At 32.3% G+C, this 72,089-nt stretch overlaps 2 protein-coding genes across 6 annotated transcripts; both read left to right on the top strand.

Annotated features, from left to right (window-relative positions):
- The first annotated feature begins 30,326 nt into the window (after positions 1 to 30,326).
- Positions 30,327 to 34,639, top strand: LOC124845988 (uncharacterized). Of its 4 annotated transcripts, XM_088093119.1 has the most exons (6): positions 30,332 to 31,114; positions 31,567 to 31,701; positions 32,121 to 32,178; positions 33,301 to 33,347; positions 33,446 to 33,581; positions 34,094 to 34,639. In XM_088093119.1, exons 3-6 carry the CDS (start codon positions 32,122 to 32,124, stop codon positions 34,436 to 34,438), a joined length of 585 nt encoding a protein of 194 aa, XP_087949245.1. In that variant the 5' UTR covers positions 30,332 to 31,114; positions 31,567 to 31,701; position 32,121; the 3' UTR covers positions 34,439 to 34,639. The 4 variants fall into 4 exon arrangements, 3 of the variants coding, with proteins under 3 accessions (XP_087949245.1, XP_087949246.1, XP_087949247.1); XM_088093120.1 differs by lacking the exon at positions 31,567 to 31,701; XR_015780343.1 differs by lacking the exons at positions 33,301 to 33,347; positions 34,094 to 34,639 and having other exon boundaries at positions 30,327 to 31,114; positions 33,446 to 33,584.
- A 16,933-nt stretch (positions 34,640 to 51,572) lies between these two features.
- Positions 51,573 to 68,082, top strand: LOC124831628 (AP-5 complex subunit zeta-1). 2 transcript variants are annotated; one of them, XM_047305683.2, is made up of 16 exons: positions 51,580 to 51,835; positions 51,921 to 52,061; positions 52,139 to 52,230; positions 53,528 to 53,624; positions 53,999 to 54,042; positions 58,885 to 58,973; positions 59,436 to 59,527; positions 59,606 to 59,752; positions 60,070 to 60,217; positions 60,364 to 60,440; positions 65,265 to 65,336; positions 66,715 to 66,762; positions 66,842 to 66,969; positions 67,066 to 67,219; positions 67,341 to 67,551; positions 67,742 to 68,082. In XM_047305683.2, exons 1-16 carry the CDS (start codon positions 51,725 to 51,727, stop codon positions 67,789 to 67,791), a joined length of 1,701 nt encoding a protein of 566 aa, XP_047161639.1. In that variant the 5' UTR covers positions 51,580 to 51,724; the 3' UTR covers positions 67,792 to 68,082. The 2 variants fall into 2 exon arrangements, with proteins under 2 accessions (XP_047161645.1, XP_047161639.1); XM_047305689.2 differs by lacking the exon at positions 67,742 to 68,082 and having other exon boundaries at positions 51,573 to 51,835; positions 67,066 to 67,254; positions 67,341 to 67,545.
- The last annotated feature ends 4,007 nt before the right edge of the window (positions 68,083 to 72,089 follow it).

Genomic DNA, 72,089 nt, shown 5'->3' with positions numbered 1-72,089 from the left:
CCTTTTATCTTTCATAATTAAAATTAAAAAAAATATGTTTTAAAGGTTTTGGCACATGTGTGATCGCACGCATCGTCCTTGTGCTGAAAACCTTTTCTCTTTCTTAAATAAAATTACAAAAATATGTTTTGAAGGTTTAGGCACATGTGTGATCGCACGCATCGTCCTTGTGCTGAAAACCTTTTCTCTTTCTTAATTAAAATTCCAAAAATATGTTTTAAAGGTTTATGCACATGTGTGATCGCACGCATCGTCCTTGTGCTGAAAACATTTTCTCTTTCTTAATTAAAATTCCAAAAATATGTTTTAAAGGCTTAGGCACATGTGTGATCGCACACATCGTCCTTGTGCTAAGAACCTTTTCTTTTCCTTAAGTAAAATTAACAAAATATGTTTTAAAGGTTTATGCACATGTGTGATCGCACGCATCGTTCTTGTGCTAACAACCTTTTCTCTTTCTTAAACAAAATACAAAAAAGGTATAAAATCTTCAAAAAAACCAAAAACATCAACAATTTTAAACAACAAACAATCTTCCTACCCAGAACTACGTGATCCTTGATTCTCCATCAAAAGTGGAGATACGTAGGAGCAAGGCTAGCCCTTGTCAGGTTCACTTTCCCAAAAATCCAAATTTATCCATAATCATTTTCCAAACAAAATTTTCTAAACAATTTTCAAACAAATTTTCAAGAAGTTTTCTAAAAGAACTACGTAACCCTGATTTCTCATTTTGAATGAGAATACGTAGGAGCAAGGTCAATCCTTGTCAGGCCCAAAAAACTAAAAAATATGTTTTGTTTATTTTAGAATTTTATTTTAGGGGATAGTTAAACATTTTGAAAATCACATCATATTCGTGCATTTAGTTAAAGGTACTGCCTTAGGGCAGGCGTTGTGGGGTGCTAACACCTTCCCCACGCGTAACCGACTCCCGAACCCAATCTTTGGTTTTCGTGGACCGTGCTTTATCGTTTTATGGTTTTTCCGTAGTTTTCCAGAATAAACTATGGTGGCGACTCCAAAATCTCTTTTCAAAACCCGCGTTTCTTTTTTTGGATCGTCGTCCCGTCGCGATTCCGGTTGCGACAATAATCAATTTAAAAAGAAAAATCAAAAATTGGGTTGCCTCCCAATAAGCGCTTGTTTAACGTCACGAGCCTGACACCATTAAGCACAATCCGCATATATGATGTTGGTGTTCCTTTTGCTTTCATCACACCAACTTATCTGCAGCATCTTCCTGTTCACCATCTTTACCCTCCTTGAATAAGGAGCCTCAATCTCAATAACTCCATTCTCTTTGATATCTTTAACCACTTCATGCACAGAGTCTTGGTGAACATGGCACTTGAAGGCTGGCGCTCAACGCCCTCAATGAGGTGCCCAGGCGGTGATGCGTGACATCTTGCACTGAGGGCCCTTAAAGGGGCGACCCGGCGCCCTGCGACCTTCTTCAACCTTCTTCTCTTGATGATCTTGTGCTCCTAGTACATATTTTTTGATTTTATCTTGCAGACACTAAAGAACACTACACTAGAGCACCCAATTAGCACTAAAAGTTAAAAAAGATAAAAAGATTAAAAAGATAAAAAGATAAGATAAAAAGATAAGATAAAAAGATAAAAATATAAAAAGATAAAAAGATAAAAAGATAAAAAGATAAAAAGATAAAAAGATAAAAAGATAAAAAGATAAAAAGATAACAAGATAAAAAGATAAAAAGATAAAAAGATAAAAAGATAAAAAGATAAAAAGATAAAAAGATAAAAAGATAAAAAGATAAAAAGATAAAAAGATAAAAAGATAAAAAGATAAAAAGATAAAAAAATAAAAAGGTAAAAAGATAAAAATAAAAGATAAAGTCTAATCGGTTAAGAATCATACAAAAGTATAGTTTAAGCCACGAGTCCCCGGCAGCGGTGCCAAAAACTTGTTAAGACTCTGGCAAGTGTACCGAATCGTATCACGTAATATAAAATGGTAAGACCAAGTATTGTATCCCAAAGGACTCACGACACTAAACAATTATGTAATTGCTTAACCAATTAAGACTTAAGAACAATTTTTGGGGGTTTTCAATGCAAATGCAATAAAAATAAACATGAATGTAATTTGATCAATTGAGGCTAAAGACTAGAATGGATGGATGAAGTTGATAATATGAGATGAATATGTTGTTGGGGTTTAGATTTTCACCTAATAAGTCTCATGCATATAAGAATTCATCTTCTTCATTAATGTTAATGTCACTTTCTAAATTACTTTAAACCCGATTCCTCGGCGAAGAAAACATATCCTTAGTTATTAGTTCATATGATTCCTAGCATTCCTAATAATTAATTCTGAAGATCAGAAGCTTAAGACAACCAGAACTCATACCCTCATTCCTGAGTAATACTGCTTCTGAAAATAATTCTCCAGAACATGAATTGTAAGATACCTTCCGGTACTCATACAAATCATACACCATGCTAATGAATGAGTTAAACACACCAAGCAATACACGAAGAAGAATTACCCTAACAATTAATGAAAGAAGCATAAATAATTAAGAATCAATTCAATATACATGAGAGTTCAAGAGGTTACATCTTTCCCCAACAACAAATAAGATTTAGTTCCCCATCATCATGGAGAAACTAGATGAACAACGAAAGAATGAAAGAGATAGAAAAACCTAGAAAGAAAATAGGAGAGTTGTCACATCCCCAAATCTACCCTCAAGGAAAAGGAGAGCTGTCACATCCCCAAAATCTACCCCCAAGAGGTGAAATGTTTGTTTCTTTTCTTAAGTCATCAAAAGATACAATCCCTAGGACGTCCAAGTCCTTAAATAGAACATAAAAATAACAGAAAACAGGTCCAAGCCCCCTTCGCTGGTGCTCAACGCCCTAAATGGGGCGCCCAGGCGTGGTACGGGTCAAAATTGGCGCTTAATGCCCTTGGAAGGACGCCCAAGCGTGTGTGGGAAGAAAACTGGCGCTTTGGGGCGCTCAGCCCTGGCGGTAGCATTCCAAAACTCACTTTTTTTGTTGTTTATACCACTCTATATATTGTTGGAGGTTCTTCCAAGCACATTATTAGCTACAAAATATAGGGAATTTAGTGATAAAATCATAAAGTATAACCTCTACTCACTTATTCACAAAACTAAAGCAAAAACATGAGTTCAAGCAAGCTTCTAAGTCAAAAAGGGTGCGTTTAGTGTCAAAATTATATCACAAATAACGATATTTTCAACTGTTATCATACACAAGGGTCAATTTTTTCTTTTGTTTCTTTTAACTTGAGTTAAGAAAATTAATACAATTATTATTCTATTTCAATGAATAATTTATTTACGGAATTATATTTAAGTGTTATAATAATTATGTATAGTTATAAATATAATAATTAAATAAAGAATTTGATGACATAAAAAAATTAAATAATTAAATACAAATTTTTCTTTTATAGAAAATTAATTAAAAATAAATAATATTATTTTAATATTGATTTATTTTATGTTAAAATAATGGATTAGAGAAAGTATAATTAATAATACCAATAATAAAATAGTAATAGATTATACTACGACTAATAATAATAATAATAATAATAACAATAATAATAAAATATCAATAATACGATTAAAAATTAAATTTGGATATGAATTTTTATTTTAAAATATAACATTAACACAATAATTTATTATTGATTGTAGTAAAATAATATTGTTATACAATTAAAACTTATAATTAAACTTTTTAATTAAATATTGTATTAAAATAAAATGTGTATTCGTAGATAAAGTAAAATATAAATATATTGTGCAATATAATCCCTAAACAATAAAATACAAAGTGTTAAAATTTGTAAATAAAAACACATGTAAACAACTTAAAACACATAGGAATACTGAAAATGTATTGACAGGAATGAATCAGTGAAAAATGAGTTAAACCTAAAATATTCTAAATAAAAGTAACATGTATAGAATGCAACATATTCTGAAATGGAATCTCTATTAAAAATGTTAAAGTAACATGAATTTAAACTATAAAATTTTTACATAATAATTTATCAGTAATGTACAGTAAAACAATATTATTATATGATTAAAATTTATTTGAGTTATATATTATATTAAAATTAAATACATATATACACGAATAATTATTAAAATAAAATGTAGAGTGGAAATATAATCTCGTACAAAATAAAAAGCTAATGTGAAAATTTATAAATAAATATATATACATATGGAAGGTATTGACATATAAAATAATAAATAAATAAAGTTAAACTTAAAATATTATAAACAAAAATAATATGCACATAGGAATTATTTCGGTAGTAGAGTCTATGTCAACTGTTTTGTGTGCTAACTTCTTATAAATTTCAAGTTCTCATAATCTAAATCTTCACACATTCTCTCCTGTAGACAAGTAGGGTTTTCTACAAAACATACTCCGATACTACTAAAGTTAGTGATGATAGTTGGGTAAACATAATTAATTCTCGACAATACAATAAATATAATCATTTACTCCTTACCTTAACCTATATTCATATTTCTTAATTAGCATTGACTTATTTAGGCACATTAGTTTATAAATATAATAAACATATTTAATCGGTAAGTTTGCCAATTATTACTAAAAGAATTACTACTCGATTAATGAGTTTTGTTAATGGTCTTCCAGTTCCTGGAAAGCTACCTCTAGATGTGCTAAAGATGACCGCCTAATTAACTTCTAACTAGGTGATCATAAGATATAAAAATAATCAATTTAAAAAATATATCGTGTCTTAAAATATAATAACCATATAAGTCACTTATATAAGTTAAATTTTAAATTAATAAACTTCTTACATACATTAAAGTTCAACTCAAAATAATCACCACATTTAATCAATATGTTATATCAATCCACATTTTAAAAAAAATCTAAAATTTTTTCAATACATACTTGAATTTGTAGTGAGTTAGGTAATATAGAATCCATTTTCACGCCTATAATAAGATAGAGGTAAAAATGAATCATTTTTTTATTTAACATTTAATATTTTTAAATATATAATTTTAATGTATTTGTGAATATTAATTATATATATATATAATAATAATAAAATCGGTGTATGATTAAGAATATACACAATTATTTAGATAACACAGAAATAAATAATTAAATTAATATGAATTATAATTATTCAATATTTAGTTAATGGTTACTATTTTAGGATGAATTGTGGATGATAAAAGATATTTTAATATATAAAATTGAAAGTAGACCAATTTTTTCCTGGAATAAAAGATATAATTATTACTATTATTGTTAATAATTATTAATTAATTTATGTATTACTAGTAAATATTTATGTATATTATCATTATTATCATATTTTATTATTATTATATATTAACTTAAATCATTAATTTTTATTATTAATATGACTAAATTACTTTTATTATTAGTATTTATATTATTATTATTATTATTATCCCTATCTTCAAAAAAGAAGAAAAATATCCCCATCTATTTTCTCTTCCCACTAGTGTAATCAGGAAAAACGACAACGGTTACTTTCGATCATAGGCAGTGATTCTTGAACCGAGGCATATGTAGGCGAGGCATAAAGTCTACCCTTCATAAAAGGGCTTACTTTTTTCGCAAGACTTTACGCCTCGGCTCCTTTTGAACCGAGGCAGTATGTCGGCCTCTACTGTCTCGGTTAGGACTTGAACCGAGACAGTAGAGTGCTTTTTAATTTTTTTTTTTTGCTTTCTCACTAGACTTTGTGCCTCGGTTATGACCTTAACCGATGTCATAGGGGAACTTTCTGCCTTGGTTATGGTCACAATCGAGGCGTATTCCCTTGTTTTTTTTTTAAAATAGGTCTGCTTTTGCAACATTCTCAACTGCATAAACATACCTGCATATAATTTTACAGCCACAACAGTCTAGAACAATCTAGAAGCATATATTTGGAATAAAAATTATATTAAAACATAAATGGATTCAATGTAATCATAAATCAACTTCTTAGAAGCATAAATCAATTCAATGTGATCATAAATTAACTTTGAAGCATAAATCAATCCAATGTACAAATTTAAACTAGTAATAATGTACAAAAGCATAAAACAACTTAGAAGCATAAACTTAGAAGTTATTATATCCTAATATCTACCACATACTATTATATAGTTGAATTAGATATTTAGCTAGTGTTTTCCTCACGAGTTTAAGTGATTTCTCTGGAATTTGAGTAGTCATATTGAATCTCGGCATAAAACACAATGATTTCAATTAGTGTATATGAAATCTAAACTATAGAGAAAATAAAATTCAAACCTAAATATTATTGTTTCCCATCCACTGGTGTAATGTGCACGAATAGTGGTCATCATCCAATACATGACATAGTAACTACACTCATATGACCCGTTTTATCTATTACACTATAATATATCATCATAATTATAAAATGTTAAGTAACATCATTGAAATGGTACAAAATATAACAAAGTATGGACTAAAATATCAAACCTTAAGGGTCATCCATGCAAGCTTTGTAGCTGTAGCAATAGATCTCCCAGACAACAACATATGTGCTGCAAGGGAACTATTAAAAAAATTGTTTTAGCATACATTTATATAACAAAGAAAGTTGAAACATTGAGGTTCTTACCAATCTACTACTTGTCTAAGAGGGCTGAGAGGAGACTTGTGCAATGAACAAAATCAGATAGTAGTGTTCTCTAGTATGGAGATCACAAGTAGCTGCCAATGACGCCTGAAATTGGTATTAACTTAATTGTCATATACCAAAATTCACAAATGAAACTTAAAGTTAAAAAACTTCACTTACCCAAGTATATAAGGGAGAAAATATATGTCATTCGCCATTGCAAAGCAGGTGGTGATGTATGCTTGGATTTCATCAAATTTATTTCTTTCATGAGTCATATAGGGGTCAATGAACCCATATACATCATTGAACCCCATCTTGTTACTGACACCAAACATATACCTGAAATGAAGAAATGATATGATATAAGTAACTTGATAAATCAATTTTATATAAAAAAGTTCTTATAAACTTACAACATCCACAACTGAACGAGTGTAATATTAATTTCTTCTCTCCCCGATGCAAGCTCCCTAACATCTTGTTGATGCAAGTACAATGGGATCTTAACATCTCTTCAAAATGTAGTAGAATCTCATGGTAGAATCATCGGCGCGTCTGCAATGATGTTAACAAGTTCGTGTAAGGCACCAAGAGGTTCATCCTCAGATAAATGAGTCTTCTTCTGTGTAGGATTTCCCTCTTAACCTGTCTGCTGTTACATGAAAAATGGTTATGTTTTGAAGTCAATAAGAAGTAAATATTAAAATTGAGAAGTATATAGTAGGACTGTTTATCGGGGGATAGATACAGCACCAACATAATGTATAGGCCCGGCGGCAAAGGACTGAAATGCCTGTGCCACAGTGAAAAACTCCTTTGTAGGCACAAGAAGAAAGGCATCTGGTACGACAACTTCATCCATTGTGGCCTTAACCTCATCTTATGCTAGCTCTACACCATGCACTAAAGTGGCTGCCTCATAGACTGTGCCACGAGCAACTAGCATGGTCCCGATAGGAGAGAGAACATATAGCTGACATGAACGAGTGTCGTCCATGTCGTCCCCTGGGGCACTAGCAACTGAGCAACTTCCTTTGTCGCTTCTACCTATAAAATCAAATGTTAGGTTATACAAAATGTAAATTAATAAACAAAAATGAATATTAAGTTTACCTATAGGGGGCACAACATGTTCCACTACAGGAGATGGTGTAGGACGATTGCCATAATGCTCAAACTACTGTTGGAACTGACGCGCAACCATTTAAGCAACTTCATCATACAACTTAATAAAGAAGAAGAATTCATATATGCATGAGAGTGATTAGGTGAAATCTAAACCCCAACAACATCTTTATCTCATAATACCTACATCATCATTCACTTTTGCATTTCTCTTCAATTGATCAAAATTGCATTCATATTTACTTTTCTTATTTTTACATCTAAAACCTTAAATTGTTCTATAAAGTTCTAATTAGTTAAGTGATTACCTAACTGTTTAGTGTCGTGAGTCTCTTGGGAAATGATACTTGGTCTTACCATTTATTATTACTTTATACGATTCGGTACACTTGCCGACATCTTAAAAAGTTTTTACGCCATTGTTGGGGACTCGTGGTTTAAAATATAATTGTGTGATTTTTAACCAATTAGACTTTATATTTAAATTTATATTTTTGTTTTAATTTTTGTTTTTTTTATTTGTTTGTACTAATTGGGTGCTCTAGTGTTTTGTTCATTAGTGTATGCACGGTAGAATTTGGACTAGAAGCACGAAAGTTTCTGAACCTCTTCTTTTAGGTCTGGAAAATAGTAGAAGTAGGAAGAAAAAGATTTCCAGAGAACTCTTCCCTTCTCCTGAGACTCTTTTACAGCCTTCACCTCAAAGATCTGACCAGGAAACATAAGATATGGCTGAAGAGCATAATGGTAGACGTACTGATGTAATCCTGCCCGACGTAGTCCTTGTTTAGTATTTTTACCTTTTATAGGTTAGCTTGTAAGGAGCATGGGTTACTATAAATACCTGTCTCCATCACTGTGTCATTTACTTTTGAGCTTAATGAGAATTTCATTTTCTGACCTTCAGAATTAATTCTCTCTTGAAAGTCAAATGCTAGAGAGTCCAAAGACTCCCTCTAGCCACCTTCCTTGCACATACCTCCATTTCTCATTTTCCATTAGCTTTTCACTGTGCTTCCATTAATTGCTTTCCTCCAGGGCGCTCTCCTTCGTTATTTTCCTTCGTATGCGTGGCGACACTTCATCAGCCACATCTTTCTCTCAAATCCGCATTATCAGCATCCACATCTTCATTCTCTCGAGGCTTCATTTCGCTCTAGCCTCTTCTCGCTTCTCCACACTCCAAATCAGGTTATCTTCTTCACATATCTACTTCCACTGCTTCCTCGTTTCAGCCATTTCGACCACAGTACATCATCTTCACCGAACAGTGCTTCGTCTATGGCTTTCCCTAGGTTTTCCTTCATCTTTCTTCATTTTCTTTGAGTTTTGACCGATTAAACACCTTTCCAACCTTCGTTCTTTCCTTTCCACCGTTTAAAACACCATTTCCACTGATTAATCGGTCAGTTTAGTGATTCCTCACCGTTATAGGGTTTCCTTCGTGTTTATAAGGTTTTCCACCGATTAAACCTCGGTCTAGGGTTTTGTTGTGTTCGCTCTCAGTTTTCCTTAGATTTCATTTGAGTCATTCCTTGATCTAGTGTTCCTCAACATTCCGCTGCATCCTTCTTCGTCGGAGAAGCTTCGAGGAGTCCGAATCGAGCTCTCAAAGCTTCTATCGTCATCTTCTCGGCGTTCGTCTATATCTTTCCGATTTGAGGACAAATCATTTTTCAAGAGGGAGGATATGATGGAAACCCATTTAGGGCATTCCATTCAAAGGAGTATGAACTTAATCTAAGGCTAAGAAAGGGACGTTGGAGAAGGACTTTTAGAAACTCTTTCTTGATTTTTCACCATATAATTTTGCACCATATGAAGCCTGACGAGCATCCAGCACCAGTTGTGATCTTCCACGTGCATCCAACACCTTTCATGTGCAACCAGCAGCTTCAAAAAAACGTTTCAGCAAATTCAAGAGATCTCCACGTGGCTCTTCATGTTTTCTTCACACTTGCATAGCTGGCACTTGCTCCATTGCATCATAGTTATCGTTAGCTAAATAAACGTGACCCAGGAGCTTTGTTTCTCCTTTAAATAGCTTGCTCCATTGCTTGTAACCTTTACCTTTGATTTGAATGAAGAATAGTTTTTTGTTGATGCTGTCCAGAACTTTCTTCTTTATTGAAGGTCACCGAGAGAGAGCTTGAGAGTTTCCTCTAGCCTTTCTCCCTAGCTAGGCTCCATTACTAGCACATCTCCACCCATCCGCATCACATTTCAGCACCCAAATCTCTGCCTCCATTTCACTTCCCAATTTACAGAACACCACCGTTTGAAATTGTGCTTCAGTTTCTCCTTCACCGAACCATTGTTTCATTCCACTTACTTTTCTGTTTCCTCCAGTCATCTTCAACCCATTCCGCTGCATTACCGAAGCACCTCTTCCATTGTTGGGTGCTTCTATGGTCCAAGTCAGAGGTGAGCTTGGTTGATTTGTTCCTCCACCCGAATCAGCCAATCCGTTCTTCCATCACGTACCCTGGCAGATTATGCAACAGTCATTGGCCCTCATCATTTTAATAGCATTGTAAGGCCGAGGGTTAATGCTGCAAACATGGAGATGAAGTCTGCTTTGATTCAATTGGTGAAGAGCAATCAATTCAATGAATTATCACATGAAAATCCATATGAGCATCTGACCACATTCAATGAGATATGCAATACTGTGAAGATCAATGGCATGCCAGGTGAAGCTATTAGACTGAGCTTGTTTCCTTTCTCTTTGGGAGGCAATGCTAAGATGTGGTTGAACTCTTTTCTAGAGAACAGTTTTACTGTTTGGGAAGCCGTGGTTGCAAAGTTTCTGAACAAATACTTCCCACAGTCAAAAGTAAACAAAGGTAAACAAGAAATTTCTTCTTTCAGGCAAGGCATAGATGAAATATTAGGTCAAGCGTGGGATAGATTTAAAGGCTTGTTGAGGAAGACACCCACTCATGGTTTTGATGAACCTATAATAGTAATCATATTCCTTGGAGGTCTAAGATCACAGACTAAATTGATGCTAGATGCCTCAGCTGGAGGTAATATCAAGTGCAAGGCTCTAGAGGAAGCTTATGAGTTGATTGAAAATATGGCTATGAATGATAATGAGATGCACAGTGAAAGAACTCAACTTCAACAAAAAGAAGTGCTACAACTACAATCTCAAGATGCTTTGTTGGCACAAAATAAGATTATGACTCAACAACTAGAGGCTCCAATGAAGAAAATCTCTCAATTTCCAAAGGAGTTACATAATTTTTCTCACGTTCAACAGCAACTTTGTGAGTTGTGTGGTGGAGATCATATTAATGGTCAATGTGCTATGCCAGAAGATAAGTCAAGTTCATGGGTCAAGGTAATCAGTTTCGTCCAGGTAATTACAACCAAGGATGGAAACCTCACGCAAGCATGGGTCAAGGGCAAGCTAGGCAATTCAATAGACCATAACAACAACAATGGCAGCAACAACCTTCCTTATCTGACAGAATCACAAAGCTAGATGACACACTTCAACAACTTATGCAAGTATCAAACTCCAATCACACAATCGCTGAAGTTGCAATTAGAAGGTTGGAAACACAAGTTGGTCAATTAGTTAAGAAGATAGAAGATTTTAGGGCTAATACTGAAGTTACCCCTAAGGAGGAGTGTATAGCCATTATTACTAAAAGTGGCAAGGTGTTAGATGAGAGAAAAATAGAGAGAAAAGAAAAAGAGAGGTTGAGTGAAAAAGAAGAAAGTGAGAGAAAAGAAAAGGAGAAAGATGAGGGGAGAGAAAAAGAAGAAGAGGATGAGAAGAAAAAGAAAAAATTATTTGAAAAAACCCTTCCTTATCCACAGAATTATTCTAGGAAGGAGAAAGAAAAATACTCTGAGCATTTTATGGAAAATTTCAAGAAACTGGAGATTAACATACCATTTTCTGAGGAAAAAGAGGAAATATATTGAAGAGGAAGCTATTGAAGTGCAAGGGAATTGCAGTGCTATCATAAATAAACTCTTACCTCCTAAGTTTAAAGATCCAGGAAGCTTCACTATTCCATGTATTATAGGGAAGTTAGCTCTTGGAAGGGCTTTGATTGATTTGGGAGCTAGCATCAACCTAATGCTGCTCTCTATGTTTAAAAAGATTGAAGGTTTGGAACTCAAGCCTACTCAGATGACTCTCCAATTAGCGGATAGATCTCTTAAATAACCTTATGGGGAGGTTGAAGATGTGCTTGTTAAAGTAGACAAATTCTTATTTCCGGTGGATTTTGTCATCATGGAGAAGGAAGAGGATATTGATGTGCCTCTCATTCTTGGGAGACCTTTTATGAAGATGGCTCAAGTCTTGATTGATGTGGAGAATGACAAACTCAAGGTGATAGTACAAGATGAAGAAGTGAATTTTGACGTGTTTGAAGCAATGTCTCATCCAAAAGATAATAAAGCGTGTTTTCATCTTGATACACTAGATGAAATATGTGTGATTTAGGAGAAGATGGTATGTTGTTCTTCTCCTTTGGAGAAAATGCTCATTGATGCATGTGAAGATTTGAATGAGGAAGATGAGGAATTGATTGATGAGTGTTTGACTGACTTGGATTCATTGAAAGAAATCCCTTTACATGAGGTGAAAATTAAAGAGATCAATGCCAAGGAAAAAGTCAAGGAAAATAAATTGGGATTGAAGATGTTACCTCCACATTTAAAGTATGTTTTCTTAGAAGAAGGTAGGAATAAGTCGGTCATCATCAGTATATCTTTCTCCTCCAAAGAAGAAGAAAAGTTGGTGGAAGTATTAAAAGCCAACAAAGGAGCTATTGGATGGTCAATCTAAGATCTCAAAGGCATAAGCCCAACTTATTGCATGAACAAAATATTCATGGAAGATGAGTATAAACCAGTTGCCCAACCACAAAGAAGACTGAATCCTGTGATGAAAGAGGAGGTTAGAAAAGAAGTTCTAAAGCTTCTAGAGGTTGGTATTGTATATCATATTTCTAATAGTGCTTGGGTAAGCCCAGTACAGATGGTACCAAAGAAAGGTGGGATGACAGTTATATACAATGAAAAGAATGAGCTCATACCTACGAGGACAGTTACTGGGTGGAGGATGTGCATTGACTATAGAAAGTTGAATAAGGCTACAAGGAAGGATCACTTTCCTCTTCCTTTCATGGATCAAATGTTAGAGAGATTGGTTGGACAAGCTTTCTATTGTTTTTTGGATGGTTACTCAGGGTACAATCAAATTGTAGTAAATCCAAAAGACCAGGAAAAGACAACTTTCACATGTCCTTTCGGTATTTTTGCTTATAGAAAAATGCAATTTGGATTGTATAATGCTCCAGCCACATTTCAAAGATGTATGCAAGCAATCTTTGCAAATATGATAGAGAAATGCATAGAAGTCTTCATGGACGATTTTTCGGTATTTGGTGACTCCTTTCAAGCCTGCTTATCTAATCTGGATATTGTTCTTAAAAGATGCATGCAGACAAACCTTGTTCTTAACTGGGAAAAGTTTCATTTTATGGTGACTGAAGGTATTGTTTTGGGTCATAAAGTTTCTTCCAGGGGAATTGAGGTTGATAGAGCAAAGGTGGAAGTCATTGAGATTCCACCACCTACAAATATGAAAGGAATCAGGAGTTTTCTGGGGCATGTCGGGTTTTATAGAAGATTCATTAAAGACTTCTCCAAGATTGCCAAACCTTAAGCAATCTTCTTGCCAAAGATGTGTCGTTTGTGATGAATAATGAGTGTATGAAGGCTTTCAACATTCTGAAGGAGAAAGTGGTTTCTGCACCAGTAACTATAGCTATAGATTGGAATCAAAACTTTGATTTGATTTGTGATGCTAGTGATTATGCTATAGGTGTTGTGCTTGGCCAGCGAAGGGAAAAGGTTTTTCACACTATCTATTATGCAAGCAAAGTTTTGAATAAAGCCTAGTTGAATTATGCCACTAATGCACAATAATCTTATTCTAATTTCCTTTTTTGTTTATTAGGAATTGAATCATTTTCAAAGCTGAGGGACTCTATCTATTTTGAAGAGGGAGGGAAAGGTCATTTACTTTACATCATTTAGTACATATTAAGCTCATTTAATTGGAGAACTAATATGTGAAGATTGTTCATTCGTTGCTCAAAATAGCATTGAGGAGATCTACCTTTTCAAATAGAACATTGTGTTCTCTTATTTCATGTGATATTTATGTAGCTTTTATTTCAACTTTTAGTATTTTCACATGCACTTTTCATGTATCCAGTTTGTAGTTCACTATATCTTCATATTGTAATTGAAATTTTGGTTTGAAATTTTATTTAATATATAATAACATATTATATTTATATCATTTCTTTACTTACATTTTTGAACTTGTACTTGAAAATTTTGTAATGTTGAAGTTGTAGATCGTATACGCTAGTGTGGTGCTTCCAAAGGCATAAAAAAAATATCAGTTTTTTTATATCGGTTATTTTTTTAAAAAATCTAACTTTTATACCGGTTAGAGTTACAACAGGTATAAAAGTGGGATTTTTCTATACTTGTTTTGATAACAATAGGTATAAAGGCGAGATTTTTTATACTTGTTTTCACAACAATAGGCATAAAAATAAAGTTTTTTATACCTGTTCTAAAAAGTAACCGATGTAAAAGTTATATTTTATACCGATTTTAAAACCGATATAAAAGTTGTAAACTTTTTATACCCCCTGCTTTTATACCTGCTCGAAAATTGGTATAAAAAGCCTTTTTTAACAAGTATACAAAGTCTTTTTTGAGCTAGTGCCATAGTCACTCCTGACTGTTAAGACTTATACTAAATTGTTCCAACTTGCCATCTACTTCTCTTCTAAGATTCTTCAACCTTGTAGTTCTCCCTATGACTACATTGAGTCCAAAACACTACTGCGCTAACCAAACCACCACTTGTCTCTTGTACTCCTCACACTTAACAAGAATTATCCAATTATGAACTATTAACATTGGTTTTGTTTTAGACATCAATGTAATAGTGAATTCTAGCACTCTAATGTGGAAGTTCTAGTACCTACTGTAGAACACCAACCAAAAACTCTTACACCAAAAGACTTATTCTTTCTTCTACACTTATCCTCATTAAACTCTTCTGATTCTCACAACTTCTTGTCTTTAATTTTTAACTTGATCCACTTCTTATGTATAACCACTGATTCTCCTTCTTAAAACATGACACTTCCCTTGAAGAGCATAAATCATCATAAACGTTTTGAAAACCACAAAACCATTCTTGCGATCACCTAAACTCACTAAAGGAACAACATCGTCTATCCTTCTCTTGCATTGGTCAAACATCCTGGATTCACATAACACTGATCCCCATCCTTTGTTTAACCCTTACTTAATGCACTACCATTGTTTTCTTTTCCTTAAAACGAAGAACACTTTGGAAAGACCAAAAACTACTAGAACAAAGCTGGAAGACAATCAAGCCTCTTACAAGATTATACTTCAATCTTACTAAGAAACTACTTCATATACTCTTCAAACCTGAACCCTTTGATCACTTCGACATGTGCCACACAACATTACAATCTTCACGTAACCACTGGCACAACAAACATTACCAACTTCACTTAAAACCTTCGTCAAGAATTACCCTCTTCAACCTAAAATTTTCAATAACATGAACCCTGCCTTTAAACCTTTTATCCTCAAAATATCCTTTGCCCGCAATACCAACTCGTTGACCTGATCTGAACCCACAAACTCATTGGCTTTTTGTAACCCAACATCCAACAACTACTCCTATCTTGATCAAACTTATACGGTCAATCAACACCACCACAAAACCATACCTGATGAAGACTGATTTTAACATGAATTGCACTTAATATCTATGAACATCTCGACCAACCCGAACTCTCTTATCATCTTTGTTGATAGGGGGAGCTAAACTTACCCTTTATATCTTTTGTTTTTTATAATGAACAAGAGAATGGTTATATAGTTTCTTGCACAACAAATGACATAACAATTGCTTTATCTATATCTTGTTTGTGCTTGATATGAGAATTCATTCGTATTAAATAAATCATGTATTAAACAGATTAATAATCTTACTTCGGGATGAAATAAGTGCTTTAACATTGTATATAATTTGTTAGGTTTCACCAGATCACTTTGTATGCTTAACAAGGACAGACTATGCGCTGACGTAATCGATCGATTAAAATGGAAAGCAATGCCATAATTTGTTTCATAAGTGGTTTAGAAAGGAAATTGGATTGAAAATTTTCTTAAGTGTACGATTAATCGATTACATAAGTTGTCTAATCGATTAAATCATTTTACTTTGTTCAAATCCATTTCATTTAATAGCTTGATTTCTCATAACTGCCCGTTGAATTGATAACTGGCTTATGTGATTAAATAATCAATTATGTGCTATTAAAGCACAAGGAAAAGCTTAACTCATAACCTTAATCCATTATAGTGTGTCAGAATTCAGAAAATCCTATATATATGTGACTTGAGTTCTGATTCAAAACAATTAACTGCTATCATTTTCAAATACTAACATTTATATTGATTTTTGAATACAAGATCGTTTAAGAAGTGATCTTGGAGAATCAAGGCTACATTGGTTGCTTATACATCAAGATTCTTTCAAGAAAAGTAGGATAAAGTTATTCTGATTTAATCTGCTCTAAAGGAGTGTGATTTGGAGATCAATTTCATCATAGACAATTATGTTTGTGTTCCTGTCAGGTTTGCCAAGGGTTTAAGGGTTGTGAGTACTCTTGTATTAAAAGATTGAGGATTGTTCATCTCTTAGGTAGCTACATTGATTTTGAGTGTGGTGAGAAGTGCATTGAGAGGGGTATCTTTGTATTTCTATATCTTTAGCACTTTTCCTCTTCTAAAAATATTTTCGGTTTGTTTTTATACTCTTTTTAGAAATCCTTGCTAGTTCTGAGATCCTCAGAAATATTCTGGGAAGTTCCTCTTGTATCTTGGGAGGTTTGCGCAATACACCGCGGATAAGTCTTAAGAACAGTGAAACTACACGTCTCAGAAATACTATTTTGTAAACTTTTTACAACACTTTGAACATACCCTACAAACCGAAGACCAAAATAAATATTAAACCTAAAACCAATATCAAGAAAATAATGAAATTTGTTATCTCATATTTATTTTAAAAAAATAAATTCATCGTTAATTCCGTATTTAAATTTAACTCCATTAAATTTTTTCATATTGTTACATATTTGTATTCGTATCCATTTTCTTATTATTTTAATATCATTTAATTAATTTTGTAAAATAATATATAAAGTTTAACAATAATGTTTTAAGTTAACAATCAATCATAAAAAGAAACCCAAACTTTTAATATAATTAATATAAAAGTTAACAATCAATCATAAAAAGAAACCCAAACTTTTAATATAATTAATATAAAAATTAACACTTTTTTCCATTATGTAATATAATTAATATAAAAATTAACACTTTTTTCCATTATGTTAGTTAATTTATCATTGCATTACACTGTAACATATAATATTATATATATATATCTATATATATATATATATATATATATATTCTAATATACTAGTTTTAATTTATATTTTTTGTTATTATATTTTAAATATATTATTACAGTATTTTAAAATTAATTAAAAATTAAAAATTCATGATAATAATAACAATAACAATAATAATTATTATTATTATTATAATAATAATCATGATAATCATAATCATAATCATAATAATAATAATACTAATATTCATAATAATCAAAATAATAATAATAATAATAATAACCATAATAATAATAATAATCATAATAATAATAATAATAACAACAACAATAATAATAACAACAACAATAATAATAATAATAATAATAATAATAATAATAATAATAATAATAATGATAATTATGATAATAATAATAATAATAATAATAATTTCAATAATAACAACAATAATAACAACAATTATAACAACAATTATAACAATAATAACAACAATTATAATAATAATTATAATTATAATTATAATAATAATAATCATCATCATCATAACATTATTAATAATAATAATAATCATAATAATAATAATAATAATAATAATAATAATAATAGTGATGACAATAATAATAATAATAATAACATTAATAATAATAATCATAATATTATAATAATGATAATGTGGAGTGTATTCGTTTATATATTTGATTGTTTCAGTGGAAAAGATGTTTACATTGTGAGATTGTGTTCACTATAAAATTTTTGGTGTAATTCTCCGATCATTATAGTGAAATATCGTTCAATCAGTGGTTGATTGGAAGGGTGACTAGATGTAGGTATTAAGGCCGAACCAGGATAAAAACTGTGTTTGGTCTTCTTTCTCTATCTCTTTACATTTCATTGCATACGCACTTTACTTACAGCGCAAGAAAGTTTCAAAGATCATTCTAATTTTGCAAAAAGAATTGAAAAGTGCACGTTTTTATAAATCACCAATTAACCCCCCCCCCCCCCCCCCCCCTCTCCTCTCTTGGTGTTGAGAAACAAGCTTTTTTATTTCTAACAATTGGCATCAGAGCTGGTTTTCAAAAGTTATTTAAAAAACAAATCGATTACCTTTTTGTGAAATTGATTATTTGATCTTGTAATGGCTTATGTTTCTCAAAACTTTGGTGAAGTTGCATCTACAAACAGACTACCTCTGTTTGTTGGTGAAAACTACCCTTTTTGGAAAATTAGAATGGAAATCTTTCTTGAGTCAGTAGATAAAGGTGTATGGGATGTTGTTCTAAATGGTCCCTTTGAACTCACTAAACTAGTTTATGTAAAATCCATTTTGAAAATTTTTTCTGAGTGGAGTCAAGAGGAAAACAGAAGAGCACAATATGATATTAAGGCTAGAAATGTTATATCTTCTGCTCTTACTATTGATGAGTTTTCAGGGTATCAACATGCAATAGTGCTAAAGGAATGTGGGAGGTACTTGAAGTAACCCATCAAGGCATGGATGAAGAGAGTCAGAAAGAACTCCTTGGTGCAAGAGTACAAGATGTTTAGAGTGAAGACAGGAGAGACCATCTATGATGTGCAGCAAAGATTTTCACACATTGTCAATCATTTGATTGCTCTCGAAAAGGTCTTTGAAAAGGAGGAAATCAATATTAAGATATTGAAAAGTCTCAATAGGAGCTGGCAGCCAAAGGTAACAACCATATCTAAATCCAGAGATTTAACAACTATGAATATGACTACACTGTTTGGTAAGCTTTGGGAACATCAACTGGAGTTGGGAAGATTGAAGGAAGAAGAGGAGAATGAGTATAAACAATAAATTGCCCTCAAAGCTACCAGCAAGAAAACCTCTAGAAGAATTGAATTAAATGCAGAATTAGATGCAGACTCTGATGCAGACATTTCAGAGAAGGAAGTAATAAATATGATGGTAAAGAAATTTACTAAATTTATGAAAAATAGAAATGTTGTATCTAGCTTTGCAGGAAACTCTAAAGGAGGAAAAGAAAATGCAAAGAACACTTTTGTCACATGCTACGAGTATGGAAAGGAAGGACACATAAAGTCTGATTGTCCAGACCTACAGATCAAGCAAGGTTGATGTAAAGTACACTCAGGACAGGAGAAGGAATAAGAATATGAATGCCTACATTGCTTGGGAGAACAATGATGAAGACTCATCCAGTGATGATGATCAAAGCATTAAAGAAGAGTCGAACTTATGCTTCATGGTTGGATCTGTATGCCCTAAAAGTAGTGACAACGACTTTGAGAATGATCCAATTGAGGTCATATATGCTCAACTGTTGGACACTTTTCAAGAGCTGCATGCAAAGGCAATGAAACTGCAGTACAAGGTTAATCGATTAAACTCTGAGAGAAGAGACTTTAAGTATAGAATAAATAACCTTGTGGATGAAAATGATAGGCTAAAAATGAACTTGATCTTGCTTTACAATCTGCTGCAAATGTTAAAACTGAAATTAAGATTGTAGAAAAAGATTGTAAGGATTGCCATGCTCATGCTAAGAAAATTGAATATCTAACTAGCACACTAGCTAAATTTACACTTGGAAGAGAAAATTTAGAAATTGTGTTGAGATCACAAGGTAGAGCAATAAATAGGCAAGGTATTGGTTATAAAGCTAAAAATGAAAGAGTCAACTCTAAAAGATTCATTGAATTGAGCAAACCTACATCCAATACCTGTTTCTATTGCAATACTATTGGGCATATTGTAAGAATTTATTATTACAGAAAGGTAGGTGTTCCAAAGGGAAAATACAAATGGATTCCCAAAGAGCAACCTCTTGTAACTAACAAGAAAGGCCTAAGTTCATCTAGGTACCTGCAAAAAACTGTTTGAAAGTTTTGTAGAGAAGTAATAGTTGATCAAGCAGCAGACAACACTCAAGGATGAATTTCAATGGAACATATCCAAATCTCTTTAGTAGTATTCTATGGTAACATCTACTATCAATTCATGCATTCATGCATCATTGTTTCTGTTTGTAAATGTGTATTGATGTGTATGAATATTGTCTGCTTAATTGCTATGCAAAATTGTTTAAAAACTATTTTCACATACTTTAACTGATTGTGTTAATAGTGAAATTGATTAGACTATTTTTTATGCATCTCTGTTATGTGTAAAACTATGTTAAACAGTAATCGATTTTGAAACTAATTAAATCGATTAAGTTTTTCATTTCACTCCTGTTGTTGTGAAGAAACTAAATTGAATATATGATGTGTGAAATCGACAATGTTTGTGCGCGAAAACTTAAATTTTGGGATTCCCTCCAAACTGTGTTTCAAACTTAAAAGCCCTAACCTAAGCAATCTATCACTCATACTTTCATTGCAAACTCTGCACTCTTACTCTCTCGGGGTGATTGGAAAATCCTCGTCTACATACATTTAATCATGGTGGATGGATAAGCGATGATAGCACTCAGACGAACTATTGGAAGGAAGAATATGTATCGAGGACCTAATCTTGACAGATGGATAAGCGATGATAGCACTCAGACGAACTTCGTTGATAACTGGAGGCTGAGGAAGATCATTCCTCACACATATGTAAAATTGAGTTTCTTTAGAAGGGAAGGATTCAATTTTCCAAGTTGGCTTAGCAGGCAAGGATTGGAAAAGTTCGTAGAGATGACTGACTCCTGGTACCCTGAATTGGTAAGGGTACTCTACTCTAACCCAAAAATTAGTGATGGAACACTTTGTTCCAGAGTCAAGGGGGTAGATATAAAGTTGACCAGTGATATTTGGACTAAGATTGTCAGTTTTCAATAGGGAGGAGAACAATGTCATTTGGGTGTAGAAGGATTCCACAAGTTCATAGTGTATCAAAACTTTTTAAGGGACCTGAATGAGGTAAGAGATTACTATACAGAACTAGTGGAATGAAAAAGGATGACCGCATGTGTGCTTTTATCATTTCTTGGATTTTGTTGCCAAGAGGAAGCAATCATGCACAGGCAACCATTGAAGATTTATGTCTTCTATATGCCCTTAAAGAAAACATCCAAACATATTGGGTAGCTTATGTATCTGAAAACATGCTCAAGGTCACAAGGCTTGAGTCTGTTAGCTTACCCTACTGTGTGTTCATATCAAAAGTGTTAATTCATTTTGCTGTAGACTTCGTAAATGAATCCTGTGAATCTTACGGGAAAAGTAATATGATCGACAAATTTTCACTACATCACATGGGACTTCAGCATGGTCCAGATGGATGACTATTCAAGAATGAATATGCTGGTGAAGAGGAGGAAGCTGAAGGATCATCATCCGCACCATACAAACCTCGCTCTAAATTTGAGAAGTATATGGTGAGACAGATGCACTCTTTGGATATTCTCTGTCAAAACATCAATCAGGACGTCACTGCAATTAAAGAGTGTGAGGAAGAAGAAGAGAGTGATGAAGAGGAAAGTGTAGCGGATGAAAGTGATAGTGACTGTTACTAATTTCCATGAAGAAAAATAAGCAAAATAAAAGAATGTAAAAGATATATATAAATTTGAATTAAAATTTGTTGTTGTTTTGCTTGTTTTGTTTTGTTTTATCATCAATGGCTATTAAGCCATCTTTTGGTTCTGATTGTACTCACTTTTTTAATATCAATGAAATTATCTTTTGGTAAATAATATATGAAATGTGAAAGATTGTTTAAATTGATTGAATCACTTGTATGAAGGCAATTGAACATTTCACTGTTACATCATTACATTGCATATTCATACCTAATCTGTGATAATGCTTAGTTCCAATTACATTGTGATGAGTGCATATTTATACCCACATTTATGTTTTAAAATTGAAATTTTTGATAAGATTCTTGTGCTTAATGATTGATTTAAAGTAAATTTGTGAGATTGGATTTATTGGGTTTGGGAATTAAGGATGCTTAAAATGTGATTCTTAGTTGCATAAATTATTTTGGATGTTCTAATGTTTATTTGTGCAACTGAAGTTAGAATTTTATTCACTTAAATCATGAAATTGAATGGTCAAAGTTGGTCCAATCTGGTCAACGCAAGGCTCCTATGCAATTTTGAAAAGAAATAGATGACTAAAGTGAAATTAGAGGAAAATTCTGGACTCCTGTGCAATTTTGAATAAAATAAAAAGGGTTGAAATGTAATTTTGGGCAAGTTTAAATTTGTTAGATATTTTAAAAGATAATTTGGAGAAAATATATCATAAGATATTTTATTTGATATTGTTAAATAATTACCTTATTTAACTATATCAATAAATATCAAAAGATAATATTTGCAAATCTTTTTGAATCTAGAAAAGATATTATCAGATATTCTCAAAAAATGATTGAATCTGTTGAATATTTGGAAGATGTTAGATATAAGATAAAAGATTTTATCAAGAGAAGATTCAAACTCCAAGCCCAATCAAGCCTATATATAAAGAAACCCAAGGGAGGTAGAAATCATAACTCATTCATCCATCACTCCTCTCACTTTGATTTTTCCATATATTCTACTACATCCATGAATGGCTAAGCTTCTAGGACTATTCCATTGTAATTTCATTATGGATTCTGAGGTTAAGTTGAATTAATACAATTGTTTCTTTTGATTATTGATTTGAGTTGCTCTCTTTCTATGTCTTTCATCTCTCTCAATCATATTAAAAGCAATGATTTTTGCATCATAACGTGTTTGAATCTACATGCACATTAATCATATGAGTTTAAGGGTTTCTAGGTTTGGTTGAGAAACTACTTTGATTAAATTTAGGAACTTTCATATGATTAAACAGATTTTTGCTATCAATTGAGAATGTACTTTGATTAGTGGTAATAATTTCAACTATAATTAATTGAAAATTTACTTTGATTAATTAGCTTTTAATTTGGTTAGGAGATTTAAGAATAAACATGATTAAACACAATAGGATTTGATTGAGAATGTACTTTGGTTGAATTCATTGCGAATAATCTAGAAAGGTCTTGCATTTGATTGAGAATCTACTTTGATTAATTGTAAGATCACCCTCAAATTAATTAAGAATGTACTTCAATTAATTTGAAACCCAAACAATAATCAATTGAACAATAATTTGTGGACAATCGATGATGAATCTATCTTGGAAAAGCAGTGAAATTAGCCTATTTCATTATAATTTCTTTTAAGTTTCCTCTTTGTTCTTCAAACATTAATTACATTAGCATATTTTTTCACTTTTATTCTTGAGCATTGTATAGCATTCATAAGAGTCAAATATTGAAAAACAATTTTGTATTCGTTGGGAGATGACTCAGGGTTACTTTAACCATATCTACTTTGTTGACTACTGACTTGGCAATACTGAAGTTGTCTTGAAAAGTAGTATTAATTTGATAGCTTGAACGACAGCGTATCACACTGTATCTGGACTAACGCTCAACCTAGTTGAGAAGAAAATCTTATGGAGGTTTGATGTTGATCATTGATTGATTACTTAATTGCTATGGAAACCTCAGTACACTGCTGAATTGAATCGACGAAGGAAGAATTAAATTGTTTAAATTGTTATTAAGAAGTTATATTAAGAAACTTCAACTGTGCAATTTTCTCCCTTCCTTACTCTTTTATTTGTTTAAATTGTTATTAAGAAATTTATATTTTACGAGAAAATTATTAAAAGTATTATTAGCAATAAGAAACCAATTCACCTCCTCTTGGTTTGTTGTACACTTTAACCATTCCATTGCACCGCTCTGACAACCTAGTTGCAAATCAAGTTATTCTCTCGTCCAAAACACGATCTAATCATACAAATCCTATCTCTACACATGCAATCTTATTCTATATCTATAAACATATTATAAATGAAAACAAATTTAACAAACCAAAGAATGCACTAACCTTTGAGCAGCGACAATGGAGGAACGAAGAGCAATGAAAATGGAGGAACGGAGATGAAAATTAATTGTGTGCCTAGATTTATGAAGAACATGAAGCTCAACTTGCAGGAGGAAGAAGAAAAACTTTTGTGTGCTTGGAAGCAGAGAGTAAGGAAGTGAAAGAGAGTAATGAGAATAAAGAGGAAGTAGAGAAAGTGAGATCCGAAATGTGAAAAATAGAGTATGGAAGAATGAAACAGAAAGCTGTTTTGAGAATCTTTAACCAAATTCTTTTCGGTATTTTGAAAATTAAAAGTGTTTTAAATAGGGATGTAATAAATATTTTGTAAAATTTTGGAGATGCAGGATGAAACCCTTGGATTAGTGTTGTCAAAATGGGTTGTAACCCACGAGCTAACCCAGTTCACCGCAGGTTTGAGCCAGTTTGAAAAAAATGTAATTTTTTTATGCGGGTTAGATTTCAAGTTGGCTCACTTAGAACCCGGCTCACCAGGTTGAACCGTGGTAAGCCGTGTTGGCTCAACAACTCACCTAATTTAATTTAATTATTTATTATTTTGTGTTTCAATATTATTAGTTAGCATTTTTTTTATTATATTGTAGATGGTAATAAAAAAGATGTTTCAAAAGAGAAAAATATTATAAATTTATCTATTCAAGACTCTAATATTATAAATGGACAAGTGATACAAAAATTATCAATATTTAAAACTTATGTGTTCACGTACATGTTTTTGGATTACGCTGGGATTGTATGATACTTTTCTTTTATTATTTTGAATTGTCTTTGTAGTATAACATCATTTTAGTGTGAATTTATTTAGAGTTGAATTAAAAAAAATTATAATTTTTTTATTTAAAAAAAAACTTATAATTAAATGAGTCAACCCGTTTAACCCACCAACCCATGGTAGATCGGACCAGGTTCGAATTTTTTCAATTCCTAATAAGTGAGTCAGGTTAGGTTTGTTCACTAAGTGACCAACCCGTGGTGAGTCGGGTCGGGTCGAGCCAGATTATCCGTTTTGACAGCTCTACCTTGGATGAAACCTAAAGTCACTTTATACGTTGTATTTTGTTTTCTGAAATGTATATATTTAATAAATATGTATTATTTAATTGCCATTATCTTAATTTAATCTTTTTTATTTTGATTGTTTTCGTTAATATTTTATATTCTTACGTTAATCTAACATTGTTAATAAGAAAAAGAAAATATAATGTTTTGCAAATATTAGAGATTTAAACCTCATTTTTTTCAAATGACTAAAATTATTGTAAGGTATGAAAATATACTTAAGTCTATGTTTTTATAATGTCATTTAATAACATACTGTTATATAATTATTATTTTTATTCAAAATTTGATATATTCATTACAAGTATTTGAAGTCTTATTCTTTTATAGTTATGTACAATGTATTAGAACTAATTAGTTAAAAGTATTTCAATAATTTAATATTTAATAATATAGTACCGAACTACATTAAGAAAAGTATTTATTTTAATTAAATGTAAATAATACTTTTGGATGTTTATTAGGACAATTTTAATCACCAGAGTAACTGTTTAAATATTAATAACTGTGATAGTTATAATTTTCTTTATTAAAATACAAACAGTTTAAAAGTAATGAAAAATGAACTTTTACGTTAAGAACTGATCCTCACCTATAAAATGATGAACTTTTACTTTATGAGCCACCAAATTATCGAAATAAGCATCTGAATTTTAAATTTCATTGTTATATATTTGATATTAGTTTGGAAGATATGTCAAAGTATTCGGTTTTATTGGCACTTCTGTTTGTAGCTCTTGCAATAGAAGTTTGCTGTGGTATTTGTTTTCTATTTATTCCATAATTTAATATTAATTTTTCTTATATTTAGTTATATTAAAAATATGCAATTATCTTTGTAGGCAATTCATTGTCAAAGGAAGGTAATGCAAATAAACGTATTATACAGATAACTCCATGTCAGACATACACTGATTGTATTCGCGTCATTCGCACTCTACGTTGTGGTCCAAGGAAAGTTTCCTGTTATAATGGAATTTGCGTCTGTAATAAACCCCGGAAATCAGGTATTCAAATTTAAATTAATTAAAAAATATACATTCATAAAGAAGTTTATTTTTTACAATTAAATATAAAAATTAAATAAATATATAATATTTTTGGTGTCAAATTGAATCAGTTTATGAATCTGTTTAGTGTAGATATCAAATCCATTTTGACTTTGATGAAAAAAAATTAAATAATTCGATACTATATATTTCTATTTTAAATAATATTTGATTTTTTATATTGAGTATGAAGACATATTTATTTCTGTTTTAAATTATTAAAATATTTTTTATTTGTTAATAATCTAAAAAGATTATATTAAATTTCTTTCTTTTATAAATATTAAGTTTTAAAATTTTATATTAAAATATAAAGTTCTTTATATAAATAAGTGATCAATGTCTCTCTATTTCACTAAAAATTTCCCAAGAAAGATCCACATTAAATTCTTTATTTTATTATTGATTTTTAACATTAAAATTATTCATGTTTACAGGTAATTTGAAAGAGACAGCAGTGAATGATTCTACTTAATGAAATATTTTGAATAAATGTGTTTTAAGGTGGTAAGATTCAAGGACTGTAATTGGATAGTTCAATCCTATATAATATTGTATGGTTGACTGAAATACATAAAAGTGAATTACAAAAAAGTGTCTCTTATCCCTTTAAATGCACATTTCGAGTTTTATGTAGTAAAATAAAAGTATAATTAATAAAAAAATATTCTTGTTTCGGGTAAAACAATTTCCTAACTTTTAACACTTCAATGTTCTCTTTCTCTTTCTGGTAATATAATTTCTTCAATTGATTGAAAATACCTGTTAAAAGTGTTAGTGTTATGTTAAAACAATAAATACTACAATAAATGAATATTAAAGTTTTAATAACAATATTTTTATCCATATCTATAGTTTTCTTTATAAGTTTTTTATTAGAATTGACTTACTTTTTTTATAAGTTTTTTTATTAGAATTGACTTTTTTTATAAGTTTTTTTATTAGAATTGACTTTTTTATAAGTTTTTTTATTAGAATTGACTTTTTTATAAGTTTTTTTATTAGAATTGACTTTTTTATAAGTTTTTTTATTAGAATTGACTTTTTTATAAGTTTTTTTTTATATATCTCCCAGCCTTTCGACCTTTCGGCCAAGGAGACGAAAACATTATAAGAAAGACATAACACCCACTTAACTTGGAGGATTTAGAGTAAACACAGTCTAAATCTCGTTTAAACCATGCTTGGACGAGATAATAATGTTATTTTTAATATAATATTCGCATTGAGTTAGACATTTAGGCTTTATTGATAACTTAAATCTTAAATATGAATGTACTAGGGGATGAAAATAAGATAGCACTCATATTTGAGAACCTAAATATATATGTTAAATACTACCTAAATTGAATGAATTATTGAACGAAATTTTATATAAAAAATATGAGGATTAAATGTACCATATATATCAAATTGTTGGGATCATAAAAGTAATAGATTTTTTCATATAAACAATTCTAATATAAGGTCTAATATATGGATAGAATTTAATGAATTTTTCATATAAAAGTTTATATAACTAAATATTTCATATAATACATAAAAGGTGTTAGTATCAAATATTAAAACTCAGTTATGCATTTTGAAAATAACGAGTTCGAGTATTTATATAATTTCTTTTTGGGTTGCATCTCGAAAGTATACATATAATATAGAATATTCAAGAAAATTATTTATTTTGTATGATAAATGTCAAATACATATATATAACATATTCAGCAAAATAAGTTCGATTTGAATTAAACGAATTGTCAATTTCACAACAATCCGAAATACATATACTATATAATATAATAGCATAATTTTTCATACATTGAATACATATACTATAACAGATTCATCCACCAAAATCAGTTTAATTTGAACCAAACGAATTTTCAAGATACCAATTTCACATCAATCAAACACACGATCAATAATTAGAGTGATAAAAACATAAGCTTAAATCACCTTCACGCATATTAAGCAAAACAAAGTTCATAAACATGTTACTCTTAACCAAATAACACATTCTACTTTATTTGAGTATAAATAGTTATTAGAATGTCATAATACGTCCTTATTTGAATTTATACATCAATTCATACACTAAAGTATGTCACCATAAAATCTCCACATGAGATTCCTAGAATTACGCCAAACACATGTATCCATAAAACATTATTCTCCTTTAAAGTCACTTATACCAAATAATAACTCATATTTATATTCATTCATAAATCCATCAATAATTCCATAAGCAACAAGAATACAAAAACACATAACAAAAAAATGTGAAAAACAGAAAAACAAAACACACGGCAAATTGGCACTTAAGGTGACACTTAGCTATGAAACTCTTCGCAAGGGTGGCGTTCATGGTAACACTCAACATTGAAACTCTAAGCAAAAATGCGCTCAATGATGAAAATTGTCGCTCAATGCCTTATCACAAATTTACCATTATTTTGAATTTTTAAAATTGGCGCTCATTGCCCCTATATTACCACTTAGCGCCATGACAACAGTTTTCTAAATTTACAGAGTTTAACTTGCAAAATCACTCAAATTGGTACTTCCCATTTTTTTTAATCAAAATAATTGTAAAATCCTATCATGAGATGTACTAATTTGACCAATTTGACCAATTGCTCAAGTACAACCCAATTCAATCATATATTAAATTTCATAAATTAATATCAAACACTCCAATTTTGACAATAATTTATAACAACAAAATTTTTCATACATTGAATACATATACTATAATTTAGATTCAACCATTAAAATCAGTTCAATTTGAATCAAATGAATTGTCAAGATACCAATTTCACAACAACTTAAAACACGATCAACTATTAGAGTAAAAGCACAACATACAAAAGTTACAATTAGCTTCCTTCACTTGACAAAATTGTCCAAACATCTCTAAGACAACAAAACGCTTTTGAACCCACGGGATATAAGACCCATGAAAAATATTTACCTTAATAGTATAAATTTTATTACTAGTAGTAATAAATTTCTTTGTGAATGGAAAATATAATAAGTTTATAATATAAAATGTGGAAAGTTAAATAAGAAATTTTGGTAGCTTAATTGGTAGAAAATTTTGGTGATGGGTTCAAACTCTTTTCTACCTTTTTGTAAAAAAAACGAAAAAGTAAAATAAAATTTAAAATATTGATAATGAATAAAGCATTCAGATTTGAAGGCATTATTGAGGAATCCATTATGAATCCATTATGTAAGTGGTGATTAAGAAATTAATATAATAAAATAATATTAAAATAATAAATAATATTGAAAAATTGATGAATAGTAAAATTTTTGGACTATAAATAGCCATGAGGGGGAGGCTATTTTGCACAAAGAGAGGAAGAATCAAGTGAGAAACCTTGAGAAATAAAGAAGAAAGAGTTAGGAAGAAATTTTTAGTTGCAAGAAGAGTAGAGCCTCTAGAGGGTTTTCGGGGAAAACAAATTCGGAGCAAGAGAAGTCTGGAATAGAGGTAGGGGAGCTAACCTTTCTAAACTTTTATATTATGATTTAGTATTGTTTTATTACTATCCATGCCTTGAAATTCTGTGTGAATATTGTTAATGCTTATTGTATATCTATCTATATTGAATTTCAGTGTTAATATTATATGTTGTTGTTTTGAATATGTAAATAAGAAATTTGTTAAAAACTAGTTGAGGAACACTTTGGCTCACTACAAGAAATATTGCATTTATATACGAATATTTATATACGGATTATAATCCGTATGTAATTCAGATATTACATACGGATTTTATATACGGATTTTAAAAAATAAATTATATACGAATATTATATACGGATTTTTATCTACTGAATATCTATATATAAAATCCGTATATAATTTTAGCGCGTGATGACGGGAAGATTTTCGAAGAATAAAATCCATATGTAGTTGTTGTAATCCGTATATAACTAAAAACAAGTTTTATCTACTGATAATATATACGGATTTGAAAAATCATTATTTAAAAGAAAAATCAAAGTTTCAGCCTCTTTCCTTAACCTTCTTCGCTTTTCTCTCTTCTCTGAGCTTCTTCCCCATCTTTACTCCTCCTTATGCTTCTCCTTCAATTCGACGTGAACTTCTTGATCCCTCCTTCGAGCTTTTTCTTTGCTTTCATCAGTGCGTGCTTGTGGCTTTTCCCCTTCGTCTTGAACGCTATCTTCCTTTCAGGTTTGCTCTCATCTTTCAGATTTTGTCTTCCTCGAGCTTCCTCTTTCCACTCGAGAGATCCTCATTCATAAGCCATTTCTCTTCACACAATCTTTTCTTCTTTCATATTTAGCTTTTCCATAGCCTTTGCAACCATAGAACGTTTGTTCTACCGATTCATTAGTCGATCTACATCTCTCGTTAGGGCTCCAACCTCTTTTCACCATTTTCTTCATTTTCAACCGATTAAATCCTCTTTTCTATCGATTAAAAGCCTTTCCACCGATTGATTCTTTGATTACCATCATTTACACCGATTAATCGATCCATTTTAGGTTTCCTTCGTCAACCTAGGGTTTTAGGGTTCTTCGCGTCGAATCCTCTCCGTTTTTGGAGTATTCCTGGATTCTCAGGGTTTGTTTTCGTTCTCCACTGATTCGGCTCTTGGTCTCGAGTTCTCTTCCCAATTTACATCATTCCGCTGCGTTTCTTCATCGGAGGTGCCTCATTACAGTTTAAATCGCGCCTTCAGGCCTTCATACAATGATATTTGTATTACCGATGTTGCGTTTAGGGAGGATTCAGAGGGCTTTTAAGGTATTTTTTTGTGTTTTGTGATTGAGAATATTATTGAATGAGTCACAAACGCAAGACTATTTCTTGTTTTCTTCTATTCTAATTCTGAAATGCAAATGTTATTGTATAGAGTGATGAGAATGTATAAAATGTGGATATTAACTATTTGTAAACTAATCCAACCTATAATAGTACCTAAAATGTGAAGAGTAACAAACTCTACGAATATGTTTGATGAAATTCGTAAGAGAAGCTTAAATGCACTCTAGGTTTTTGATGAAATGATTGTATGAATGTTCATGGAGTTATGTAATGGGGAGAGATTGGTTTGCATCACTTTCTCCCAATTTCTGTTTTGAAGGCTACTGCTTCACCACGACAGGTGTTGTTAGACTTTATAATGTATATTTGGAAATTTGATCTGAATCTTATTTATAGTCCAGAATTATTTATTTCAATCATTCTATTTTCAGATGAGATCAGCAGATGAAGGACAAACTACTTTATATACATGTACCCGTTGTGGTCATCAATCTCAGGAGAATTAGTTGTTTACTTTAAGGCTATCTTTGGAAGGAATGTACAGGAAAAATAGAATGATCTTTAAGGTTATTTTGTTCTGAGCACCTGACCCCACTAAGATTGTTATCTGGAACTTGGTTATTAATTAATAAGCCATTTTACCTTAAATTTCTTTTCTATATCAGCTATAAATAATTAAGACTACCTGGAGAAATGGCGTAGCAATGCAACCCAAGTAGGCTAGATTCAACATAAAAATTGGGTTGTCTACTCTGTCGAACATGAAGGTTTTTTGTGGCTTGTAATAAAAAAGTAGCTTTAGTGTGTAGCCTTACTTTATGAAATCAAATTGTGTAAAATATGAATTACCAAGAAAATTATCCTCTGATTTGGTTTCAAGAAGAGGAGAAAAACTGTGAATAATATATCATTCAAAGCAGAATTATATCTGTTAGTTTGTACATTCCCTACCTTTAGGTGATACTAAAAGTTCATATATTTGCAGGATGGTAAGACCTTACGCAATGGACCTGTTATTTCTCCTGACAGATTTTATTGAGAAGGTGAGACATTTTTAATGTGAAAGCAGTTATAATTGAATAGGTATTGCCATGCTCAAGTAATAAACTCTTGATCATCATGAATTTGAAATCAGGTTGTGTGTTTGTATTCTTATAATGCAAAGGATGCCATTTATCACTGTGTGGCCCAAAATTAGGTAGGGGTGATGTAATTCACATGAATATTTAAATGCTCAATCATAATCCTTGGCATATAGAGAGTCTTAATTTTTTTTTTTACTTTAACTTGTTTGTATAGCTACTTGACAAGTTCCAAATTTAGTTTATGCATGAGTTAAAAATAAGAAGTTAGAGGAATTATGATAAAGGTTCTGCAAAGTAACATATGGATAAATTAATTTTAGTTTATGATAAAGGTTCTTCTTATATTTCTCTTTTAAAAAGAGCTTATAAAGAAGCTCATCCAAAGAGGCTCCTGGTACTCAATTATAGTCACCAAAAAACAGATTTGATGAAATGAATTCTAAATAGATCAAAACAGTGCAAAAGTTGATCATATGGGGAAAAAGGATTTTTGTCCACCCCTAGACTTAACACATAATAAATCTATATATTATTTGATTATCTTGGATCTTAAATTCTTTGTCTGTGATCATTGTAACATAGTTACTGTGAGAAAAGGGTCAAAACGAAATAAGTGAAGTTTTTTAACAAGGGAAATAATGTACCTTTTCATTATATTTTAATTGCAGTCGAAGAAATATCTTCGTCTTTGGTAATTATAATTATAAAAAGGAAAAAAAATACAACTTTAACATAGGTGTCATTTTAGTGTGAATATCATGGGACATTACTGTCTCACATTCTTTGTATCCATAAGATTAAAAAGTAAAGTGGTTCTAATTTCTATGTTTTCTTTAGTTTGATCCTAGAAATATTTTTTTAAAATTCCCATTGCCTTATCATCTTCCTAGGATTTCTAATTAAAGTTCCATGCTGATGTATTGATATACTGCAAATTTTATGAAGTGTAAGTATCCTTTTTCAAATTAGTTTTAGTTTAATTTCAATTGGAGGCATGTGTTTCATTGTAAATCTCAATATAAATTTTTTTATTATTTTGGAAAAATTTAATTGAAGTATGTCGTGTTTTATTTCTTCTAGCTTCATTGGACGCCTTGTACCCCATTCAGAATGTGCTGCCATATTTTGTGGGTTATAGGTCTACAATCATTATGTCTTAATTTTAAAATTTAGCTATAGAAAATACAGTAACATACCAATTTTAATAGTACTTTTCTCTTTTCAGGATTGTAATTGAGATGCTTGAAGTGAAAATTAGAGAATTTGTGTGCAATTTCAACAATGTATTGGAAGAGATATCATTATCCAAACAAAATCTTTCCACGCCTCTTGATTGTATGAAAAATCGTAAATTTGATATTGTAAGTGTTCAATAATTCATTAATAGGTTTGAGTATATTTTGTTAAGTTTATGTAATATATCTATTTTAAATGTAAAATGTTTGGTATGATGTTGAATGAAAACTATTGTGATGGATAGTTGTGTTTATATATATTACAGGTTTGTATTGTGGTATATGCAGTTGGCAACTATACACATTTCCATATATTATTTTCAAGTTGATGTTACCTGGCTCTAGTTTCTGGGAAAGTATTATTTTCTATTTTTAATCATGTTGACAAGTGCTAACTGTGGAGTGCTGTTTCCTGATTTCTCGGCCTTAAAAAATATCAAAATTTTTCTTAACCAAGCAACCATGCCATTTTGGTTTTGTCTCTGGTATGAGCCCACGGGATTTGATTGAAATACAGAATAAGGATTATTTTTTACATAGGCCCCACCAAGAGTTCCAAATAAATACAAAATTATGAAATGTTGGGTTGAAGCTTCTTCAATTATCAAAGATTGAAAGACGTTATTTTGTGATTGCAGGGTTTAGTGATAGAGAGAATCCAAGATTCAATATCAGAAGAGGATAAGAGGTTGATCTATCTTGGAGATGGAAGTGGAGACTATTGTCCAAGTTTGAGGTTGAAAGAGAAGGACTTTATGATGCCAAGGAAGAACTTTGCATTGTGGGATCTGATATGCAGAGATCCTTCACTTCTTAAGGCTGACATTCATGGTTGGAGTGATGGAGAAGAACTTGGAGATGGAAGTGGAGACTATTCTCCCTTCATTTCCTCTTATTGCAAGCTTCAGACTCTGTCAGTCACTCTGCTCATGAGGCTTTGCCCAAAGCTCTACCAGTTCGACCATAGTTTCATGGTTTTGTAACTTTTGCAATGGACCAAAGTAGAATATAACATGACTAATTTTTGTCTCAATAGTATAATAGTATATATTGCATAGTCAGTTACCTCTGCCGTAATTTCTGTAATATCCTATAACAATCTAGTTACAATGAGGTAGGACCATCCAGTTGTAAACATCACGTTTTAATAAAAATTGAGATATATTTGGTATTATTTTTTATAATTTGACAGTTTTATTTGATTTTTATCAGTATATTAAACTATTAGTTATTGGGTGTAGATATGAGATCATCTATTTTTTTTTTTATAAAACCGTAAGTTACATACGGATTTTTCCGTATATAAATTATATACGGATTTTTCCGTATATAATTTATATACGGATTTTATATACGGATTTTTCCGTATATAATTTATATACGGATTTTACATACGGAAAAATTCGTATATAAATTATATACGGATATATCCGTATATAATTTATCTACGATAGTTTTATATACGGATTTTTGTCCGTATATAAGCCGTATGTAACTAAGTGTTATATATGGATTTTTGACCTTATATACGGATTTTGTCTGTATGTAATTTAATTTTTTCTTGTAGTGGCTAAGGAAAGACTTGGTACTTAAGTTGTCCATTGTGACACACCTCTCTTTCCTGGAAGTCTACTCGATATGTTTTTAACTTAAATCTTGTTGTACAGATTGAGTACTGTTAAATTATTATGCAAATGTTATTGTGGTAGATATGAAATTATGAATTATAATTGGGATGGTAGGATAGAGGAATCTTAAAAACCGGAGTTGGTACATCCCTGATCATAGAGCAACCCTGGTCCAATCCAGTAAGTTGTGACTAGTCATATGTACTGGCGTTTATGGTGAGTTTGATTCGTCAAACATTTGATTCTTCTCCGGTGACCATTTATGGTGATATTTTAGTATTGTTAATTTATTTTGTGATATATTCATTTTGTATGATTTCTCTAATGATTGTAATTTATTATATTGGATTTGAATTTATGCATCTGAACATGATATGAGTATTATGAGGAGATTTCGTAAGGGTATAATATGAGTTGAGGAATGTGAGCATGGTATGAGTCTCGCGGAGAGATTCTGTAATGTCATGGTATGTGTGTATATGTTGATGTTGAGGGTCATGAAGTTGGAGGTTATCTTGATACTCTAATAATCATCCAGTCTCAAGTAGAGAAGGATGAATTATGTGGTGAGAGGGGCAGGAGGTCCTGGTCTATGTGCCGGTTTAGGACATAGTGTTGAGGACTAACCTTGTGGATGGTATGAAGGGCAGGAGGTCCTGGTCTATGTGCCGGTTTTGGACATAGTGTTGAGGACTAAGAAGGCATCACAAGTGCGGAACCTCCCGTTGATCGCTCATCAACATATCGTCGAGATAAGTGTCTATTGCGTATTGTAGAATGAGTTTCTATTGGGTATTGTAGAAGGAGTGTCTATCGAGTGTATCAAAGTAATGGATGAGTATCTATGATGCGATTGTTGTATGATGGTATGAGTGTGTCTGACATAATTATTATATGAGGTTTGTTGAGTGTATCAAAGTAAATATGCATGTTTCATAAATGATTGGTTGCATGTTAGCTCACCCTACTTGTTTGTGTTTGTGTTTGGGTATGTGCGATGATCGTATAATTCGTTATACGGGAGCAGATGAAAGAATGTCGTCTGACTCAGTGCCAAGGAAGGGAGAGATAGAAGAACTCAAGTTATAATTATGATTTTTGAAATATGAGCTTAAAACATGTATAGACATATATCAACTATGAATTTTTAAGTGTGAGATTACGGGATGTTACCGTAAATGTAATGTTAATATATTAAAATTATGAATTATCAAGTGTGAGATATTGGGATGTTACACGGGATACTCTATCTACAAATAGAAGCATCGCAAGAACAATCAAGACCTACCATAATAATCATTTATCAACAGAGAATAAAAAGATGACTCAAAGGACACTGAAAGCAGAAAGATACCACATGCAAGGAGAAAAATTAATTGGACCATGAAAAAGGCAAAATCTCAACTTACTCAAACAAAAAAATTATCAGTCCAAATTAAAGAACTTGTTGCGAGAATCACTCATATGGTTTTAGATCTTCAATCACACAAACAGAGTGGGAGAACTCCTACAAAAAAAGATAGAAAAATGATTTTTAAAAATATAATGTGTTTTAGATTAATAAAACTTGTTTATAAAACATCCTATTTATAAAAGTCCTTTTCATTATTAAAATAATTGAATTTTACTGTTTTTAAATCACTCTCAATTCTAAAATATCAGTTTTTAAGTCTTCATATTGTTCATAAGTATTTTAGAAGAGAGAAAAATAAAAAGAAAAAAAAGAAATCAAAATCACTTTTGCACCTTTAAAACATAAGAATCTATGTTTATGGAGTATCTTATTCTTTTAAAAAAAAAATTAAATAAATGAAGTCATGGATAGTTTATAGGCAACAAAACGGGTGAAAGTGTCTCACGTACAAGCTGGATTTAGTTAATTATTAAATGAAATTAAACAAAGTATGCAAGCTATAAAGTGAAACCTGCATGTATAGTAACATATGTCTCTAGATTCATTTCGTCATAAAAGGTAAATCAAATCATACTAACATTAGGACATTGTAACGGAATTTGGTATCCTTATATAAACTCAAACCTTGTATATTAATACACTTTACTAAGGATTAATAATAGTGTAGTTTGAAAAGCCTTCTAAGCCGAGTTTAACCTATCAAAGTAGTTTTGTGATATTTAACATCACTATATATAGTAAAAGAACGTTGAATTATTAACTCAAATAACTCTATACTATTCACTTTTAAAACATAAAAACTAAATTGAAATTTTTAAAGAATCACTATAGTAAAAAACGAGTTTTTTTAACGTGTTATATACGCTTCAGTTTTTAACGCGGTGACATTTTCGTAGTTATGACGACATTATATGCATCGGTTCATTGAGAATCGATGCCTAACGGTTATACTGCCTCGGTTGCTGCTCAGAACCAAGGTAGTATCTCCTACCAGAGCCAGACATCCTCTAAACCAAATGTTATAATTCATTATGTCCTGCCACAAGCACATATCCTTTGAAATTGAACGTTCCAAAATCCATTTTGGTCACCTCTATTGCCTTAGTTCCTCCTTAGCCGATGTTGTAGGCTCTTTTTGTCTCAGTTCATTGAGAACCGATGCCGAACAGATATACTGCCTCTATTGCTGCTTAGAACCGAGGTAGTTCGAACGTTCCAAAATCCATTTTGGTAGACTCTATTGCTTCGGTTCCCTCTTAGCCGATGTCGTAGGCTCTTTATGCTTCGGTTTGCCCATGGACCGACGTAGTATGTCTTGCCACAGGCACACATTCTCTGAAACCGAACGTTCCAAAATCCATTTTGGTAACCTTTATTGCCTCGGTTCCCTCTTAGCCGATGTTGTCGGAACAATCGGTACCGTTATAGAGTAGCGCAGCGGAATAAATTAATAAAGCGGAAAGCGTGTTCGGTCAAACTCGTAATAAGATGGTCCATTTTTAGAAAATCAATTTTCTTAGAGAAAATTTATCAAACAGTTGATATGCATAAAATGTAAAGAGTATAGAGAGCAAGAAAATTCAACACATAATTTTTATCCGGGTTCGATTCAAAAGAATTTACGTCCAGTTGTTAATCACTATAAAAAGTGATTAACGTTTTCACTAAAATCAGTTTCACAAATTACAATAAGAGTGAATAAAAACCGATAGATAAAAACCTTCCTTCGATGAACGAACCGGAAGGGTGCTTCCTTCGACCAACGAACCGAAAGCGGGTTATCTGCACTTTCCTTCGACAAACGAACCGGAACAGCACAAATTAAAATCTTCCTTCGACAGACGAACCGGAAGACGACCACCTTGCCAATTCGAAGAGAATCGCTCCGACTATCGACACACGAAACACGAGCTTCTCCTATTCACGAGACCAGACAAAGCACTTGAACTAGCTTTTTAGAACTTCCTCAGACAAATTGTTTCTTAAAAAGCTCAGTGTTTTTTTCTAAGAGTTTTGGAACTACCTTATATAGCCAACTGGCCTAAGTTCGCAGAGATGAATTATAACTGCCACAGATAATCGATTATTGTTAGTGTTAATCGATTATTTGAGTCCGTTACAGGGTTTTTCAAAAGTGATAATCGATTATTCCTATAATCGATTATCTTGAGGAATAATCGATTATTCCAAAGACTTTGGCAGTTCTCACAAGAACTAGTGATAATCGATTATTTGGAGCAATAATCGATTATTCCAGAGCAACGAGGTTTTTCAGAAGGGCTCAGGATAATCGATTATAGCTTCTCATAATTGATTAAATGCGTAATAGTTCTAGAAATACAAATTTTTCTAAGTATTACATGTTTAAGGCTTTTCCTAATACATTTATAATCTACAAAGTGCTTTTAAAACAATTATAACAGTCTATCGTCTTTCAGCATCATCAAAATCATTTATCTTCAAATTTACCAATGCTCCTCATTGGTAACAGATGTCGTACGCATTTTATGCTTCGATTTGCCCACAGACCGAGGTAATAACATGCGTTTAGGTTTAAATTTCGCGAAGAGAGGCACTTTTAGACAGAACACCTTCGTTTAGGTTTTGCGCCGCTGCTCTCTCTCGCCCTTGGGGTTCTCTTCGCGCAATGTTTTGTTTTCTTCTTCACTCCTCTGTCGCGGCTGCACAAGAAAGGGGAAGCACCCATCTTTACTTTTTCTTTTCTTCTCGTTTCGTTTCGACTCGTAGTGAGGAAGGCGCGAACCTCCTTTTCCTCTTCTCCAACTCTGGTTCGTGTTTCGCATGGAGGTCCATTTCACTTCTCGGTGTTGGTTCGTTTATGCAGGAAGGGAGGCGACTTCGACAACTTAGGCGCATCTTGAGATTTGAAATTAGGATTTTAATTGTTCTTTGGTTTTAAGAATTTTTGTTCTTGTTATTTGATTTTGCGATTTAAGGATTTAGGATTTTTGTTTCGAGGTCAGGTCCCAACCGAGACAATAGAGTCCGACATACTACCTCAGTTCAGTGGGAACCGAGGCAAAATCGGTTCACAACGGAGGCAAAAAGCCTACCCCTTTTTGTCTCACCTATATATATCTCGATTGCAAAATCACTGCTTATAGACAAAAATAACCGTTGTCTTTTTCCTTGACTGCACTAGTGAATAAAAGATCAATCTAAATATAAGTAAAAAGATAAATAACTGAAACTTTAATTAAACTTATATCATTAGTCTTAAATGATCATTCAAAAAAAGTACGAGACAAGTAAACGAAAACATCTCTCGTTAAACTATGTTACCCTGTTCCTTGATTAAAAAAAGTTAACAAATAATACAAAGTAGGAGTTGGAATTTTATTAATTTTGGGTTAGGTATACACAAAAGGTACTTTCTTTATACACTTCCACAAATTTGATCCTGCACTCTATATAAAAAGAATTGATTATATTTTATTAGATTGTACAATTTGAAAGTAAACAATCATTTTTAGATTATACAATTTAAATATCTTCATTACATAATTCACACAATTTAAATATCTTCAAATTACATAATTAGAAAGTTATTTGACTTTTGAATCTATAATTAAAAGAAAAAAAGTTAAGATTATAAAGTTTAAAAGTTAAATAAACTTTTTTAATTCTAAATGGACAAAACCAATTTTCTTTTATGGGAATGTAGGATGGAACTTTATCATGTACAGAAAGAAACTGCTTACAGAAAAAACCAAATTGAATAGAAGGAGGACGAGCTTCTTCAATATAGCTAAAGCCAACAAGTTGAAGTGTGAAGTCTTTTTTTTTTTCATTTTTAGTTTCTTTTTTCTTAGAGTAACTTCCTTTTTGTTTATTCTGCTCTTGTTTGTCTTTAAGTCATGTATTGTTGAAAATTTTGAAGAAATTTAGTTTTGAAATGTTAGTTATTTCTGTTTGAAGTTAAGACTATTTGATCCTTTTAACCTATTCTTCCTTTTGAATTAGTTACTTAGAACATAAAAAAAATTGAAGGTAAGAGAAATTAGTTTTTATTAATTTTACAATTCAATTATAGTATATGTGATATTTCGGGTTAGGTTTCAAATTTGAGAACTATGCATGTGTAAAATAATAAATTCAGAACTATATAAAATTTTATAAAAGTTGAAATTTAATGAGTTTAGTGTATCTATTACGAATAAAAATTGTTGTTAGCCGAAAATCTTAATTAAAAATCACTGTTGTGAAGTTGTTAATGTATGTGGTTGAAGTGATCGTGTTAAATGGTAGACTTTTGAAACTCATAGGGTTTCGAGAGGAAGTCTATGAGAAGTAGATTATTAATATTGTTTAGTGTATGTGTCTATATCTTAGGTTCAATAGTAGATTGAATAAGAAGCTTTAGGAAACGAATGCTTCTCTCCCTACACGCACCTCCCACCTACATCAGTTCTTCCTGGAACTCTAAAATTACAAACGTGTTCCTTTTATTTAAGAAAAAAAAACCAAAACATTTGCATTGAACATATTAATTGGTTTTCATTAATGTTCACCAATTATATTAAAAGAAGCTATATATTACTCTGCATCCCCTTTGTCGTTCATTTCTCTTCACTTCATTCACTCTGCTTCTTCCATTTTGGTGCATTTATGTGGTCTCGGTGGTGTTCTGCTCATGATCGTGGAAGTTACTTGTTAGAAGTTGGAGATTACTGTGTTCGAGGTAAGTGAAGTCCTTTGTTCTAGAAAACGTTAAGATTTTAACCGGTTTTTGAAAGTGATTAAGAAACTAACTTTTCCGACTTTCGAAAGTTGGTTAAGGTTCTAACGGATTTTGAACGTGAATAATTATAACTTTTTTAAATTTATTTATTTAATTTTCATTTTTTATTTATTATTTAATTTGTAATATGCGTTGTTATTATTATTAGATAATGAGAAATAATGAGTGGTAAATATTTTCGTGATTAATATTATAAGATAGATAATTATTCCTTTCACTTAATGGATTTATATATAAATTTGAGTTTCGTGTCTGAATTTTATTTCTTTATAAATGAAGTGACTAAGGGTGATTATATAAATAATTTTACCATTAATCCAATATTTTCATCACACGATGATTTTATTGAATAAATTCGAAGATTGCATTTAATCTTGGATTTGTTGCAATTACAATAAGATCTGACACAACAACGGGTGAATCCGAAAAAAAGACGTCTGTTTTGCTAGGTTGTGAAAGGAGTGAGAAGTAAAGAAGTATAAACATGATGTTCAACCGAGTGTATCTAGGACAAGAAAATGTATGTGTCCCTTTAAGTTGAGGAGCAAACCAAGTAGGGGTGAATGTTAGAAATAGAGCCCCTATATCTCAATCCAGGGGAGGTGAATTGGATTTTAGATCAACTTTTACAAAATATTTGAAAATCTTGGTTCTTGGAATCAATTCACAAATATTTATGATCAACAAGATGAAACTGCATAAACTAAAACAAATCACACACAAATTTTTGTATTGGTTCAGCTCTTAAATTGATCCTACATCCAGTTTCCCTTCAACCATCTTAGTTGAAGAGAAATCACTAAATTTTAAAAGTTAAGAATACAAAGAATTCACTCAATTTGTATCCTCACACACTCCAATATACAAAGCAATAACAAAGAGAGGTTCTAACTCACACTCTCTCACACCTTGCTTACACAACTAAGGCGATTAAGAAAATTTATAATCAAATGAAACCTGAAAGCACCAACAATGTGCAGATCAAACAAATCTTCTTGCTTTCTTGAAACCTTGGAGATTCTTGATATTTCTTCAAAGAGGTTGATTGATTTCTCTAAGAATGTTTCCGGACAGCTTCTTGGTGTTTTCATGTTCTCAAATTTCGTGTTGTGTCAAATGAATGCAAAGTTTTTCGTAAAGAAACATGTTAGATCACACACACACACATATATATATATATATATAAGATATGACATTCTGATGCTTTTTAACTGATTATGTAAAAACCTTAATCGATTAGGCTTATGTTTTTGCTTTAATTAATTAAATTTTTATCTTAATCGATTAAAACAGGCAGTATAGGGTTGTTCTGCTTCTAAAATGTTTTAATATGCTTTAAATGATTTTGTAAGCTTTTTAATATATTAATATGATCATATTTATGCATATATGATCTATTATGCAATTTATACTCTTTTGTACATGAAATTTACATCTAAGATCCTTCTTATATGATAGCACAATATCATCTTTAGTTAAGTGTTGAGTGTTAAAGGTAATGTGTGGATATCCTTCCTATATGATAGAACAATACTCAACCCTTCATCATCAACACCTTATTCTAATGGAAAGGGTTGTTAAAGGTAATGTGTGAATATCACAATCATGAATCAGTTGAAACTTTAGTTCGTCATCTTTTTTGTTGGGTGGTTAAATGTTGTTGAATAGTCACTACTTGTTGACATGATTAAGGTCAAGTAAAGCCCTCAAATATTCTATTGACTCTCAAATAACATAATGATTCTATAATGTGCAGTCTCTCACCAAACGCCAATATCAATCCCTTAAACCGACGAGACAACAAAAAAATTCATATAGTGTGCATATTCATCATCCAATTCATCATGGCATATAAATTTATATATTATTTCAAAACCAACATAAACCTTCATATTTCATCATAGATTTTCATACCACTTTCATAGGTATATTGCGCAGTCAACATAACAACATATTCATGAATGTTCAAGAGTTTAGAAAGACAACTTATCAACCATCTCAAAATCTCCTTCTCATCAACCATAAATTTTACCAAAGATTCTTTTATATTTATATGATTAAAATTCCAACAAAAGCATCCAAGACTAACACCATTTCCAACATTTCAATGAACTTCACCTCTTACTCATAGTCAAAAGCATAATCAAGTTCACCATGTTCCTCATCCAATATATTTATTGTTAACTCATTGGCAAGTGTACCAAATCGTATCAAGTAATAATAAATGGTAAGACCAAGTATCGTATCCCAAAATACTCACGACATTAAACAATTGTGTGATTACTTAACTAATTAAGACTAAAAAACTATTTTGATGGGGTTTAAATGCAAATGCAACAAAAGTAAATATAAATGCAATTTGATCAATTGAGGCTTGACACAAGAAGGAATGCTTTTGATAATATGAGATGATGATGTTGTTGGGGTTTAGATTTCACCTTCCTCACTTTCATGTATATAAGAATTCATCTTCTTCATTAATTTGTTAATGTCACTTTCTAAATTACTTAAAATCCGATCCTTCGGCGTAAAAAGCCTATCCTTAATTATTAGACCATAATCCCTTGCATCCCTAATAATCAATTTTGCATTACGAACAGAATCTTAAGACAACCAAACATCCTATATCCCTATCCCTAGGGAATATTTCTTTGGATGAAATTCTCCAGATCAAGGTTTATATATATTTCCAAATAACAAAGAAATCCAAACAAAATTAGGGGTTTCTATGGACAAGATGACGCTAAGGTTTTAAGGTTGATGATATGGCACATTCTGGTTGGTTGGCTTTGTTGGTATTGGATTGCCACATGGTAATATCTAGTAGAGTCTAGTTAGGAGGGGTGTGCAAGAAATTAGGAGGGTGTAATGGAAAAATCTGACTTTTGGGCCTGGTTAAGAAAAGAGGGGTGTGTGTAGGGAAATTTAGGGGGGTATAGTAGTAAAACTGTCTGTTTGACCCATTTGTATATTCTTTTCCAAACAAAATCTGATTTTGGGCCTATTTTGCCAATTGTGCCACTTATTTGCATGTTTTACATCAGTTAAATTATAATTTCAGCTGCATCAACAAACTTTATAACATCCAAAAAGAATTTATGCGATAAAACTCACTTTTTACGTCTCTTTAATTTCCAAACCCAACAATTTCAATCTTACAGATTCACTTTAAGTCAATTATTTAAGCACAAGGATCTCACTAAAATTTTGAATTTTAAAGCATAAATGTGGGCATAAATATGCATTCATCACCTACGCACCAACAAAAGACTTTCTTATTAAAAAAAAATTGAGCCCACATAATCGAGTAAATAATTCTATATATTATAAGTCCTCTTAACAACTTGGTTCCTAGCCTTCTCCCTTAGTAGAAAATAATGTTCTCCTCTCAAACATCTTTCACGGCTACATAGGATAATCTGTCTCTTTTCCTAAATGATTAGGGTTTCTATTTTAATATTATATAAACAATAAAGATACCTGACCTTTTTGAATTAATTTTTCTAAAATCTTGTAAAAACCCATTATTTTCATAATAATATTTAAACACTACAAAACCACGAAATATAATTATTCGTTTATATATTTTAAATACATATATAAGTGTGAAATTATACATAATATAATATAATATAATATAATATAATATAATATATATATATATATATATATATATATATATATATATATATATATATATATATATATATATATATATATAATATTACTATAACCATGCCAATCCGAATATTAAAACTGTAATTCCAAAAAAAAAATATTATTTATATAAATATAGATAATATAACAAAAGAAAGTTGCTCCATAAAATATTATTTATATTAATACAAAAACATATAACTATTACCAAAAGAAATAAGTTACCTTTTTTTTAAGTAATAAGAAATGGTAAGACGTATCGTATCCCAAAAGACTCACGACACTAAACAATCGTGTAATTACTTAACTAATTAAGACTGAAAAACTTTTTTGTTGGTGTTTAAATGCAAATGCAACAAAAGTAAATATGAATGCAAATTGATCGATTGAGGCTTGTCATAAGAATGAATGGTGTTGATAATATGAGATGATTATGTTGTTGGGGTTTAGAATTCACCTTCCTTACTTTCATGTATATAATAATTCATCTTCTTCATTAATTTGTTAATGTCACTTTCTAAACTACTTAGAACCCGATCCCGTGGCATAAAAAGCCTATCCTTAATTATTAGATCACAATCCCTTGCATCCCTAATAATCAATTATGCATTACAAACAGAAGCTTAAGACAACCAAACATCCTATCCCTATCCCTAGGCAATATTTCTTTTGGGTGCAATTCTTTAGATCAAGGTTTCTAGGTATTTTCCAATAACAAAGAAATTCAAACATCATGCTATGAGTGATCAAAACATAACAAGCATTGAGCAAAGGAGGAAATCACTAACAATTAGTGAAAGAAGCATAAAATAATTCAAATACATGAAAGTTTAGAGGTTACATCTTTCCCAACAACAAATGAGTTTAGTTCTCCATTGTCATGGAGAATCTAGATGTACAATGATGGAAGAATGAGATAAAAACCCTAGAAAGAGAAGAGGATAGCTCCCGCATGCCAAATCTGCCTCCAAAGGATCGAAAAGTGTGTTTCTGAGCTTCAGCCGTCAAAAGATGTGAACACTAGGGCGTGCAAGTCCTTAAATAGATCAAAATTGGCCCATAAGCCCAAGATGTTGGCGCTCAGTGCCCCAATTAAAGGCAAGTAGGCGACACTGCGAGAGAACTGGTGTTCAACGCACCTTAGAGGGTAAGCAGGCGCTCAACGATGCATTGAAACTGGCGCTCAGCGCCCCTTAGAGGGTAAGCAGGCGAGACTACGCTGTAACTAGTGCTCAACGCCCCTAGAAGGGCACCCAAGCGTGTTGCGTTGCAAAGTGGAGCTGAGGGCCCCAAAAAGGACAACCAGGCGCCCTGCACTGGCGTTGAGGGCCCTAGAAAAGGGCAACCAGGCGTAGTTGTGTGAGCTCCTAAGCCCAAGGCCCTAGAAAAGGGCAACCAAGCATCCTGTGACCTTTTGTAACCTTCTCTTCTGGTGCTTTTTTTGTCCTTCCTGGATTCCAACTCCTTGATACTTCAACTTCTCTTCTAATTCATTCTAATAACTTACAAAACAAGGGCATTTAGTGATAAAATCATCAAGTATAACACCTCAACTCTCTTATTCACAAAAATAAACTAAAAACAAGAGTTTAAGCAAGCTTCAAAGTAAAAAAAAGTTAATTTAGTATCAAAATTGCATCACAGATAACTGTAAATTCAACCGTTATCAATAAGTGATTGTATTTATTGTGAAATTAAGACTATATTGTGATAACTTATCAGATTAATTAACTGACTTGAGGATTGAGCGAGAAAGATTGGTAATAACGGTAACGAAGATTGAAGCAAACTACAAAGACTAGTGAAAATGTGAAGGAGTGGTTCTTGACCCCACAATCCGAAACAACTTATATTTAAAATATTACCTCTTTTCTCTTATACTATTTTTTTTCTCATTCTTAATTTTATCCTTCATAATTTATAATTATTTGGTCATTTATTAAAATTTTAAAGTATAACTTATATTAAAATTTACTTATTTTCTATATTATTTTTTTATATTTCTAATTACATCATTTAATAAATTTAAATTTAGAAAAATATATTTTATTTTATTTCTTAAAATTTATATTATTTAAAAAATAATATATTTATCAACAATACAAATTGTTTATATTCCTCTCTCATATAATTCTTTTCTTAATAAACTTAATCCATGATATGCATCTCTAAAAATTATTTTAAAAATTAGCTGACGTTTAAAATAAATGAATAATTACTTCTTTTAATGTGTTCTAGATATATTTTAATCATAATTAAAAGTTTTTACTTAATGTATTTTTAATATATTTATTATTGAAGAATAACTTATATTTTGTATTAATTTTTTTCTATGCTATTTCTTTCATTCTTAATTTTACTCTTTCATATTTTGTACTCTAATTTTTAATGTTTTATTGTTTATACTTTTAGAAAGTCTATTATTTATATTATTTATATTATTTATATTTGGTTAAATTATGTCATTTATTCTTATTTATGTGGGAAAATATCAAATTGGTTCACTTTTTTATGTGTCAAGTTTTGGTTCCAATTTTAGAAAAATTGATACAATGAGGTTTTTTTCTTTCTATAGTACTGTTTTAACCACACTTAAAGATGTTCCACATGTTAGTTTGTGATTCTTTTTATTATTAATTTTAACTTTTTTTATTTTTTTTAAAAATACAAATTTGTCTTTATATTATCATGTGTCATTTTTTTGTCTTGTATTTTTATTTTATCTTAATATAGTTCTATTTTTTTAAAAATGATGTAATTTTACCTCTCTCCAAATTGAAATAAAATTTAATTTGACTTAAATGCTTACTTGGTCCATTTGTTAAGTGAGTTTTTTCAGTTTAGTATCCGATTTTAAAAATGCATGGATCCCAAAATTTTCAAAATTGTATGAATGAAGTCGTATCCGTTAAGTTGATAGAAACGACGTTAAATGTTAATTGATGTGGCAATATACATATCCAACGTGGCAAAAGCAATTTTCTTTAGCAAAGACATATATGAAAATGTGCTTTCATTATAAAACGAAATACATAGTCTTTGCTACGTCAACTCTAATTATAATTTAATTAGATTAGGTATTCTTTCTATTAAATGTTATTTTTTAAATTCTAATTAAAACTCTAATTAATTCTCCCATATTAATTTCCCCAATTGAAGAACCCTAATTAAACTTCACTTTTGGCACCAAAAGCAACAAAAGTATCCACCATAAACCAAGTAAACAAGAACCCAGAAATCTCTCTCTCAAAACCCCTAACCCAAGGAGACATAACAAAGAAGGGCATCAATTTTAACCTCATAAAGAGCTTGAAAAACAAGTATTGATCCTCAATTTCTCTGAACTACCACAACCCCAGAAGCTGAGTCAATGCATCCCTCATAGCCCAACACATCATAATAAACGAGAATTACCCATCCGTAGGCAGCGGAGAGGAAACTCACCAGAAAAAACAGCGCCACCTCGATCCCCTTCACGAAAAACTACAAATCCACACCCTCCTTCCTCTCCGCATTCTCGTCCCGCTTCTCCTCCTCGCTAGGCATTTGCGACGACAGGAAGGACAATCCTAGGGTATTGAAGGTGGTTCCAGAGCAGATGACTTAAGAAACCTTAACTCCATCGTCGACGAGGAGATCAGAGAAGGCTGAGGTGGGGGTGGGGGGGGGGGTGAAGAGATTAAGAAAGGTGGCGTTGGCGAAGGAGGTGTTGGTGTAGAGTCTTGTGGCGTTCGCGTTTTCGTTCTCGGTGGCGTTCATGCTTTGACGCGCTGAAGTCGGCAGTCTTCTTTAGGAAGATGGAGGAAGATAATGTGAAGGCTTCCAAACTGTAGAAAGAAAGAGAAAAAAGAAAAGAGTGATTCTCCCTCCACCTCACCAAGTTCATCTTGCACCTCCTAATTTTATTTTAATTCCAACTGTAACCCTACCCCTAACTCTACTTCTGTTATGTCAGTGAGCATTGATTTTCTAAAATTGTTGACTCATCCACTCATAAAATTATTGAAAGTTTCCCTTAGCCTCATCTCACTTTAAACCCTACACCCCTGCTTCTTTCTCCTCTCTACGCATCTCATGTGAAACCCTACCCTTGAGTCTTTCTTCTTTCTCCTCTCTACGGTTCTGCCCTCCTCCCTCCTTTTTCACAATTTTTTGAACGTGAGTACTCTTCCTTCCCCTTTGTTCAGTTTTTTGCTCACTATTTTTCGTGTTGGTGCCTTAGCTCTTGCCCCTCGTTTCTTCAATCGTTGGTGTCATGGTTGCAGGATGTCTTCTTCTCGTACATCAACGTCCAGGTTAGTTATTTTATTTTGATTTGTGGTTGTTCTTTAGTATATGCGGTGGGGAAAAATGATAGAATGTTTGTGCTTATATCTGCTTTGATCTGGGCTGGAGTTACAGGCCAAACCGCACATGGAACTGCGGTTAATGGCCGCTGCACTTAGAAGTGCGGATATGGTTGCGCCGTAGTTGGATCTGCATGAGACAGTAACCGCAAGTGGATCTGCGGTTAGTTTTTGGAGGTGCATGGCCGCCGACGCACTTGGAAGTGCAGATCTGGGTTTTCTGCAGTTCAAACTACGGCTAAGGCCAACCACATTTCGATTTGTGGCTGTATTTTTCGATTTAGGGTCTCTACGGTTTCGGTCCTGTACTGTGTTATTTTGTTATTAAGTTAGTATATTTTATTTTAAGAATTTTTTGTTTTGTTTGTAATATTTGATTTTTTTTGTTAGGCTTTAATGTTAAATGATATGTAATATATTTTTGGAATAAATTTTGAATATTTTTTTGTTTGTTAAATTTTTTTGAAATTGTTTTTATTCAATCTTTTTATTTTTGTTTTTGAATTTATAATTTTTATTAAATAATTTATTCAAATAAATAATTATTATTATTTTGTTCTATATAATATGTTAATAATATACTAACCTGTAACTTTTGTTGCCTTCTTCCTCTTCCACTCTCCACAGCACCACAGCACCACCACCACTCTTTTCTTCCTCCTCTTACTGTCCACAGCACTACCGGACACAACCACAAAAAATAATATAAAAGTGCACTGAAGAACTGAAGGAGTGAAAAATTAAAGTCAGAAAAATAACAGTGAAGGGGGTGCATGTACAATAACAATGATATTTAGGGTTTATACCATTTAAGGTTGTTGGAGGTTAAGAAGATTGCTGGTGGTTGAGAAATCATTAAGTAATCATTAATTTTTGTTTGACTTTTAGTAAATGAGGGCAAAAGTGTAAAATGGGAGGTGCAGAGAGAACGACTCAAACGTCAGCTAGGAGTAATAAGTGGAAGAAAAAGTGACAGAAACGTAAACTGAATTTAGGCCAACTAAATGCCAAGACAACATTTTTTGCACAGCTCACATCCACCTTAACCTCAACCTTATCAATTTTAACGCGTTAAATGGATAGGATTTTGTTCATTCAATTTTGAAAAACTTTGGAACCCGATGTATGCATTTTTAAAACCGGGTACTAAACTGAAAAAACCCACTTAAAAAGGGACCAAGTAAGCATTTAAGCCATTTAAATTTTATACAAATGTTATACACATATTTTTAATAAAATTCATATTTTTATTAAATTTTTTTAACATGATTAAATTTATATATATATATATATATATATTTTTTCAAAGAACTTCTTTTAAAAAGTTTTCAAATTTAAATAATTGTTATAAAATTGTTTATTTTTTTTAATTTTACATTTAGATTTGTAAAATTGTTACTTTTGAAGGAACGTATAGAAATTATTGAATTTTATACATTTTAAAAATGTACTATATTTAAAATAGTTGAAAAAATTGATAAATTTATTTTATTTTATGAAATGTTATTAATAAACAAGTTTATCTGAAATTAATTTTGAATTTTTTCTATTATCATTACTTTTATTAATAATTTTAAAATAATTTTAAATAAAATTTAATGTAAATATAAATATAAATATTAATAATTTTTTTTAAATATTTAATAAAAATATCAATTATAACAAAAATATTTTAATAAACTTTATATACAAATTAAATTCCCTTTTAAGAAATTGTTTAATTTTAAATAAAATTGAAACCAAATTGAAACGAAATTAAGATACAAAACTAAATTGAAACTAAACCAATAACCTCTGATATTTCACGTCATACTATAAAGATTATGTGACACGTCGTTGAATACATGATAAGTTTTTATTTTATAATAAAATTAAAAAATTAAAAAATTAAATAAAAATAAAAAGAAGCACATACTTGTGATATATTTTCTAAAGTTATTAGTATATTATTACATCAAATTTGTTAAGACGCATAAAAAAAAATTGATTTAAAATTTCTCTACAAAAATATAACAAATGATTTAACCCTTATATTTTTATAAAATATTGACTTTTTATAAATTTGAAAATATTTATATTATTTTTTTCTATTTCTAAATTTTTTTTAATAATTTTTTTAAATAAACATACAAACCAACTTGGAACTCTGAATTTAAAACTAGTTTTAATATAATAAAAAAAGTAAATACACACCACAGTGTATTGAAAATTTTTGAAAATTCAAGCTGCATATTTAACAGCTGGTAGTAATAAAAGAAGAAACAACTGCAACAACCATTTTGATTTTGTTAGATATATAGATTATTTGGATCGTTCCTCATTTTTTTATCATACGGTTCTGAAGAGTAGTGTTCACTCGTGTCAAATTATGGAAGAAGATCATACAGGTGAACCTTGTCCTACTCATAGTCTATAGAGTTTCTGTTGCTGCTCCTTCAATTCGATCTTTCGTCGCAAAAACAATGTCAGAGAAGGACTTAGGTTGGGATTTTCACCTCCGGAAGCTCTCTGTCAGTGGCAGAGACTCTAACACCGCCAACGATCCCGCTTCTGATCCTTCCCTTCTTCCTTCCGTACAAATTCTTACATTTTCATTCCGTTATACTCTCTCTATTTATTGTTAAATATTAACTTTGTGCTTGCTTTAATTTTGATTAGGTGAAAAAGCTTCATGCTTTATGCAAGACCGAGAATTCCGAGGACTTGGTGGCTAGGGTTTATACCTCCGTTAACAAGATTTTCCAGCGCGCTGCAGCTTCCCTCTCTCAATCTCGAACCTCCAATGGCCTTCTTTTGCTTGTAATTTTTTTTTAAATAAGTTGTCGATTTTATCGTAAATATTGATTCGATTTAATGTCTACATAATTGTTTCTCAGGCAATTCTTCAGTTTTACCTAGACTTTGGGGAGATTGTTCTTCACGATGCTGATCCTAGTCTTAGGACATTTTTTCGGTCGTGCTTGAGCAGGTGATCTTATAGAGTTTAACTTCTATGCATTGCAAGCGGAAGTTATTTTACACAAACTGCGGATTAGAATCAGTATTATTTTTAAGATAATTAGTGGAAAAGTTAGCAATGTTATGAAGTTCTATTTGGATAAACTCGTCTAAAACCAGTTAGAGAAGGAAAAACAACTTCTTCGTAAGTAATAATTAAATTTAAATCAGCTATTTGTGTGAAACTTTCCCCCATTAGCTTCTCCATATTGTTGATTTATAACTTGTACATAAGTTAATTTATAGCTTATGGAGAAGCTTTCGCTTTTTTTGTTTTTTCTTTCTATTCCTGTATATCAGTTTGTAACTGGGTGTGACAGTATAAAAATCTTTTACAAAATCAATGCTTAGACGATTTTCAATATATCAATGTTAAAAACATGTGATGTGAGTTGTCTTTAGCATTGTATATAGATGTCAAGATTAAATTTATGTAAAATTAATTTTGATCAGTTTTGGTTGGGATTACAATTCTTTATCAACCATAAGTGGTTCACGAACATAATTTTGATAGTTTGATGGAAGAAATACAGTATTATAGTAATGAACATCAGTAGAAGACCAGGAAAGCCAAAAAATAAAATAGTAAATATTTTTTAGCAACAGTTCTTTTTCATCATCATTGTTTCCTTGTGCCGCCTACTCAGAGAAGCAAGCCTAGGATAGATGTGATGGAAATATTAGGAACATGTTAGGAAATTAGATGTCTATGTAAGAAGGAAGAAAACAAATAGTTAGTTGGTTGGTTAGGAGGTTATAGTCTTCCTAATAGGAAGACTATATATAGGTGGGATTTTGTTGTTGTGGGGGGCGTTTTTGGTATGTTGAGAGTATAGACAGGATTATTAGAGTACTGCGAGAAGGGAAACATCATCCCTTATTGTATGACTGCTGCGAAACGAATAAACGAGGCATATACAGTTTTGAGAGGGTGTTTTTTTGTGTTTTCTGTGAGTGAAAACATCTTGGAACCGGTTTCTTCTTGCAAGAAACCTAACAGGACTCTTGGTGATTTTGTGTGGACTTCTTGAGCCTGAGAGTGAAGAAAATTACTTATTGTCTCAAAGACTGCTTATTCCGCCAAAATTGGGTGAAAGTTTTGTCTTCTTTTTCCTGACCAACCAAACAGTAAATAAAAGCTGAAATTTTTTATTTTATCACTGCAAAATTTACGTCTGATTCAATTCTTTACTGAACAGGTCTTAAGACTATGTAATATCATTAAAATGAGGTTATAATTCTACAAAATTATTTGTATCCTGTTGCAGGGAGTTTGCTGATCCTGTTGTTGCAGAAGCAACACTTGAATTTCTCATCAACAACAAGAAGAAGCTTCTAACTTCCTTCCCTAACTTATTACCTCAGGTGTAACTGAAGTTCTGTAGCTCCTTGCATTTTTAAAAATGCTTCATGGAATGAAATTAAAACATTTATAATTATCATGAGGAAATATTTGCGCAATGAGTGTTCTGTTTAGTTGTATATTTTTAGTTATTAAGTGAGGTCGTCAGAATGACACTAATAAAAATGTCACTGGTGAGTTATATTATTTCAGCTTTGTTTCGGGCTCCAAGAGTCATATATCTCTCTCTAAGGATACTGAACTTCTATAGTCTAACTTGAATGTGACCATGATGCATTCAAATTAACCTCTTGATTAAGGAACTTGTTCCCTTGGGCTTTGGAAATAATAATAGCATGTTTCTATCTGATATCATATCTAATTATTCTTTTGGCAGTTTTTTCCATTGTTATTAAAGTTGATTGCTTGGAATGGTGAAAGGTATGTACCCATTTTTCTTCCATTTTTTCATTCCTTGTTAGAATCCCATGATTTATCTTATAGTTAATATTTCCATGTACAATTTTAAATACATAATTAGGAATTAATTGTATTCCTAATTTAAGAGGATAATTTGGAGGATTAAGAGGCTGATAGTATATTTTAGGTTTAATTATTCTCGTAGTCTCTATTTATGTTGAGTTTTTTCAAATAGATCCATTTCTTATTTTTTTCTCAATTGGGTCCCTAAAAGTGAAAAATTGAAACAATTGGGTCCCTGCCGTTAAATTGGGTTAACAGGGTTAAATTTTAGGTGAGTTGTCAGTGTGAGCTGGAATCATTAGATTACGTGGCATATGCAGAGTCTCTTAGGTGGAAAATGTGTAATTAAAACATTAAAAAAAGGGTTTTTGAGATGTTAAGTTAAGCATCACCAAATTAGGGTTCATCACTAACAATTTGGCTCCGAGGCCTTCATTCCTTCTTTCACCACGCTCCGAGGCCTCCTGACAGGGAAGAGAGACATCAGATCATTTTAAAGGATGGGGCCGACCCTGTCAACGTGCGCCCATACTGCTACCCACATGTCATGAAAGAGGAGATCGAACGCCAGGTGGCCGAAATGTTGCATGTAGGGATTATTCGACCAAGTATAAGTCCCTACTCCAGCCCGATGATTCTCGTAAAGAAGAAAGATGGAAGCTAGCGATTTTGCATAGATTACTGAGCGCTCAACCGAGCGACCGTCCCCAACAAGTTTCCCATACCGGTGATCGAAGAGCTGTTGGACGAATTGAGAGGAGCGAGGTATTTCTCGAAGGTGGACCTCAGAGCCGGCTACCACCAGGTCCGGATGGGAGAGGCAGATATCCAGAAGACGGCGTTCCGGACCCACTTGGGGCATTATGAGTTCCTGGTAATGCCGTTCGGCCTCACCAACGCGCCCGCTACTTTCCAGAGCGCTATGAACGAGCTATTTCGACCGTATTTGCGGAAGTTCGTTCTCGTCTTCTTCGACGACATCCTCGTGTACAACGCGACATAGGCGGAGCATCTGCAGCAAGTGAACATGGTGCTGGACCGCTTACAAAAACAACAGTGGGTGGCCGACAGGAAGAAGAGTGAATTCGGGAGAACATCGATGGGGTATTTGGGGCATGTTATAACAAGGAGAGGGGTCGAAATGGATGAAGGAAAAGTGGAGGCGGTCGTTGCCTGGGAAGAACCACGAACGTTGAAAGCTCTAAGAGGTTTTTTTTAGCTGTGACGACAACACCGATGCTAGCGTTACCGAACTTTATGCAACCTTTCCATGTGGAGTGCGACGCCTCAGGGGTGGGAATCGGAGCGGTGCTGACACAGAAAAGGAGACCCATAGCATACTTTAGCAGAGCGTTGTCAGAGGGAACGCTGGGGAAGTCGATTTACGAGAAGGAGCTCATGGCGGTGGTGATGGCGATCCAGCACTGGCGGCCATATTTGCTGGGCCAGAGGTTCGTCGTGCACACGGACCAAAAGAGCTTGAAATTTTTGTTGGAACAAAGGATAACCACTCAAGCTCAACAACATTGGATTGCTAATCTCCTTGGGTACGATTTCGAGATTGTGTACTGAACGGGAGCCACCAATAAAGTTGCGGACGCTTTGTCACGAAAGGAAAGAGAAGAGATGGAGGAAGGAACCGAGAAACACAGTCCAGAGGTGGAGAAGGAGTTACGAGCAGACTTACAAATGAGTGGACCGTTATGCTGGCCAACCAAGGTGCTAGATAAACGGGGTCAGCAGCAAGGAGAAGACCAACGAGAGCAAGTGTTGATTGAATGGCAAGACGGAGGGGTGGAAAGTGCAACGTGGGAGGATCGTATGGTGATGCAAGAACAGTTTCCAGAGTTCAACCTTGAGGACAAGGTTGCTTCTCATGGGGGGAGTAATGTTAGGACATGGAGGGTTTATGAGAGGCGAAAGGCGAGGAAGAGTACTTAACTGATAAACAGTTAAGTGGGGTGGGAAAAGGGTCTCTATAAAAGGACCTCTTTTATTGTTTTCAATTAGACAGTTTTGTACTTTTGAGTTGTAGACCAGTTCAGACCTGGTGAAGGAGGTTAAGCTCCTGGTTTCCCAATTGTATTCTTGATTCTTTGATGTGAATACAAGACGTTTCTTTTTCCAATTCTTGCTGTTAGTTTACTGAAGTATGCGAGTAAGGGAGATAGTTAGGATTCTTACCAAGATCCCTAACAAGCTCCCCTGCCTTCTTATAAAGGCTCCCCAACCAACTAACCAAAACTCAACTAATTCCTAAACTATTTCCTTTTATTCTGCACACATTACCCATTATAACCTATCACATTATATCCTATCAGTTGGGCAAGGGCAACTCACTTACTTTGGAAATGAAGTAGGAGGAGTTGATATACCTAAAGGAGATGATAAAGAGTCCCTTTGTTGTACCTATTGTAAGTGGTCATGACACACTCAAGATAACTGCTGGAAACTTCATGGGAAGCTTCCAAATCCAAACTGAAACTGGACACTTAAAGGAATTCAAGGTGGAGGACATACTAAAGTCCATATGGCACAACTAGGCCGAGTAGAAGGCAATTCTTCATGGCTCACTACAATGTTCAACATAGAGGAGATTATGAAATTAAAAGGGGTTGCTTAACAAAACCTGCAGACTCAGGTAATAGTCCTTACTCCTATGCCCTCAATGCCTTAAAATTCCTCTATAGAAGGTGTCTAGATAGTTGATTATGGAGGCCACAGACCACATGACTCAATCATCTACTAGGTTTATAAACCTTGTCCAAGCAACATAAATATTGCACTTGTACATGGAACTTTCATAAACCAAAATCTTATTCTGAAGAATGTTTAATAGGTGTCCAAATTATCTACCATTTTGGTTTCTTTTCACAAGCTTTTAATGGATTTACACTGTTTAGTGTTTTTTAACCTTACAACCTGCCAATTTTAGGATCAGGGAATAAGGAAGATGATTAGACTTGATAAGGAAGACAATGGGCTCTACCTTCTAGAGGATACTAATAAGATGTGTAGCACTAAGAGTCATTTGTCTTTGCTGTCAGAAACCACTCTCTAATGAAGAGAAAAATCTGGTCATACCAACTACGCTTAGGTTATCCATCATTCAGTACCCCAAAAATTATATTTCTTAATTTATTTAAAAAAATTGATGTAAAAATGTTTCATCGTGATACTTGTGAATTTGCAAAGCACAAGCGTGTTGCCTTTCCCTCTCTTTAGCAATAAAAGAATGGTTGCTCTCTTTCCATTAATACATAGTGATATGTGGGGTCCCTCTAGTATTCCTAACAAGTCTGAGACTTGTTGGTTTGCTATATTTATTGATGATTGCACTTGAGTGTCATGTGTATTTCTTTTGAAACAGAACATTGAAGTGAGCCACACTTTCAAAAACTTCATTAAAATTATTAAAGATACAACCGTTAAAAGATATTTCAACCTAACATTGTCCTCCGTTTTTAATGAACAAGGGAAAATTCATGAATCTTCTTGTATGAACACCCACAACGCAATAGGATGGCAGAACGAAAAATTGAGCTTCTCTTCTCCATAAAAATGTTTCAAAACAGTATTGGGGAGAAGTTGTTCTTATTACTACCTATTTGGTTAATTGTCTACCCTCCAAAACACTAGACAATAAGAGTCCCATTCAACTATTCATGGACTTTAGGACACAAATCATCTTGTACCTGAGTCTTTAAATGTGTATCCTATGTCCATGTTCATTTTAATCATAGGCTGATCGGGCTATTAAGTACTTATTATTGGTTACTCAACTACTCAAAAGGGATACAAATATTGCCACCCTCCAACAAAACTATTCCTTGTGTCTTGTGATGTCACCTTTGATAAAAATACACTATTTTTCAACCTTATCTTCAAGACAAAAGCTCATGCATTTAAGATAAGGATAATTCGTGCATAACATAAAACCTTATTCTCCCAAAATCAAGTCGCATTAATAGTCCACCATCTATTAAGTCTGATACTTCACCATTTACCGACTTTAGTCCTGTTCCTTCTTCTGTGAAGCCCAAAGATAACTGGAGAACAAATTCAAAGTGCTATCCATCCACTACAAGTTTGCTTACGAAGGAAAAGGTCTATTATTCAATTCCACAAGTCCATGAATCTGAACCTATACCTAAAATACCTGACATTAATGAAGAACAAAATATAGTAACCATTGCAGTTCAAGATCTTCCAATTTCAGTGAGAAAAATTGTTAAAGCATGTACTCAAAGGCAAAGGTATTCTATTTAAGAGCAATTGCTCTTATATGAGTAATATCAAAAACAGTATTTTCTGACAGTCTTGTTTGGTTTGCGGTGTGGGGGATAAAAGGTAAATACTTTTCCTGCCGTATTCTGAACCAGTGAGGACAATCTATTGCTGATCCTGTACTCTTTCTTGTGCTTCCAAATCTTAAAATATATGTCATGGTAATTATATTTCTAACATTTTACTGTTCAAGTGACAGAAATGGTTTGAAGTGGAACATCAAAATTTAGAATATACTCATTTTACAAGGATAGTAAATATTGATAAAGAGAATCTATTTAGCTACCTGATGTTAGAATATTGAAGATTGACCTTTGTCTATCTCTTAGGTTTCAAGTAGAATATGTTATCGGTGTTAAATGAAATTAAATTCAATGTGCTGTGTTACTTTGGGGCATGTAAATTTACCATTGGAGTGTAATTCTCATTTTTTTGTGGCAATGTGCCTAGTGGATGGGCTTGGGGGGAGGGAGGGGCAGATATTAATTAACAATTTTTTTTATACTCTTGCAGATTAGAGAAACTATTTTTGAATGCCTTCCCAGCCTTGATATCACCTGGGTCATTTCTCCCCTTATTTCCATCTTTAGTAGACTTGCCAAGTATGTATAAATTATATTACTATCACCACTTATGTCTTGATTACCTTTTTATTTCAATAGAAAGATTAATATTTTCAATTATGATTGTTTGTCCTTTTGCATTTTCCCTCTCTTATTTTTCTTGATTACAAACAGCATAATTCAATTTATAATCAAGATTTTGAAAAAGTTGACCGTGCTAAATTTTTATGTTTAACTTTTCCAACTTATTGATCTTAAACACATTTTCCATAGCAATAACCATAATTATTGTGGGCCCCTTCCCCAATATTCAAAAATAACAGAGAAAAGGAGGAAGTATGAACTATTTTCTTCAGTAATTAATAAGGATCATCTGGAAAAATAGGTAGTTATTGAAGATGTTCTGTGTAATGAGTTTGACAATATGCTGAAAATCAGTTTCTTCTTATTTACCTTGACAAAATCTTTTAAATTCAATGTTTTCGTTCCCATATTTGCTAGTTTTGGTAGTAGCATTGGAAAAGGTGGAAAAAAGCTCTGGACCCTTAATTGGGAGCAGCATAGCTTCTATTCAGAAAAATACTGCCCCTAAGGTTATCTGTGATTCTTTAAATTATAGTGATGTCTAGCCAGTGTTGCAAAAGTGTACCCTATAAGTATTTCCAATGCAGATGCTACTTGCTCTTATGGACGAGGCATATACTGGTTCAACTATAGAAGATGGCGTAGGAGATTCTGAATATGAGGATAATAGTGCAATTGATGTCGCTGATCCATTGTTCCTTGAACTTTTGAAGGATGAAAATGATGGTATCGCTGTATGTTAACTTTTTTCTTGTTTGTCATGGTTGTTACTTCCATTTGTCTTGGTTCCTTTCGTCCTGTTATTCTAAAGCTAAAAGTTGAAGTTGCTGAGCCAGTTTTTCTCAGCCACATCATGTTTACCAATCAATAGTTACACAAGATTGATAATAAGTTTGCTTGCAGTAATATTGCTTTCTTTACATTGAAAGTTTAATGTTTGATGAAATTTTGAGTTCTAACTCTTTGATATTGTAGCCATATTACAAATTTGTGATTTTGTTTGGTATTTAGCTTCATTTAAATTCCTAAAGTAAATTCTATCATCTCTCAGGAACGTCCCTGGTCATCTCCAGTGATGACTGCAATATTACAGACTTCAGTCAATAGTCCTTACTCTGATAAGCTGAAAGCAGTACTTAGCTTGACTCCACGTCTTCTTGATGTGTACTTCTCCATAGCATTGCAAACTGTCAATAATTGTATGTTTTGTTCACACACACTTTCTATGCTTGTTTACTTTGAGGTTATTCAATAATACTGAGGATTTTGTCATTAGAATCTGTTTTTAAAGATATATGACTTGGCTGTATTTACAGTTTTTCTCTCTCTTATAATTAATTTTCAGCTCTGATTTGTGCATTGATTCCCCTGCTCATGTCGAGATATGCTACAATATTTCCGGACAAAATATTTTCATATGAGGTATTGATTGTATCTTCACTTGTCATTATGAGTTAGAATTTCTTTTGAGAACCAACATTTCAGAATGCATGAAGTGGTGTATTGAACTATGAGAAAAAAAAAATTGAAACATTGAGTTGAATGTATTTCTATAACAACACGGGTGATTTATTTATATGGAGAAAACAAAATCAACCTAGTAAACAAAGGGGATTTGGTTTCATCTAATAATAAAGATATGATACTAGAATAAAAAAGAAACATTACTATAAATACAAATATGATCTTTGTATTTGTGATTATAAATATATGATCTTTATTTATGTAATTATAACACTTTCATTCAAGCTGGAGAGTAAAGTCATATATACTCAACTTGCTGCAAAAATACTTGCATTTTGGTCCTCTCTAAGCCTTGGTTAATATGTCTATCTGTATTCCACTAGAGGTGAAAAATCTAGTGGTGATATCTTAGATTCCAGTTTATCTTTTATGCGATAGCATCAGTGTTATCTGTTATGGCAGAACTGGTGGCAAAATCATAGCTTGCCACTACAACATGAGGGTGGTTATGCAAGTTTGGCATCCCATGGCCCATCGTGACTGCTTTGGGTGGCAGTGCGGTGCCCATACAAAAGGAAGGAGTTGCAGCTGGCACCCATGTGAAACCCTAATCTTCTCTCCTTTCTTATTTTTCCCTCGGGAGTCAGCCCAGTTGTTTTTCTTTTCTAAAAGGTTGGGCCATACAACTCGACCTAAATCAAACATTACAACAAAATATTGACCTAGGCCACCTTACCCACAATGAACCAACAACCTCCTTCGATAGTGTGCAGTCTGGCAGCTGCTGTCATTGCACCTGCCGCTGTCACCGCTGCCACTGATGCTGCCGCCGACGATGCTACTGCCGCTGACTGCAAGTCCACCCACCTACCCACACGAACTAGAAACCTCCTTCATTATGTTTTGTTATTTTAAGTTTCGAACTTGAAAGTTCTGGTTTTTAATTTGTTTTTATTGTTATTTGAATTTCTACGCACAATATTATTATAAATAGTTGAAAATAAGACTTATTTTATTATTCTCAAATCATAAAAAATACATTCTCATACCCTTTATTTGTAATAATCTAGTTCTCCTAAAAAGGGAAATAGGAAAACTAGGAAAAATAAAATAAAATAAAAGATTATGTATCTATTTCCTCTAATTAAGAAGATTCTAAAAATATTATCTCAAATTACAACACTCCCCCTCAAGTTGGTAAATGAATATCAATCATTCCCAACTTGCCTACAAGATCTTGAAATCTACTCGGAGGAAGCCCTTTTGTAAAAATATCTGCTATTTGAAGTTCTGTAGGAACATGAGTTGTAATCACAAAGCCTGTGTCAAGATTATCTTTGATGAAATGTCTGTCAATTTCAATGTGTTTGGTTCTGTCATGCTGTACTGGATTATGGGCTATGCTCATAGCAAACTTATTGTCACAGTGTAGTTGCACCGGATTCTCCACTTTGACTTTAAGATCATCCAAAATTATTTTCATCCAGAGTCCTTCACACATTCCTTGAGCAAGGGCTCGAAATTCAACTTCTGCACTAGAACGGGATACTCTATCTTGCTTTTTGCTTCTCCATGTTACCAGACTATCTCCAAGAAATGCACAATACCCAGAAGTAGATTTTCTGTCAGTAATAGAACCTGCATAGTCAGCATCAGTATATATCTTCATAGTCAATGTGTCTTCTCTTTTGAATAATAGCCCCTTTCCTGGACTTGACTTCAAGTATTGGAGAATTTTGTCAACTGCTTGCATGTGTCTCTCTCTAGGATCATGCATAAATTGGCTCACTACACTAATTGCATAAGCAATGTCTGGTCTTGTGTGTGATAGATAAATCAATTTCCCCACCAATCTCTGATATTGGGCCTTCACTTCCAATTTTGTGATTCTGTTCTATAGGAATGGTTAAGGTTCTACATCCCAGCTTTCCTGTTTCTTTGAGGAGATCAAGTACATATTTCCTTTGGGAGATGAAAATTCCGTTCTTGGAGTAGGCAACCTCTATTCCAAGAAAATATTTGAGTTTTCCTAGGTCTTTCATTTCAAATAGAGTTGCCAATTTTTCTTTTAAGGCCAATTTTTCTGTTTCATCATCTCCTGCAATAATCATATCATCCACATAGACAAGCAATAAAGTGAGTTTACCTGTAGAAGAGTGCTTTATGAATAGAGTATGATCTCCTTGGCTTTGTCTGTATCCCAAGGAAACCATTGCTTTTGTAAATCTTCCAAACCATGCTCTAGGGGATTGCTTAAGACCATACAATGCTTTCTTCAAGAGGCATACCTTGTTTCTTTCATTTTTCACTTCAAAACCTGGGGGAATCTCCATGTACACTTCCTCATCGAGATTTCCATGAAGAAAGACATTCTTCACATCCAGCTGGTGTAAGTCCCATCCAAAATGGGCAGCCAAAGCGAGAATAACTCAAACTGTATTCATCTTTGCCACCGGGGCAAATGTCTCCTCATAATCAATCCCATATGTTTGGGTATATCCTTTTGCCACCAATCTAGCTTTATATCTTTCTATTGTCCCATCTGCCTTATGTTTCACTGTGAATATCCATCTACACCCTATTGCCTTCTTGTCTCTTGGCTTATCAACAATTTCCCAAGTTGAATTTCTTTCTAATGCATTCATTTCTTCTTTCATGGCTTGATTCCAATGTTCAAGTCTCATGGCCTCCTGGATTGAGGTAGGAATTTTTGTGGCATCAATGGCAGCAATAAAACTTTTGTGCTTATCAGAGAGATTGTTAGTCCAAACAAATTGAGAAATAGGATATTTAGCACATGATCTTCTTCCCTTTCTCAATGCAATGGGCAAATTCTCAGTAATACTTACGGGTAAATCCTCAATAATACTTACGGGTAAATCCTCAATAATACTTACGGGTAAATCCTCAATAATACTTACTGGTAAATCCTAAATAATACTTACCTCCTCCTCATTGATATCTTCAGGGATCCTCACCTCCGGAGTAGACAATTTTTCTTGCTCGAGAGTCGAAGTGGGTTGTTCTCTTCTTTCATATTTTTTGCCAAAAAATCTGTCTTCTTCCTCACTGTGGACTATGGTAGCTTCATTGCTCAAGTCTTGGGCATCCTGCAAAGACAAACATGGTAATGACAAGAAGGAGAGTTCATCCACTTCAAGTGCTTTCTTCTCCTGAAGTGGTGGACTGACATAAAAGGATTGTGTTTCATGAAAGGTGACATCCATGGTGATAAAGACGCGACGACTCTGAGGATGATAACATTTGTACCCTTTTTTATTAGAAGGATACCCAATAAAGACACATTTAAGAGCTCTGGGATCTAATTTACCATGATTAGGATGATGAGAGTGAACAAAAACAACACATCCAAAGACTCGACTAGGTAGACTCGTTAATAGGGAACAAGAAGGAAGAAAAGACAATAAAGACTCTATAGGACTAATGTCATTTAAGATACGAGTGGGTAACCTGTTGATGAGATATGTGGAAGTTAACACAGCTTCTCCCAGTAATTTTTTGGAATAGACATTTGAAAAAGAAGAGCTCTAGTTACTTCAAGAAGATGATGATTCTTTCTTTCTGCAACCCTATTTTGTTGAGGGGTGTTAACACAAGTTAGTTCCTGAACAATACCATTATGAGACAAAAAATTGAGAAATTCATGATTCACATATTCAGAATACTGGTATAATACCAGTTACCAGGGGGCCTCCAAGTGCACCCCCTTTGAAATGGTTTACGGGCAGCTACCACCTACCTTGACAAAGTTCATATCGGGGAAGACTATGGTAGAGGCCGTGGCTCAAGACTTGCAGACACGTGATGAAGCCTTAAAGCAACTAAGGTACCATTTAGTCAGGGCCCAAGATAGGATGGCTCAGTACACTAACAAAAAGCGGAAGGCATCCAATATCAAGGAAGGGGACTGGGTTTTTCTCAAAATCAGACCTCATAGGCAAGTCTCTAACACTTCCTCTCAAGTTGGTGCATATAAATCGTATGTACCAATCTTATTACAAATTTAATTATATATAGGTCTCCATAAAGACTTGGTGAAAATATATGCTAATTGATCACTTGAGTTAACAAACTCAGTCTTGATGTCTTTAGATGCAATGTTTTCTTGAATAAAATTACAATCAATTTTAATGTGTTTGGTCCTTTTTTGAAAGACAAGATTAGAGCTAATACGAAGAGCAGCCTAATTGTCACATAAGTGTCATTTGAGTGACATTTCCAAATTGCAGTTCTTTAAGAAAAATTGCTTAATCCAAACAAGTTCACATCTGTTTCTAAGAAAACAAGGGGGATTTATTAACATTGAGAAAACCAAATCAAGACAATAAATAAAGGAGACTTGGTTTAACAAAAATTTACTAGAATAAAAAGTAAACATTATTAAAAATGCAGGTATGATCTTTATTTCTGTATTATAAATATATACTCTCCATTTTGTGTATTAATAAATATGCAATCTTTATTTCTGTGATCATATCACTGTGCTTATTGGCTTCTGTACAATTATTGTTTACTATTTTAAGCTCTTCACTTTTTAGAACCTTTTGCTATAGTAATTGAGCCCCAAGGAATGAAAATAACTGACATTTTTATTCTGAGGTTACAGCAAATTCATTAAGTATTAAGGTGTTCAAGTATATAACAAATATTATGGTCACCAGCTTTGAGTAAAAAATACCTAAATTCTTCCTTTCAAGTTTTTCTTTTGTGAATGAAGTTTGTCTCATGCATGTTACTTTAAAGTTCTGTTGTTCTTTTCAGGTCCGCAAGCGACTTTTGGAGTTTATGTTGTCTACATTTCAGTGTTCACCAAACTTCATTGCCCTTTTAAAGGTATATCATGACAATATACTGCATTTTATTTACGATTATACATCAAGTACTTTTTATCTTCTGATCTATAGCAATATGATGAATGTGTACTGTAAGATTGATAGGATATGGAGAGTTTAAAGAAGGAAGAGAAAAAGGAATAAAGAGGGGGAGAGGCGTTAGGTAGCTCCTATAAAAGACCTGATATATCTTGTATTAGTCAGTTTTTGAATTGCTTACTTTGTATAGACAGGATCATTCTTATCCTGTGGAGGGAGAACTTGGCTCTCTTGGGAGGTTTTAGTTGTATAGTTTACCAAATTCAATACAGAATTACTCAGTTTACTGTCTTTACTGCCTTTTTGGTGTGTGTTGAGTGGAATTGAGATAGGTTTCCAATTTCAGAAACCTATCAAAGATTGTGCTATGTGAGAATATATTTAATTTTTGGTGATGACGCACAATATAGCAGCGTTTTTCTTTTGTGCTGTGATTTATGTAGAATTTGATCTTTCTATCTTAGAAAGCTCGGGCTTATGTCAAGAACCACTCTCGTGAAGGCTTATGCTGTTGGGCTATGGCTCTTTCAAGAATTAGCTTTTCTATAAGCTTTAGCCATTAGGTATGTTGGAGTTAGAAAAGAAATTAAATTAACAGAGGAGTAAGGGTCAGAACACGTTGCTTTTTAATGGTGAATCTTAATGAAGAAAAGAACTTATTTTATTCAAAATAGCAGTAGCATTTATAATGATTCAAATAATAACCGAAAGCAACCACATAACCATGTGGACAGAGAAAAACTGACTTGTTCCTAAAGTGTAGGAACCACTTGTTGACTAGGATGTGTAAAATAAATAAATAAAAAAAAAAATCTAATTTGCAGTTATAATACGTTTAACAAGGTAAAGGCTCCCCAGCCAGTTTTATATAACACTCCCCCTCATTCAAGACCCTTTGGGTTTGACGGGTTGGTAATAGGTACTGTCTTGTGCCTAAATTTACTTTTAAGAGGAATAGGTACTGCAGGGATCAAACTCTTAACCAATTAGTTATAGAGGCTCTAATCCCATATCAAGATCCAACTCTCCTAAAAATATTCGTGGTTAAATAGATATTCTTGAATGATTTTATATTTAACACTGTTATAATTATAGAAAGAAAGGAGCTAATTCTATATAATCAAGAATATTCAAATTACATATGTATTATTAAAAATGTTTTTATTTACTTTCGTATCATATTTTTGTTATAAAGGATATCAAATCTCCCCTATTTATTTTATTGATTCCTTTTCTCAATATAGGTAAGGCACCCGTGCTTTCTTAGAAACACATAATTTTAGCTTAATGTTGACTTCTTCCCTAGAATTTAACAAATACCTTATGTGAATTTATTGCAGAAACCTATAATGGACAGACTTGGAGAAGCATATGACAGCCCAGTCAAGGTTAGTCAATAACTATTTTAACTATTTGTGGAAGGGTGGTACAACCATCTTGACATAAAAATTCATTAATTTTCTTTAGACAGAATTAGCCTTGCAATTATGTTGGGCCATTGGGGAGCATGGTGGTGGTGGTGGATCTCACAAAGATGAAGCCCGTGAGCTTTTTGAGAGTCTAGAACTGCTTCTGTATGAAAACCTTTCCTCAAGGTATGATATAGTATTAGCATACACCTATCTTCTTCCAGTGCTGAGAGATTTCTAGGTAATTCTGTGATGACTTGGTCTACTTTGTTTACTTGGTAGTCGTGTGGGCATGACACAGGAGGTATCCCTTGATAAGGATACTTACAGAAGGTCATCACAGTCCAGGCTTTTATGTTTTGTTGTGACAGCCATAGCAAAGCTTGCTACACATCATCGAGAGTTAATACCAAGAGCACGTGTATCCTTGGGCAAGGTATGGTGTCGAAGTTGCAGGACCAAGAATAATAGGTTATTTATGATGTAAATATTTTTCTAATTTGGTATTAGGTTATTAATGATGTAGCTATTTTTCTAATTTGGTATTTGCTTTTCAGGTGGCTCGGTCTCGAATTTCTGATGCTAGAGTATGGAGGCGTGCATGCGATTTCCTGGGTTTGATGAAAGACCCTGCTATATGTTCATCCATATTGGGGCCTTCGCGACCTACACAAGGTACAGCGCAGAAAGTTGGCAGCATAAACTGGAGTGAAGGTTCAAAGAAGATGATTGCACATATTCCATTTTACATTCTAGGGGAACAAGAAGGTGAAACATACTGTGTTCCCGTTGACATTCATTCATATGCATCACATGCACATGTTCTGCATTTGGGAGTACCTTTGAGATAATCATTTTCATTCTAGCTTCACTTCGTGTCTTGCTTGCACACTCATCTGCGTGAATATTTCTCTTCAGTAGTGAAATTTGTACTCACCTTTTATGTTGCTTGCTACAGGGCCACCTTTTCATGATTTCTCATTTTCAGATATCATTCCCAGAAGATGATTGCAGCTGAAATTTACAAGTGGCCATCTCTGTATTATTGTGTATGGTCATCTCGAGGTCATTCTGATATTATTGTTTAATCTGTATACCAGTTAAGCCTCCGTGAATAAGCATGTTCAGTTTAGTTATTTCTCCATATTTCTGGGTTTTTTATCCTTTAAACAATCACTCCTTAAAATGACTCTAGTTGTAAGCAGACAAGTGAGTGGATTTTGACTCTTGTTCTACCAATACTTCTGTCCGGCCCTTTGGATAATATTCAGACTACTGTAGTGTGATGTTTTTGTTCAATTTGCTTATTGTAATTTTTTGGAGGTAACCATTGAGGTTTGCAGAAGTGCCATACTTAAATCAATGTTGGAATGGAAGAATTATATTTCAAAGCAGCTTCTCACTTACAAGCCATTAAATTCAACTCTCATGCTAATAAATTAGATGTAAGCAAGTATAATAATTTAAGAGGAATGAAGAAAGAGTAAAATCATTGTGTCAAATTATGCCATTGAAGTATGAGTATCTTACAAAGAGGAAAAGTAACATTGAAACATTGATAACTGATACAATGCTATAAAAGCTGGATATAAAGGTAGACTCAAGGAGTGTTAATAGAGGTGAGAATCTCAGAAAGGGTTAGGGAACAAAGGTAAGTAACTCATCTAATTGTTCTCTTTTATTTTTTTTTCCTTATTTCCTCTTCTATCGTAATTCTTTAGTGCAGAGTCTGTCCTGCATTTTGTCTAAGTTTTTCGGTTTACCTTGATTTCATAATTTTTAGCCATGTGTCCTCACAGGAACAGAATTTCGGTGCTCCTTGCTGATGGTTGCCACCTCATTCACTATTGATTGTTTCTTACCCAACAATTCCACATCCATAAACATCAAACGTGTCTCTAAGGTTGAAATTGGGATAATCTTGTAGAATAGAAAGATCATTCCTGGTAGCTTAAACTCCCTTCAATCCTTCCCTAGAGATTAAAACTTGAGATTTGTTTATTTCCTCTCAAGACAACTCTAGATAGCAATACCTTGGAAGGACAGTGGATAGGATCAAGTTCATCACTCAGAAGTGAAAGTGAAACATATTGCCGATGTTGATCTCCTTTGCATATCTAGTAATGACACAAGAAAAAGTGTTGAATTTCGGCAGTGAGAGGAAGATGCAATATAAGCAACATGACCAATTTTTCGATTGATTGGAAAGGGACCAAAGTATCAAAGTCCAAATTCCTGAATCTTCTGCAGTGCAAGTGAGTTGTCTATGAGACAAAGGTTTAACCAGGATTAGATCAATCACTTTAAACTTCAATCGGGTGCATTTATTGTTTACATACTCAGCTTTGATTAAATTAATTTTCAACTGGTTGAGAATTATGTCACACGAGGAGGGGTCATGGTGGTCCTAAGAATACTTAGTAATTCAACTTTAACTCACATTTTATCAAAATATGCAAAACAAGTAAACTTGGGTGATTAACATATATGTTTGTTAAATTAACATTAAAACCAGCGAGACTTAGCAAGTGACCATCATGATGAAAGAAGGAACCACAACAGGAGAGTTAGACAAAAATAAATGAACCATTGGAGTGGAAGTTACTGCATTGATCATGTCCACTAAAGCAACCTTGATTATTGCGATTGTAGTTAGACACAAAACAATTGTTCGAGTGACGATTAAGATGAGCGATCAATGTTCCTTTAGGCTGAAGTGTTCATGGAAATGTTAGAAGTAGTAGTTTGCATCTTTGCTAGACTAAATTCTTCGAGATTTAGAATAGAATGAGCCTAGACAAGGAAGGCAAAGGGTACCTTTGATGGTTATGGTTACTACATCATGAAAAGGTTTTGGGCAAACCAAATATAAGCTACAATACCAAATGATGATTGCTGATAAGAGTACCAATTATTTTCAATTGATCAAAGAGTTGTTTGAGACATTGATAATATGAAAAGTCATCCATGCGAGTGGAAGAGAAGTCCTACTCGAGAGCAACAACACGTGAATTTTGGTTGTCTTAAAAAGTTGCAGTTAAACGATTCCAGATATCCATAGTCGTAAAATGTTCCTCCGTGACATTAAGGAGAAAATCAAAAGAGATTATATAAAGTACAATAGAATCAGGGGTGATCCACTATTTTTGATCAACATCAGTTAGAGTCGGATGTTCCTTTCCAAATTGAGGAATGATATGGTGAAGAACTTTGGTAACCTGAGCATGAGTTTCAAAAAGTTAAGCCCAAGGAACAATGCATGAGTTGACAAAAAGTAGAAAGTTGGCGATGATCACATGTGTCTGATCGATGACAAGGAGCATCAGAAGCGAAGGGAAACAATAAGTAAGTAGGGAAAGAAGGCATTGGAACAGGTTGTTGGTAGAGATGAAAGATGTAAGTGATAAAAAATGACAAGAGCGACATTAAGCAATACGCAAAAGATAAAAGAAGCACGACTTTCAAACGCAAGAAGATGAAATCGAGATTATAGAAACTTTTAATACCATATACAAAAATATGTAAGAAAATGTCTATCTTATTATTTATTATAAGTAACATCAACTATCTAATTATACACCATATAATTCTATGTATCTAATAATCTAATTATAGAAAGTTACAAAAAAATTAATAAACTAAGGAGAATAATTCCAAATAAGATAAATTATTTTAAAAATCTAATAATCTAATTATAGGAAATTACAATAAATTAATAAAGTAAGGAGAATAATTCCTAGTAAGATACATTATTCTAGGATTCTAATAATCTAATTATAGGAAACTACAATAAATTAATAAACTAAGAAGAATGTTTTCTAATAAGATAAATTATAGGAGAATAATTTGTAATTTATCATTTCTCCAAGTTGTTAGCAACTGTAACCAAGATGTAAATATGAACATACAATGCTAGGTGCGTTCAACTATTTATTGGTGTTACCGTACCCAATAGGTTTACCTCGAACAACCTCTTAAGAAATTTCAAAAAAACATTATTTGTTCATGTCGTGTTTATTTTCAAATGATTGGGATTAAAATAATTAGCTTGAACTAAGAATACAAACTAACCAACCAATTGTTATTTATGAACACGTGGTTAGTTTAAGTGATATACAATACAATGCTTTAAACTAAATAACTAATTTTTGTTTAATATTTTTTAAGGATGTGAATGGAAAGAAATTTTCAATTAATAAGCATTTATATATATATATATATATATATATATATATATATATATATATTATATATATATATATATATATATATCATCTCTTGTACCACTAATATAACGATTACTATGTTGCTAATATAAAAAATCTATACTGATGAGTGGCCTCTTATAGCCGAAAATGTACCATATTAATTTATTATAAAAATTTATATATTTTGATTTGTTGGTGATAGGTATTTATTAGCATGTATTAGATATTGATTTTTTTTTCTGATAAGTTCATCACATCATTATAAACCGTGAAAACTTTCATATTTTAGTTACGTTGATATTTCAAAATTTAATTATTATTTGGTATCACATCAAAATTTATTAAAATAAAATGAAAATAAAATAATATGAAAAATGAAAAAATCACATCATGATAAGAAATTATATTATACGAAATATAGATAATTTATATATGAAAAAAATCTAATATATTAAATCATTTATACTACTCAGTATATAAAAACTAAATCAACTAATTTATTAGTATAATTATTATCCTTGAGAAATATTAATTTGGATATGTTACATGAAAGAAAAATACTTGTAAAACAATAACAAAACTGTATATGAAAATTGTAAATATAATGAAACTTTATATGTTAGTTATCACTAAAATTGACATATAAAATGAAAACGCTGAAATTTTTTGTTATAAAATACAAAACTTTTTATACCTGTTATATCTAGAATTGACATAGGAAATTGGAGGAGTGATAATTTTACAATCAAGTACAAGATTTTCTATGCCAATTTCACTTAGAATCGGTATAGAAAGTGAGAGTGTTGTCAGTTTGTAATAAAGTACAAAACTTTCTACGCCATATACCTAGAATCGACATAAAATATGGAAGGAGTGATAATTTCATAATCAAGTACAATACTTTCTATGCCAATTACACTCAGAATCGATATAGAAAGTGAGAATGTTGTCAGTTTTGTAATAAAGTATAAAACTTTTTATGCCAATTATACCTTGAATTGCATAGAAAGTGGGAGCGATGATAATTTTGTAATTAACTATGCCGATTATCACAACAATCGTCATAATATATTTAAGGTTTAATGTTTTGGTAAGTCC

The sequence above is a fragment of the Vigna umbellata genome, chromosome 6 (assembly GCF_029865625.1).
Source record: "Vigna umbellata cultivar VRB3 chromosome 6, Vumbellata_1.0, whole genome shotgun sequence".
Lineage (NCBI taxonomy): Eukaryota > Viridiplantae > Streptophyta > Magnoliopsida > Fabales > Fabaceae > Vigna > Vigna umbellata.
The sequence above is the reverse complement of the archived record's forward strand: the minus strand, read 5'-3'. Positions and strand labels throughout refer to the sequence as shown.

What these genes read in the sequence shown, in the direction of transcription:
- LOC124845988 (XM_088093120.1), top strand. Translation starts at nt 32,122, where the DNA reads ATGGTAAGACCTTACGCAATGGACCTGTTATTTCTCCTGACAGATTTT. An exon ending in AGAATGTGCTGCCATATTTT is followed by an intron (nt 33,348 to 33,445) that starts GTGGGTTATAGG and finishes TTCTCTTTTCAG; the next exon opens with GATTGTAATTGAGATGCTTG. An exon ending in AAAATCGTAAATTTGATATT is followed by an intron (nt 33,582 to 34,093) that starts GTAAGTGTTCAA and finishes TTGTGATTGCAG; the next exon opens with GGTTTAGTGATAGAGAGAAT.
- LOC124831628 (XM_047305683.2), top strand. Translation starts at nt 51,725, where the DNA reads ATGTCAGAGAAGGACTTAGGTTGGGATTTTCACCTCCGGAAGCTCTCT. An exon ending in ATTGCAAACTGTCAATAATT is followed by an intron (nt 60,218 to 60,363) that starts GTATGTTTTGTT and finishes ATTAATTTTCAG; the next exon opens with CTCTGATTTGTGCATTGATT. An exon ending in ACTTCATTGCCCTTTTAAAG is followed by an intron (nt 65,337 to 66,714) that starts GTATATCATGAC and finishes AATTTATTGCAG; the next exon opens with AAACCTATAATGGACAGACT.